We start from the raw sequence: 72,089 nt of genomic DNA on the forward strand, positions 1-72,089 counted from the left end.
GCATGACAGGTTGCTGATCTAGGTCCTAAAAAGCACTGCAATTTATAATTCAGGACTTTTGAAGCCACTGTGGGAGCAAAGCTTTCTTGATTGTATTCAAGATCATTGAACTAGCTCTGGCTGTGCACTCAAGATATTCGGTGAAACACTCCAAAACTTTCTATGGTTCTGGAGTTGTGCTATGTCTTCAATGAGGAAGAGCAAGTGTTTTTGTCATTCTAATAATTAATAATGCAATGAACTACACATCAGATTACTAATTTACTCTGCTGTCAAGATGTTTTGAGGTGTTTGTTTGTATGTGTGTGTGTCTGTCCGTCCGTCTGTCTCTCTCTCTCTCTCTCTCTCTATCTATCTATCTATCTATCTATCTATCTATCTATCTATCTATCTATCTATCTATCTATCTATCTATCTATCTATCTATCTATCTATCATCGATCTGTCTAGTTTATTATTTTGTTTAAAGCAGATGAAATCAGTGTATATGTGGAGATAGCACCATGTGCCCTGTAAATGAGAATTGGATACGATGCTCTGCTTAGTATGTAGGATGAGCATCACAGCAAAGTAACAGGCTATCAAAGAGACTTTTAATTAGACGCTACTCTAAACATGTTTTCCCTTTGGAGACCCTGAGGCTCGCTGCTTTTTTGTCTGGTAGCATATGCCGCTCCAGGATGCTTACCACCAGATGCACACTACTCTTGTTATTCTTTACTTTGCATGGTATCAATGTTTTAAAGTGGCAGAAGATGAATATATATATATATATATATATATATATATATATATATATATATATATATATATATATATATATATATATATATATATATATTTATATATATATAAAACTAAGTAACTAATTAACAGCATTTCTGGTATAAAGAAATAAAGTGAGTCACTTACAATGACAATGAATTGGGACAATTTTTGGAGGGTTTTTAAAATATTAAATATTTTGATGTTTACGGATCGGCCCCATTCACTTCTTTTTAAGTGCCTCACTGTAACCCAGATTTTTACTGTTTTTCTTGAAATACATTTTGTAGTAATCAACATTATGCCACAAATGCTGTCTGTTGAGCTCAACTCGTATTAAACCCTGAATATTCCTTTAAGTGGGTAGTGTCATAGGAATCTTCTTATTTTCACTTTCACATTGCTGAACTGAGCATTTTTGTCCTTTTTCAACCAACAAATGGAATAAATCTGCCCTTTTAAATCTTATCTCTGTTTTTGTAACTCTCATGGCCTGTCCTTCAATCCTGCCAGGGCGAATTACAGCTCATTTTTTTAGATGTTGAGTATTCTTTACTGAAATATAATCATGCTCTTGGGCTTGCAGGCAATTGCACAGAATAATTGTCAGTTCATAAACATCAAATTAACAATTTATGTGAATAATCAGAGCCTGTCAAGTGAACAGTGGCAAGCGGAACAAATAAATAAGAGAGAATACATTAGACATGACAGCATGATGTACAATAGACATTATCACTGTTGGTGATAATGACCCTCAGATGTTTGGTGGAATGCTGTGCGTTTAATGAGGTCTTGGTATGCAGTGTGCTCTTCAAAGCTTCCACAGCAGAGGACTTTTGGAAGTGAGTGCATTCACTTTTGTCAACAATGCATTTAAATTACTTCAGCTTAAATTTACACTTTAAATTAAGATCTGTTCAATTGCTATTTCTTAAATGACTATATACATTTACCCAGCTAACAGTATTAGTCTTGCAAAGTCCAGAATCAAGCTATAGGAGGAATCCGCATGCCACACAACCTTCCTGCTGTCACACAATATTTAAGACACCACCATTCAGTTCCATTGTAATGTATAGCTCCTTCCCTAAGGTAGCCATGGTGATCATGAGGGCATCAACTGATGGATAGAGACACTCTTTGAGCTGTCCGAAATAAAAGAGGAGCAGGTTTGAAGAGGCAATGTGGGGTGATAGAGGAGGGATTGTGCCCTGAACAAAATCAAATACCCATAGAAAATGGACCGCTTTCAGAGATAGAGTGAGGGGTCGGTCTAATTTGCACAAAGTCCTTTCCCTCTCAAACCAAAGCTGACAGCAGATGTTTTTATCAGTGAGGAACACACTGCATGGAGAGAAACACATTAATTTCAATGTGGAGTCCTTGCCAAGGACAATGGCCCAGCAGGACGGAACACAGTCGTCTTTTTGGAGAATCAGAGTAAACAGTATTCAGCCTTATTTATTTGCAGAGCAAACAACCATGCTTGCGGAAACTAAACATGGCTTTTAGATCAAGGCCAACGGATGCTCAAAATGTAGGCAAAACAGTTTTTACACATGGCACTCAGGCATAAAGTTCAGGCATCCTGTCTTTCTCTGTTCAGTAATACTTATGCTACCAGTCGAAAGTTTGGACACACTAATTCATTCCTTATTTTATTACTATTTTCCATATTTTAGAATTATAGTGAAGTCATCAAACTATAAAACAACACAAATTGTAAAGTAAAAAAAAATAAGTTAAACAAATTAAAGCTATTTTATATTTTAGCTTTTTCAAAGTGGCTACCCTTTTGCTACAGTTTACAGCTCTGCAAACTATAGGAATTCTTTATAAACTACCAACTTCAAAGGGTTAGTTCACCCAAAAAAATTATATCATGATTTACTTAACTTTAAGCAATCCAAGATGTTTGTCCATACAATGCACGTAAATGGTGGTGGTGTAGTGGTCTAAAACACATAACTGGTAATCTGGTAATCAGAAGGTTGCTGGTTTGATCCCCACATCCACCAACATTGTGTCCTTGAGCAAGGCACTTAACTCCTGGTTGCTCTGGGGGGGATTGTCCCTGTAATAAGGGCTCTGTAAGTCGCTTTGAATAAAAGTGTCTGCCAAATGCATAAATGTAAATGTAAAGGGGTGCCATCAGGCTGCTGGCTGTTTGATGGTTCAAAAGCCATATTTAAGCAGCATAAAAATAATCCACACGACTCCAGTCGATCAATTAATGTCTTCTGTAGCAAACCGATAAATTGGTGTAAGAAACAAATTGATAATTAAAACGTTTTTACGTTAAGGCGCCATTGCGTTTACATTACTGATGCGTTGACTGCTTGCAGGAAGTAATTTGTTTTTAAGTTAACAAAGTTTTAATTATCAATTTGTTTTTTACACCAACCTATCGAATTGCTTAAGAAGACATTAGTTGATCGACTGGAGTCTTTTGGATTATATTTATGCTGCCTAAATGTGACTTTTGGACCATCAGAGAGCCAGCAGTCTTTTGGCACCCATTTACATGCATTGTATGAACAAACTGACCTGAAATCTACTTATTAAAATGTTCACTTTGATAGTAAGGAAAATCATACACATCTGGTATGGCTTAAAGCTAATTAAAATGTATACATAGACAGTTTATTTTTGTGTAGCATCTAAGCACAATAATTAGATTTATTCTACTGACCATTGTATGGAAATAAGTTTGCAATTAAGGGGCAATATTTCCCCCCTGTATTTGATTCTCCAGGGCATTTGCTACCTTTATATGGGGATTTTTGTTGAAACTTAATATATCAAAAATAATGTATGTCATCCTTTTAGGATAAATACTAATACTATATATAAATATTGTAACCAGTTAATTAACATAAACAAGAGATAAAATGCATAAGCCTAGAATAGAATATTAAGAACTATATCAGATGTTACAAAAAACAAACAAGCAAACAAACAAAAAACACAGTGGATTACATTTCGAGAGCAATCCCCCCCACACACACCTTTTAAATTGTGGGGGCCTTTTTTGTCTTGAGCCCCCCTTAATTTCTTACTCTGCAACTGACCCAAGTACATATTTCCCTAAATTATTTAGTTGAGGTTTTTCTGTGTTTTTTGTGGAAGTTGATGATTGATTGCTGCTATGGAGACATGTATGATAAAATGCATCCTCACAAGGAATGATGTCACTGACACCTGCACCACACTCCATCTCCGGAGTTTTTACTGGATCCGAATTCAGCCATCTCATTCCTCATGGGAGAACATGCATGAATAAATCATATCTTTCCATTGTGTGATGATGAGTGTAGATGAGCATTTTATCTCCTCTTTAGGAAAACATGTCTGTCTCATGTACGGCAGGGCCATAGCAAGCATTTTATTGACCTGTCGGCCCCTAGAATAGCTGAATCTCTCTGTAACTTAATGTAAATGCACTTAATCTTTCTTACTCTTTAAAAAAATCCTCACTATGTTCTCTTTCTGTTCTATTAAAATGTCAATCTCTACTAGGTTGTACTTTTGTACATTTCTAAGCAGTTCTGAAACTTCTCATATTACTCTTTCTTTTAAATGAATTGCTTTTGTTGTAGTTTCATTTGCAAGTCACATTGGATAAAAGCATCTGTGACATAAATAAATGTAAAATTAATTCTATAAGAGAGAGACTGAGGAGCAATTACGACTTGACGACAATGCCAGACATAATGAACTCGTTAAATGTCGTGAAGCAAATGTGATTTTGTCAGTCTGATGTGAATTTTACCAGCAAAATACGGAGCAAAGTTTGCAAGTTTGTCTGTGCAAACTAATAGTTTGATTTTCATTAGAGATCCTGCCTGCAGCCTCTGAGATATACATGTGCATCTGAGGGGGCAGATGAGTGATTAGATGTCCCCTTCCTCTGATCATTTGTGCCTCTGTGCAAATAAATAACCTACGAATGCAAATAAACAGAGGCATCCATCATGTGTGCGTCCCAGAGATAGTGACTGATTTCCATGCGAGGCTCCAGAGGGAGACAGATACGTGACACTGGCACTTTTATTGTGAGAGATGCCAGCTGCCTCAGAACCAATACACACTAGGTGACATTATTACTGAGATGTGCAGAGACAAACACACTGGATGGGTAAGGTGTTTTGTTTCTCATTTTACATAACAACTGGCTTTTAAAGCAAAATGATCACTGAATGAATATGGTCTATCTGTCTGTCTGTCCGTCCGTCCGTATTATGTAACTTGATAAAATTTGACATTATGTATATTGGGGAGAATGGGGCTAGTTGTCACACAGGGAAGTTTTTCAACAAGATTTGAAGCAACAGATCCAATTATACAAATGTGTGTTTTCTCTAGCAGAGGTTTTGTATTTTTGTTTCAGACACTTAGTTCAAAACCTTCTTAAATTAGAATACATTTTATTCAGCTTCTTGGGCTCATTTGATCAGCTTTTGGGCAAAGAAGTGAACATAATCAACCACACTGGCATACATTAAGAAAATGTTCAACTATATTATGAAAGCAGATTTTGTTTTACCAAAAGGCTTAAATGTGTTCTTAGGACAACAGTATTTTTCACAAAGGTCAGGTTGGGGTATGTTGTCATATTTTTTATCAGGGCAGGTTGTCACATGCTGTTTAAATGCCATAAATGAACAAAAAAAAAAAAGAAAATTCATTATTGAATATCGCCACCTACTGGGCAAGGAGGAGAATTTAAAGTAAAAAAGGTCTTAAATATTGATTTGTTTCTTACCCACACCTATAATATTGTTTTTGAAGACATAGATTTAACCACTGGAGTACTGGATTACTTTTATGCTGCCTTTACACATTGTTGACTCTAAGACATTATAGATATTACAGTGTCATTTTCTGTTAATGCAAGATATTCTGTAAAGCTGTTTTGAAAAGGATGTGTGTTGTGAAAGGCGCTATACAAATAAAAAATTACTTGACTTGACTTCATATCTTTTTTGAAGCTTAAAATGTTTTGTCACTTGTCACTTGTCGCATTATATGGATACAGAGCTGAGATAATCTTCTAAAAATGTTTTGCAGAAGAAAGACATACACATCTAGAATGGCATGAGGGTGAGTAAATTATGAGAGAATTTTCATTTTTAGGTGAACTCCATTAAAGAGAGGCATACATTTTGTTGTGGTGGTTGTGATGGGGGGCTGACGGGGTAATGTGTCCCTTCAATGTTCACATGTTACCCACACCACAGGTTTAATGGCAGATTCTATTGTGACAACTTACCCCCTATAGTGTAGCAACTTGTCACAGAAGGTCATTGTGTGTTCACCTTTTTCCTTGGTAATAACATTGGAAATGTTCAATATTTTTTTTGTAGCCAAGACTTTAAGGTTTGTTGCTATGCAGAAATTTACTTTCAAAAATAAACCTACCTTGAGAAATATTAACTGGAGTTAAATGTGTGACAATTAGCCCCGGTCTCCCTTACATACAGTATAATATTATAAATTATTTATTTATTGTGTGTTTGTGATGATGGGGGCGTGATCGAGCACCGGTTTGTGAATGGAGAGTGATTTCGGGAGATGAGAGTGGTAAGGATTTTCACCTGGTGGGAATTATGTCTAACAGCTCTTTCCTATTTTGCAGTGAGAGCTTGAGAGGTATAAGAGGGAGCCAGAGGAGAGGAGGCATATAGAATGCAGTGTGTGTGATGGGAGCTTAACTGCTAGACTGAAAAGGCGCATTTTCATAAGATGCTGAAAAGTGCAATTTTTGGTTTTATTAAGTTCAGTGTAAATAAACTCACATGGTTCGCTGAAGCTGACTCCTGCTTCCTATACACCAGAAAGACTGTTACAGTGTTTTACTTAATCAATTTGTCCCTTCCCTCTGTTCATCGGTAGGCTATGCATCTGATTGTGTGTGCTCAGATGTGTCCTATACTTTTTTGTTGTACTTTCTTAGAACCCTCGATTTTGTCGTTCGTTAACGGCCATGTGCTATCCAGTGCTTCTGATAGTTGCCAGCCCAATAAATACTGTCTCTGTACCCAGTCCCTGCCCTCCAGCTCCAAGATTGATCCCTTATCCCCACCCCTTCCTTTCTCTCCTCACTGCCAGTCCGGCAGCTTTAGAAGCCATGTGAATAGGTGAAGCTCTGGAGGCTCTAACAGATGGCCAGAACTGCCCTGATTCAGTCACACAGTTGCCGGATGAATACCAGCTCAGAGAGCCCGAAAGAGTTTGAGGAGGAGCAAAAGAGAGATAAAGTAATAGAGTTTCCCCCGTGTGTGTAGGAGAATATGGGAAAACAGGGATGTGTTAATATGCATGAGTGAAAGTGAGAGAGACAATGAGAGAGGGGAGCGGACGATATTGAATTGTAGATTGAGGGACTTCTTTCACTTCTGCCCACTTTTATTTATCTGCTACAAAACCCCGCCTCTTTCCTTTCACTTCTCAGTGTGTCTATATCAGGGGACCCGCTATGAGAGAGCCCACTCGCACGGCTGGTAGAGAGGAAGCCCGGTCAGAGGTGGTCTGCTGTGGACCAAACAGGTGAAAGATCATCATACCCCTGAGTTTTATTTCAGAGAAGACTCCTGTGGCAGAGGTGGGCATCAGTGAGGTATGTGCTTTTGTCCCTAATTATTGCTTGCTACCACCACCTCATGAGATTCACATTGAATGCAGCTTGTAATGGAAGGGATGCACAGGTTTATTCCTCCATTGTTGATTTTGTTTGTTCTGTCATCATTCTCTCCAGATAGTTCACAGGGGTAAACTGCAAGTCTTACTTTAAGGATCTATTTCTAGCTAATCTAACCCTTAAAATGAGTGTTGTTGGTGTACCTATGTATCAGGGTTGATTCAGTTATGTCAAATAATAGACAATTTTTGCTTTGAATCAAACTAGTTAATTAAGATTTTACCACATGAAGCACATTTTTTAGCTTAAATTTTTTTGTAAGGAGCACAATTCTTTGTGCAATAATCTAAATTATCTTGATTTTGGACAGTGACTTCATTGATGTTTTGTAGTAATTTTTCGTGAATATTCATAAAATGCTTAAAGCTGAAGTGTGTGACTTATCTGGTGTAAATTTTATTTCTCCTATCCCAGCTTAATATGCAGAGCCATCTATAATTACGCCATTCATAGGTTAATTTTCTCGAAAACTGTAAACGCTATGAAGCTATAAGAGGTTTTAAGCGGCCTGTCCAGCCTGAAACAACACGCACTCAGCTAATGATGTGAGTTTGGGGTCAAGTCTGTTTGATCAAATGCAGGTTTGGAAAGCTATCTGAAAACAAGGTTTATTTTTGAAATTCTGTTCGATTCAACATTTGTGGCATAATGTTTTTACTTAGTTAACTACCACAAAATTTTTTTAGACTTATCCCGGCTTTAAAAAAAGATAAAATCGGGGGCCTGGGTAGCTCAGCGTGTATTAACGCTGACTAACCTCCTCGTGGTCACTATAATGTGTGGTTCTCGCTCTCGGTTGGGCGCATGGTGAGTTGTGCGTGGATGCTGCAGAGAATAGCATGGGCCTCCACACTTGCTATGTCCCTGCGGTAACGCGCTCAACAAGCCACGTGATAAGATGCGCGGATTGATGTCTCAGACACAGAGGCAACAGAGATTCATCCTCCACCACCCGGATAGAGGCACTACGACAACACAAGGACTTAGAGCACATTGGGAATTGGACATTCCAAATTGGAGAGAAATGGGGTGGAAAAAAGAAAAAGCTCAAATCTGGGTTACAGCGAGGCACTTACAATGAAAGTGATTGGGGCCAACTTTAACAATACTCACTGTTTTAAAAGTATAAGCACAAGACATAAACAATTATGCATGCTAACATGTTTTTATTGTGATAAAATTATCCTTTTCTGTGTAAATAGAACACAGAATTAAAACTGTGTTATATCCAATGTATAACTTTGTTGCAATGACAACGTAATGCTGTTAAATCTAGAACCCTAAAACAACATAAAAACGGTGATTTAAACAACTTTATAATAAAAAATAATACAAAAGATTTTTTACAAGGCACTGTATATATATATATATATATATATATATATATATATATATATATATATATATATATGTGTGTGTGTGTGTGTGTGTGTGTGTATGTATGTATGTATTTATTTATTTTTTTGGCTTATTCACCTTTTATTGGATAGTATAATGGAGAGAGACAGGAATTGACTGGGGAGAAGAGGTGGATCAGGATTAGGAAAGGACCTAGATTCTGGATTTGAACTCGGGTTGCCCAGGATGCCTCAGCACAAAGTGTCAGAACACTTCCCCACAAGTCAACAGCTCTGACATAATACACAAGTTTTATCAGAAGCATTAATGTAAGTGCTTTTTATAAAACAATAAGCTTCGCGTTTCTGCATTCAATCCCTATAGAAAATTGGCCCCATTCATTTCCAATGTAAGTGCCTATCTGGAACCTCGATTTTAGCTTCGAGGGATGAGTGAAAATCAATATTTTGCAGTTTTCAACATTAAACCAACTTGTATTGTAACTTGTATTGAAACTGGAATTCCTTTAAGGAGCTTCCACTACCTCAACCTAACCCATAAAAATGTGTTTAAAGGGATAGTTCACCCAAAAATGAAAATTCTTTCATAATTTACTCACCCTCTTGACATCCCACATGTGTATGACTTTCTCTCTTTTTCTGTACATAAACAAAGAAGAATTGTTAAGAAGAATATTTCAGCTCTGTTGGTCCTCACAATGCAAGTGAATGGTGACCAGAACTCAGAAGGTCCAAAAATGACATTAAGGCAGCATTAAAGTAATCCATATGACTCCAGTGATTAATGCCATGTCTTCACAAGCAATATGATACTATGACATGATAACAAAATTAAGTAATCTGATTACAGTTACAGACGTGAATAAAATTAAGTTACTTGGATTACACATTTATTGCTAAAACAATAATATTAATTAAGTAGAATGCATTTTAAAATGTATTATGTTCCTATGTTGGTACTTTTATGTGTGTTTTATGGGCAGTACTATGGACGCAGCGGAATGTAGTTGTTTATTCGAATTGAAAACTAAAGTGAATCGTTTAAAGTTTTCATGTGCTCACAAGCAATCTCAGCGAGATCTCAGCCCTGGCCGACAAATCCTCCTTAAATATCCACGCTCCGCCCCATCCTCGTGTTTTTCCCTCGGGTGTCCCTCTGCAGCAGCCGCGGGAGGAGAGGGGATTGGTTTCGGGTGTATATGTAAAACAGCACTCGTTCCCATCTGACAAAGGTATATATTGCTCACAATGTGGGAACATTTGCCAAACAGCGTCTTTAAAAAGATGTCGCTAAGCAAACGGCTCTTTTATGTTCTTTATGTACTGTACACAATTAAACACAGACATAATGCAATAGCGTTACAGATGCGCAAGTGATAAAGGATACTCAATTAGTCCGAGCACATGCAGGGAGGTAGAGATAATCCACTCTCTGTAAAGTTGTGTAAACTCACACATGCTGCACATGTACACACAAACAGACATACATGCACACAGACATGTATGATGCAACACACAAGCAAACCTGTATATACACACCGAAAAGAAACAACAAGCATTCAAATACACAATGCTTTTACTATCAAAGCTGTCTTCAAATGGGTTTTCAGAAATGTTTTCAGTTCATTAGGATTCTTTTTGTGTCTTTCACACCAACACAAACACCAGTAAACAAGCTTAATGTACACATACATGCCACACACTGCTAAGAAGGTTGTAGATTGCGGACACACACACACACACACACTTGAAGTTACTAATACAGCATATTTGAGATAAGAAAGTTAATTTGCATTTTTAGAAATGCATTGGATATCTTTTGCCAAGTTGGTGTCTTTGTCATATTGCTGTAATTTGGTTCATATTTCAGTCAATATTAAAGTACTAAAAGAGCTATTAGTGTTACATTTGTTGTTTTCCGCAAGTTTGATTAACTTCCAACATTGTAGATGAAGTAAGTAATAATCTAATTACAATTTTACAAAAATAATTTGTAATGAGTAGTGGATTACTTTTAAAAAGTAACTTGCCAAACACTACCGACCAGTAGGTGGCTGAATGTGAAAGTTAAAGTGTAGATAAACCGTAAAAATGACTCAAATATTCACTGTATAAACTTTTAGTGTGAGTTTACAAAAATTTCCTTGCTGCTAGTTGAACGACTTTCACATTATAGTTTACAGGAGTATTCCTACACAGGGCCGCCGCTGGCCAAATTGATGCCCTATGCAGAGTTCGGGGGGGGGGTGTATGTGGATATGAGCGCAAGCGATCATCTGTGTTACGCAACTGCTTTCGGGTCCTTGAATAACATATAATGTGTGAGTAAGGGCAGCCGGTGGACTTTCTTGTGCCCTCCTAGGGTAAGATGGTGCCCGGAGTCGGTGCCCTACTACACAAACTGCGTAGTCTGCTTATTGGGAGCAGCTGTACTGTTTCTACAATTTAGTCAAATTAAAAAACACAACTGTATGATGTGACTTTACAGTGAACAGGACCAAGAAATAACTGTAATTTAGTAGTGCTGTGTTGTAAAATCACAATGGTCATCTGTATTTTTTTATCTACATTGTTTATTAATTATCACCATAGTTGATTTTTGTATGCTGAGTGTTGACAGATTTTTTTTAATAAAAGTTCATGAGCTATAAAACCAATAATATCATAGACATCAGCATTGGACTCATTGTTCATTTGATATGATACATTTCCTATACTTTCATATGCATCATATAGTGTCGAAAATACATCAGGGTCCGACATAAAGTCAACCACTACATTAAAAAGTTTTCTCCATTCATCCCAGTACAATAACTTGGATTCTTAAACACTCTTGCACCAGTTGGGAGAAAATGAATTAGAAATAAATAAGACAAGGTCCCATTCAGAAGGAACATTAAACACCATAATGTTGACTTCAGATGAAACTCAATTGTCCCATATTCCCATATAGATTATACTAATTTGTTGTGTTGTGACAGAAAATGACCTAGCCAGCACTGATTTTAAATACATAAAACAGTATTTTACTGTAAGAATTTACTGTAAAACTTAAAATCCTGGAATTATTTTTACAGTGTTGATCTGTTTCTCCCCCACACCTACCATATCGCTCCCTAAGACAAAGATTTAACCACTGTAGTTGTGTGGATTACTTTTATCTGCTTTTATGTCCTTTTTGGCCCTTCTGAGTTCTGCTCACCATTAACTTGCATTGTATGGACCAACAGAGCTGAGATATTCTTCTAAAAATCTTTTGTGTTCTGCAGAATAAAAAACATCATACACATCTGGGATATTGATAGATCCGCAGAAAGTTGTCTGTTTTGATTCACACAGATCATCAAATCAACATAGTCTTCAACATAGTCTTCTCCGACTCTTCATGCTGCTCTCACCATAGGCCTTGTACCTCACACTTGTGTTCAAATGCAGTTAGACTGAATTGGTTCATACCACATCCGTGCTGTGGACGTGCATGGTTTTTGACCATTAAAGGACTTGAATAAGAGTGTAATCTTCAGTCGTCACCACAATAAAATGTTTCATGAGTCATTCTGCATTTTTGTTGGTCAAAAGCATCTCTTTGGGTCAAGTACATTGTTGAAAGCAAGTAATGTTTGGAGATGTGATCTAGAGATCTGCAGGGTTAAATAATCATCAGTGAGCATGCTCTTGTATTTGCCTGTGAGGCAATGAGGTAATGACAAATGTGATGGGTGCTGAGAGATCTGTGCCCCAGTCATTCATTATTTAATATGCACTCTGTCTCCGCTCAGCCCCACATCAACTGTCCTCCTTTCTCTTTGCTGCTGTCTGAACCAGAACTGTGGAGCAAGTCCTACAAGATTTAGTACATACAGTACATTGGCAAATGAATGGCTTGCTGCTTAGGGTCCTGAGACATCAGCCTTACACACAGACATCAGCCCTGTAGTTTCTGCAACATGTCTGTGGACATTCACATGTTCATAGAGGCTGCCAATGCATTCTCTCTTTTTTCAAGGATTTCTTAAAGTAGTTCAGCTGCAACTATGGAGCTGAGTGAATTTGGTCATCTGGGACCTCCTTCTGACAGCGAAGGAAAAAAATGAATTTAATCTCAATTTTCTGAGTGGGAGCTATTTTGGGTTAATTTGCATACTCCATGACTCAATCTAATTAATAGGCTAGAGAACACACATTTAATGGGGTTCTTTGTCTACAGATAAAAGTCTAAGTACTGTATTGTAGTAGTTTTAGAGAGAATCACCAAAAACAAAAATCAGATTTCTCTGCTGAAAAGACAATCTTAGACCAGCAGGAATTCAACACAATCACATGGGAAGACGGCATGTTGTTTCCAAATGTTCCAGTACCCTGACACTAGCCCAATTATGCAGTGCACTGACAAGCACCTTCTTCCATCAGACATTTTTGCATCGGTTCAAGTGTGTTTGCCATCTCCTGTGAATCGGAGATTCTATTTTCCATCTAACATTACATTTTTACTCCACAGAAGGTTAGGTTTAGGGTTGGGTTTGGGGGTTAATAAATATGCATTCCTCTTCACTCGATCACATCAATGAGCCCATTTACATGCACACGATATGCTGACAACTCAAAAACAGCTCATTTAAAAATTCTGACAGCAAGAAAACTAATAGATTTGAAATAATAAACTCATTCTCTGCTCTTGATGTCAAACCGTGAAGAGGCATGCGCACAACACGTGTTATTAGGCTGATAAGAATCTTGACAAAGGTGTTTACATGCAATGCAAAATCAGGGTAATGGCCAAAAATCTACATATGTTGATTGGTTTATTCTTAAGCCTTTATGACCTTACACCGATAAAGGCCAGTTAATTGTGTTTACATGAACATGCACATTGTCAGCTTATTAACCTGTTGATATGCAACCCCCCCGCATGCGGTGGTTACATCACTCTGCTTACATTTAATATATAATTTACCATCTGTAAATGTAATGTCAACAAATTAAACATCTTTTCTAAGGTCTAAGGGTTCAACATTGATATCCGATCTCTGTTTCACAAAAGCAATGCTCCAGAAACAGCAATTTAGTAATTTGTGCCAGGATTACAAATGAAAACATGCAATATCAAAACAGGACTTCATACCTTTGTTATGAAAACGCAATCGCCAGATGAATCCAGTTAGCCACACTTGGGTCAACTGTCCATGACAAGCGTTCATTGAAAACATCCAACATTTCTCAGATTTATCCAAAATAAAAGTGATAAATCTGAGAAATGTTGATATATTCTCCATTGTTTACATGAGATCGTCTTTCTTCAACAAACTATGCAATCTGAGCAGCATTAATGTTGTAAAACTGTATATTATCTTATATATTAGAGTCTCGTAAACAAAATGAGCCTGTCTCAAAAGTCTATTTTTAAAAATGGGGCGTAGTTTTATTCATAATAGCCAAGCAGTGCAGTCAGATTTTGTGTCGTCTTGAAAGGCGGAGCCTTCATTTTACTCTGTACACCGCCAGCGATTTTACTGAGAAAAAAGCTTGCAGGAACCTAATTTCTTGTTAGATCATCTTCAAATTTGAAACATAACTTCTTTAGAAAGAAAGTTATGCACATCTTGGATGGCATGAGAGTGAATAGATGAGAGAATTTTAATTTGTGGGTGATCTATACCTTTAAGCTAAAAAATGTCAGCCTACCTGTTTCTGAATTCATTGTGAGATCAGGCTGAAGAATTTCTATGCTGAAAAATTAATGTTGTAGATTCACAGATTATGTGCAAAGTATCAGTTTGTAATTAGCAGATTAAACCTTTATCCATAATATTCCAATCACATCCAGATACGTTTGATTGGCACCCTTTAAAAAAAGAGAAACTCTAAATGCATTTGACTGATATAAGCATTTTATTAGAGGACATACAAGGATTTGATAATTAACCGAAAATAGAGTTTGAACTGTTTCAATGTATTGGTCAAATGAGATTGGTAGATCAATAAGTGGAAGATTTAAACGAAATTACAATATTCTCAGAAGTGTTCAAAAAAGGATAGTGATAAGCTACCATATTTAAGGCAATCATTTACTCACCCTTATTTTGTTTCAAACAATATGACTTTCTTTCTTCCATGAAATACAAAAGAAGATGTTAGGGACTGACAGCTTCAGTCACCATCGAGTTTCATTGCATCTTTTTCCCATACAATGAGAGTGAATGGTGACTGAGGCTAACATTCTGTCTAACATCTACTTCTGTGTTCCACAGAAGAAGACAAAAAGTAATTTGGGTTTGTAACAACATGAGAGTAAATCCTTTTTGGGTGAACTATCCATTTAAGATGGATTTTCCAGCATGGTGGAAAGAGAGTATTATAGAATAGTCTATGTCATCCTCACTTATGATTTCTCAGCATCACTCTCACCCCTCCCCAAAACATCCGAGTCATTAAATCAAAGAGTCTGGACACTTGTCAAATCCTGCTCTCAGCAGTTCTCTCTGAAAAACAAGATCTAATTTTCATGAGTTGCTGAGAGCAAAGCAAGGCCTGATATGAATCTAAAGTATCATATGAAGAGCCTGGTGCCCACTGTCTTAAATGTTAATGGGTAACTGGCAGGCTTTGATGGGTGATTTGAAGCACAGCACCTCTGGCGGTGCCCTATGAGGCAGAGAGTGATCTGAATGCATAATTACAAATGCTGTGCCATGATGATACTGCAGGTATCCGGTAGAGATCTGTAATTACATCCAGCAAAGTACACAGAGAGCATCAATCTTAAATCTGCAGGTATCCGGTGGGTGTGGGTTCGATCCCCACAGCCACCACCATTGTGTCCTTGAGCAAGGCACTTAACTCCAGGTTGCTCCGGGGGGATTGTCCCTGTAATAAGGGCTCTGTAAGTCGCTTTGGATAAAAGCGTCTGCCAAATGCATAAATGTAAATGTAAATGTAAATCAGAAACAGAATTTTTAATCAAAATGTTTTTAGTGATTTCAAATATATTTTCACCCAAATTAATCAGATAAATGGTGAAAGCACTGTCAGAGTATGTACTGCATTCGATGAAGGACACACTTACTGGTCAGAAATAAGAATGTTCTTTAGGTATGCAGGTGGGTAGTATGAATACATTCCGGGCATACTTCATCTGGTAATGTGGGCATTGTCCTTTGACTTGAAAAATGACAGTAACAACAACTGCAAAAATAATCTACTCTGGTTTTCTTAAGCAAATGCAACTTAACCACAAGGAACAACTTTCTTGGTATACACAGCACTTAAGTTGATATGAGTCTCCTGTATTGCAGATTTTTTTAAATCAGCATTTTAAGTGTGATTTTAATGTCAACTCCGGTGTTTGGTGGATGCACACTTCAGAATTCCGATGGATGTAGTAGATCATCAAGGTGTTACTAGCTTGCTCTTTTAGGAATACAGAGGATCCGATGTAACGAGGAGTGGGATCTAAATGCAGCTTTTAATGAAAACATAAGATAAACCAGGTAATTCGGTGTATAACAAAAACACAGGGAAGAAATAAAACATCCACGATGGGAAACCAAAATATAAATGAGAAAACATCCATGAAGGGCACGGGCAGAAACACATTCAAGAACATACATTCAACAACTGACAACGAATGATAAAACAATAGGGTTTAAATACACAAAGGATAATGATTAAATGACACACAGGCGAGAACAATGAAGTACTGCTGGCAGTGATGAGGGCAGGGAATTATGGGACGTATAGTCCAGGACAGATGACAAGGGAGAAACATAGGGCAGACAACAGTGAATCGTGACATCCGGACACCCTACTCCATTGGAATACAGTTTTTGGCATACTGCATAGTAGATAAGTGAGCAGATTCGGATCAAACCTGGTTTCTGAATGTGCGGCAATTTGAGGCAATATTTGATTGCAGCGCTTTATAAATAATTTGATTTGAGAGTGAATCGTGCCTTGAATTTGAATTAACTTGGATTATAGTGCATGAATCATATAGATTACTTTTACTGTAGCTTTATTGTGGTTTTTTTTTGTGCCCTTTTTGTAGATCTTTGTATGGCAATTAAACCCTGTAAAGTCTTTTTTTAAATCCCCCTTTGTGTTCCACGGAAGTAAGAAATTCAAACTGGTTTGGAGTTACATTAGTGTGAGGAAATATTGAAAGAATTTTCATTTTGGTGTGATCTGTTCCTTTAACATTCAACAGTGGTATTAATCCATCCTGAACTAATGGGGAACTGCACATCAGGAAAATAGCTTAATATATATATATATATATATCATTTTTTTATTAAAATTGTTTTGTTGAAGAAATTGTAATATGCTGTGAATGAATGTGTCTTTTGATAATCTTTGAAATAGCATTTCTTCACCTTACATTTTCCATTCTCTTCAACTGCACCCTCAAGGTTTTCCCAACCAAGTTTTTACAGGGTCTCTCTTGGACTTCAGCCCACATCGACCCATTACTCCCTCTCATTTTTTCTCTCTTTCTCCGTATCTATCCCTCACTCCCTGAGGAGCTCAGCAGGCTTTGTGGCTGCTTATTAACTTTTATGGAATTATAGAATTGGATTATCCCAACTCACAAAGAAAGCAGATTAGCTGGCTACTTTTGCACGCGCTAGAGTTCTTGTGGCCTGAAACTCAACTAATGTATTTATTTCAATGTGGCCCATTAGTTTGCATGCAGGTTTATCCGTCACTTTCCAAAAGTTTTTTTCCTCTGCAGAATCAAATCACACTCCAGCCTTGGAGTCTTAGTTTAGCTAAAAAATATTTAGCTGAAAATGAAAGTTCACATATTTTAAAGGACATTAAGCATATTTTAATAGTTAACCTAATGATTGGAAAAATACTAAATAGCTTTACAAAAACCATAAGAAGTCAGGGGGCACTGAGCAAACTCAAAGGAGCTCCCTTGCGGGCACACGGCAAGATTTTAATTGGGTAAATGAGAAGCTCTTGGAATCGATCGAAAGCGATTTGGACCAGATGGAATCAAACAAACATGGCCTGAGGGCCAGTCTGCATCAGAACTGATGTGAGAGCACAGCGGAAAGATAGGAAGCTTTTCTCTTTATGCATCTGAGACACATAGGCTACTAACTTCTCATAAATTAGAAGTAATGACTTGGATATGTGCATGTTCATGAAATTCAGACATTAAAAATATAAAGCCGATTTGAACTTGATATTGGTCCTTTTTCACAGATTACACTGTAACAAAGTGGTAACCTTAGCACTGAATACAGAACTAAACGGGGTCTAAAACGTTTTGTGATCGGATTACAAAAACTACACACGAATGTGGTAAAAAATGCATTTGACCGCATCGCATTTGAGGTGTAAACTTATCTGTCCTAAATGCGTCCCTGCAGCAGCGAAGCACCACCCGTCACCTGTCAATGAACTGCTGCACTAAAACAAGAGTTTAAACTTTGCTGTATAGAGCGGTTTAAAAGGAAATAATCGTCTGATCGGAAAATAAAAAAAGTGGATATACACAAGCAGGAGAACTTCACGGATCTTCTTCAGTGTGTCTGATATCTGCTGCTCAGGTTAATACAGGTAATTCACTAAAATAACAAACAATTCTGCTCAACATATGGCATTTGTACATAGATACAATTTCAGATGCATCTGGGAGAAAAAGTGCATCGTTTTTTTCACACTTTCTTTGTCTTTTCTGACTTTGCTGCTCTGTAATATCATGCAGTAACACACTGACATAGTGATTGATGTATGTCGTCATGAAACAGAGTCCCACCCCTCGAAATCTGATCACAAGTGGTCACAGGAGATGTATTTAAGCGACCAGGTGTAAACTGCGATGTGTCTCATCTGACCACATGTGATTGAATCACCAAAAATGCATCTTAATACCAGGTGTAAACGGGTCTTGTCTCAGCAGCATTAAGCCTGATGTAGCTCTGTATTGTTGCCTAGTTTCTGCACAGCCACAGAACAGAAATAGAACAGGGCCTATTAGTTTTATCTTGCAATGTATCCTGCTGTGAATTGAACAAACCACCTATTACATTGTTAGCTGTGCTGTTCTTACTAACAAGGAACAACCCTCATAAGAACCGACATTCAAGAGTATCTTTGCCCATTAAATATCTTTGAATCCTTATTTACCGGTATTGTCAGGCACCTTGAGTATGTGAGTTATAAAATATTTCATAAGAGACCTACCCTCCAGACATAATCATATCAAGTCCAAACCAAGGACTAATGCATTTCTCAGTTCTGTAATGTATTTACATTATTGTCTGTGGTGTTGATCTTGAGGTGGAGCACTGACAGATCACACCCTTGAGATTCTGCATAATGTTAATGAATTCATAGAATGGAAGCAGCTGTCCGCCAACGTATTAAATATGTCATATTTCCCTGTTTGGATTTGAGGCTTAGATTGCTGCTTGTACACTTACATGTGTACAAGATTGTACTAGTGCATCTTCTTTTTTTTAAACACAGGGATTTTTTAAAGAGTTTTATGAAGCCCTTTAAAGAGTTAGCATTGGTTAACTATAACTAAAGTCCATTTCAGGGTGTCAGTCCATCTTTGGAACACTCCCGGGTAGCTATTTTCAGCCTAGTCTCATAAACATTACATGACCATGGCAACATTTTTGTAAAGGAAAATGACATGCCTTATTAGACGTTGTGCTACTGTTTTCCCAGTGAAATGTCCAGCGGGGGGCACCAAACGTGAGTGAAATGGTGTCTTTATCAGACGAGGTTTTAATAAGTAAAACATACCTACCTAACCTAAAACTTTAACCTAAACCTAACCAGTATTGATCTAAAATCAATCCTCTTGTGTCGTTTCTTTGACAGTCTTGTGCCATGTGTCAGCTTGAGTGCTTGACTTGTCTTGAACCACGTTGTACAAAGTACAACAGTCTATCAGGTGAACTTCTTCAGAAGCTAATTAAATTGGAATAAGTGTATAAATGTAGGTGAGTCTGTAATACAAGAGTAAAAATGTATAGTTTTTCAAAAGATATATATTTTATATATACACTCACCTAAAGGATTATTAGGAACACCTGTTCAATTTCTCATTAATGCAATTATCTAATCAACCAATCACATGGCAGTTGCTTCAATGCATTTAGGGGTGTGGTCCTGGTCAAGACAATCTCCTGAACTCCAAACTGAATGTCAGAATGGGAAAGAAAGGTGATTTAAGCAATTTTGAGCGTGGCATGGTTGTTGGTGCCAGACGGGCCGGTCTGAGTATTTCACAATCTGCTCAGTTACTGGGATTTTCACGCACAACCATTTCTAGGGTTTACAAAGAATGGTGTGAAAAGGAAAAAAATCCAGTATGCGGCAGTCCTGTGGGCTGAAAATGCCTTGTTGATGCTAGAGGTCAGAGGAGAATGGGCCGACTGATTCAAGCTGATAGAAGAGCAACTTTGCCTGAAATAACCACTCGTTACAACCGAGGTATGCAGCAAAGCATTTGTGAAGCCACAACACGCACATCCTTGAGGCGGATGGGCTACAACAGCAGAAGACCCCACCGGGTACCACTCATCTCCACTACAAATAGGAAAAAGTGGCTACAATTTGCAAGAGCTCACCAAAATTGGACAGTTGAAGACTGGAAAAATGTTGCCTGGTCTGATGAGTCTCGATTTCTGTTGAGACATTCAGATGGTAGAGTCAGAATTTGGCGTAAACAGAATGAGAACATGGATCCATCATGCCTTGTTACCACTGTGCAGGCTGGTGGTGGTGGTGTAATGGTGTGGGGGATGTTTTCTTGGCACACTTTAGGCCCCTTAGTGCCAATTGGGCATCGTTTAAATGCCACGGCCTACCTGAGCATTGTTTCTGACCATGTCCATCCCTTTATGGCCACCATGTACCCATCCTCTGATGGCTACTTCCAGCAGGATAATGCACCATGTCACAAAGCTCGAATCATTTCAAATTGGTTTCTTGAACATGAAAATGTGGCCCCCACAGTCACCAGATCTCAACCCAATGGAGCATCTTTGGGATGTGGTGGAACGGGAGCTTCGTGTCCTGGATGTGCATCCCACAATTCTCCATCAACTGCAAGATGCTATCCTATCAATATGGGCCAACATTTCTAAAGAATCTTTCAGCACCTTGTTGAATCAATGCCACGTAGAATTAAGGCAGTTCTGGAGGCGAAAGGGGGTCAAACACAGTATTAGTATGGTGTTCCTAATAATCCTTTAGGTGAGTGTATATGTACTTACAAATACAGCAGGGATATTCCACCTCAGTCTAATAAGGAGTCAGATGTTAAAATGGTGTGCTGTGTGGTGGGATAATTGATTCTTTCCACTCAGTACACACAAAACAAGCAGACAGCAGGAGATACCCTGTTTTGTCAACACTGGGCGATGTGCCCGCTTTGAAAAAAGGTGCCCCAATGAAGCTGCACACACATTGTGCCAACAGACAGCCCACACACAAAGATGCACCACATGCATCACAGTGTGTATGGGGACAACTGAATAACCTCCTGTTTTTGTGAGTTGGTAGCCTGGCGGGTCAGTGGGAAATCATAGCACTTTTCAGCACCATCTAAGGAACCTTTGCTGTCTTTCTCTTTCTCCCCCTGGAGAAAATGCTCAAACTCTTATCATTACCCTCTTCCTTCAGGAGTTATCAAAATAAACAACTCTCCTGCTGCTTTGCTAATTACTTTAATAGATTTAAATAGAGGTTAAAAACAGACTGGAAGCTTGAGAAATTTGAGAGTTTAAATAGAGTTTAACAACAGACTGGAAGATTATGGGACACATAATGTGTGAATAATTCTTCTTACCTTTTTTACATTTTGTGGATTGTGAAAGTAACTGTTCACAATATTTGGCTTAAATGGCTTGTTGTCGCGTAAAGTGTCCACATACTTTCTTTTCATCAACATTAATATTTTAGGTAAAAAAATATATGAATGTATTTGGGACCGTGAGCTCTTATTAGGTCTTGTAACCTGTCATCATTTCTTTTAAGTTTTTCATAATTCTCAACATTGTTTTCCTATCACTTGTTTGTTTTAAGGGTCAAAGGGGCTTAAAGTAAAAATGTCCAAGAGGTGTAACTTTCTGGAGACAGTTAGAAAGCTTTAAAAGAAATGTTGGCATAAGTCATTTGGAATATTCTTTTATTATTATTTCTTTTAAAAAAATAAGCAGTGAAGCAATTTTGTTTTTAAATGTTATTCATATATGAAAAACATCAAACAAAAACTAAATCAAAGTCAGATGATGTAACAATTCTATTGTCGTTTGACAAAACAAAATAAAATAAAACAAAACAGAGAGGATTCCTTTAGACTCCTCCTATCATACTTTCATGTTTATGTTTTAAAAAATATCCTAATATCATTTCACTTGACATTTTGTAAAGTCGTTAAATACATTTTTAATAAAATAAATAAAAAAATATTTAAAATGTTTATAATCTCAGACAACCTTATTTAACAGTGACCCTTAAATGGACTTGTGGTGTGACAGATACTACACATTTTCCAGTTAATATGAACTCAAAACTGCATGAGTAATGTGGATCAAAGAATTAGCTACATTTATTTTTAGATGGAGTATAGGATGTCCCACTGTAGGACATGCCAACTTTACATTAATATGTTCTGTAAACTATTTGTACTCTCATGTTATAATATTTGAGTACATTTCAAGCTAGTTTAATCATCCTGATGCCTTAAAGGCACAGTTGACCCAAAAATTTAAATTTAAAATGAAATTTCTCTCATCATTTACTCACCCTGGGTTTTTAGAAGAAGGTAGAGCTCTGTTAGATCCTTATAATGCAAGTAAATGGGTGCCAGCACTTTGATGGTCCAAAAGTCCAAAAGGCAGCATAAAAGTAATATGTGTGACTTCAGTTGATCAATTATTGTTTACTGAAGCAAATCGATACATTTATGTAAAAAATAAATAGATAATTAAAACTTTATTAACTGTTAAATGTGCTTCCTGCCAGCAGTTGACGCATCACATAGCTGTGCAAAACGTTTAAATCAGCACTTCCATCCATGATCTGATTCAGTTTGAATTGGTGAGAGTTCAGCCATTTCAAATAGCATCAAAACCCTGGACCGAAGCTCCAATTTAAAGATAAAAACATTTTACTTATTGACTTGTTTCTTACATAAACCTATTGATTCGCTTCAGAAGACACTCGTTGATCGACTGGAGTCGTGTGGATTACTTTAATGCTGCCTAAATGTGACATTTACTTGCATAATAAGGACAGAGCTCAATCTTCTTCTAAAAATCCTCATTTGTGTTCTGCTGAAGAAAGACAGTCATACACATCTGGGATGGCATCAGGCTAAGTGTATGAGAGAATTTTCATTTTTGGGTGAACTATTCCATTAAATCAGTTGTACATTTGCCATCATCCATATTGGGAATAGATTCATATCAGGATGAGAGTCTTCAGGTTCATTAACAGAATAGCCTAAGCTTTAAAACCAGTCCTGCTATTCATTCACCCTAATGTCTAGAGTCATTCACTGTCACAATTTATGGCCTGTTTTATAGAGGTTGGGTCAGACTTGGCCTCTCATTAAGTACCTTTAGCTTTGAGTAGCTCTTTCCTCCTCACATCTCTCAGATGAGTCCTCCCAAACCTCTCCATTAGTGGTGGCAACCACCTGTGCTGGCCTATTTGTAAATGTAATGACCACCGTGGTTGGCAGGAAAGTAAATGAAGGGAAAAGGCAATGGAAATTGTGGGAATGGTAATAGCCTTTTTTACGGGTTACAGATTACGATCATCAAAGCTGCAGTTTTGCTACAGAGCGTCCAGTTTTGCTACAGAGTAAAAGACACACACACACACACACACACACACACACACACACACACACACACACACACACACAGAGCACCGACAACAGCACCATTAACTAAATGGTCTTTAGTGCCATGGCTCCTAATGGTTGGTGACTAAATGGGGAGACTATTGTAAACCAAATACCATGTAATGATTAGGTACAGTATTAGTTAAATGCATATACAGTATGTGGGAACTGTGCAGAACTACGTTGGGGAACCACATGTTTTTCCAACCATTTATATTTACTTCCTTGTTTTTTTAAAGTATTAAAAAACCGACAAAAAGACAAAGGTACAATTTTCACAAGAGCAAAAACTACACTGCCATGAAAAATTGGGAATGACGTAACTGAATATAAAATGATGGAAAAACATAAAATCATTTATTCAAAGTATAGAATCAATATAGTTTGTTTATTGCAAAATATTCAGATATGTACAAATTAGTCGTTTGAAGATTAGGGAGACCAACTCGACTGCGTCAATTCTGAGCTCTTTTGGCGCAGTTTGTTTGCCAGGATTGGTGGATTTTCCCACCATTATCATGGGTAGTGTAGATCTTTAACAATAAATAACACCGACTGATGGCTTCAGAAAAAACATATACCATAGATTAACAACCTCAGAGCTCACGGTATGGCTGTCTTTAAAGGTTTATACATTTTCATTTAAAAACTTTCCCTATGGATAAAATGAATACTATTTCTACTTCCGGAATCAGACTGTGGCACTCTATTAATCTCAAAGGCATGGTGACATCAACTTGGTAATTTAAACAACACATGACAGTATGCTTTACTGTTACATTGTTGGCTAACCTTGACATTATTTTTTAATGTACTCCATTTGTTGAGTTCATAAAACTCTCATGTCTAATCTGTGGCTTAACTTGTTGGAAGAAGCAGTGCTGTTTGAATTACTGGAATTTCTAGAGCAGCTGACTCTTATTCTATCCAGAATGGTTTTATCATGATTGTTAAGTAATGGGTTGTTGGTAATGTGATTGAATATATTAGTGTCACGTTAAACATACAAAGCAATGGAAATATCCATATGCCCAGAAGAATGACAATTCATGATTTTCACCAGATGTTTTATCATTTTTGCACTTGTGTGTGAGAGAGATTAGGTGATTTATTTCAATGAAATATGTATGTTTTGGTAATATGAGTGTGAGAAAGCTCTTTCAATATGGATTACACATTAAATCCAAACTCTGCAGGGAGAATAAATGATAGTGATAAGAACTATCCAGGGAATCCATCCATAATACTTTGTTAATCTGAAGCTGTACTAAATCAACTATTTCCAAAACAGGAATGGAGAGAGAGAGAGAGAGAGAGAGAGAGAGAGAGAGAGAGAGAGAGAGAGAGAGAGAGAGAGAGAGAGAGAGAGAGAGAGAGAGAGAGAGAGAGTGACCGAGCAATGCCTCAGATGTGCCAAAAAGTGATTAAGATTAAGAAGCTGGGCTTTTTGTTATAGGAGCATACATTGAGGCACACTGCAAGTGTAATTCAAGAAGTCATAGATGGAAACTCCATGACTGTCTTTTTAAATTCATTGGATTTCACTTTGAGTTCTTAGGAGCATATGCAAATCCACTTTTCAACATTTGTTTGACTGTTCTTTTGCTTATAAGAGAACAAAATTAGTTTATTAATGCTCTCTACGGTATCTGAAACATTCCAAGGTCTATATTTCAAAAATGTTCCATGTTTCATGATCTGTTTCATGCCTATAAAGTATCCCTAGACAATAAAAACACTTTATATCTGATTAGCTGAGATTCCTTATAAAGACTCGGGTCAGTGTGCTGGGCATCGGACCTTTTCTAATTCCTCTTTTTAAGCTCCCATCCATCCCTACTGTCCTTGAAGCCCTTGTGTGTTTTTGGCAACGAGGGCTGCAACATGTATCGATTTTGGAGGGGCTACCACTAAGCCTTCTAATCTAACCACAAAGAGAAGGAAGGGAGAATGAGAAGAGGATTAGGATGCGGAAAGTCAAAAAAGGAAAATGCCAACCAGCTCCACATCCCCATGGACCATCTCCGATGAAGATTAGAAAATCCCCACAATGGCCACCCTGACAGTGGGAAGCCCAAATAAATTATTTCTAATGTTCATGTGCTGCAGTCCGAAGGTTTCAGAGGTGTTGGATGGGATAAATACACTTTCTGCTGTGAGCTGCTCCTTTGTGGGTCGAATATTGAAGATGTCTCTGTTGTTTTTTGTTTTTTTACGTTCGGTTTAGTATTAGTTAGTTGAATTTGTTTATAAACATTTTTAGGGCTATCAGTCGGTTAAAAGTTTTTATTGAATTAATTATATGGTATGCCGATTAATCAAATCAAACAGAAATAATCACAAATTTCAATATTTGCTGAAAAAGGTGCCTAATAAATTTAATCGAATATATAATAATCAAAATAAGTTTATAATAAATGTTTTGGCTGTCAATCTTTTCAAATTTTAACCATATTAATTACATGAAATGCAGATTAATGTATTGAATTAATCATATATTTCAATATTCGCATAAAAAAGCCCCCAAATAAAGATAATTCAATGTATAATAATCAAAAGAATTATGAAAATTAATAGTTAAAAATATAATTGTAAAAACTGCTTATAACAATTAACACAGTGGAGTGGTGGTGGTGGTGTAGGTGTAGTGGTCTAAGCACATAACTGGTAATCAGAAGGTCGCTGGTTCGAGCCCCACAGCCACCACCATTGTGTCCTTGAGCAAGACACTTAACTCCAGGTTGCTCCAGGGGGATTGTCCCTGTAATAATTGCACTGTAAGTCGCTTTGGATAAAAGCATCTGCCAAATGCATAAATGTAAATGTAAATATTGAATAATTCCTAATACGGTGGCTTGATTAGTTGGGTTAATTATTTTTTACACAATCATACTGAATTAATGCGTTAAATTGAAAGCCTTTGTTTAGTTTTTATTTCTTTTTTAGTTCTTTTTAGTTTTAGTTGTCAGCCTTTAAAGCTATAGTTCACTTTAAAGGGAGAGTTCTGTTATCATTTACTCACCATCATGTCTTTTTTCCGTGGAATACAAAAATAAATGTTAACCATTCACTTTCATTGTGTGGTAAAAAGATGCAAAGAAAGTGAATGGTGACTGAGGTTAGTGATGAGGGTGAGTAAATGATAACAGTATTTTCAAAATGTACAGCACCACAAATTGATCCATTAGCCTATGGCGACAACACTTTATCAAGTAGTGTTGGGTACAGGTATATACAAGTATATTTTGCAATATTTTGGTAGCGCCAAAGAATCAACCTACTAATGACGTATACTTATAGTTGACTAGGATAGAAGAAAACATTTTAACACAGAAAAAATATGGCTCTTGATGCATTAGAATATGTAAATGAAGTAGCCAGTTACTCTCCCATTCACTTTTTTTTCTATTTTTTTCTTACTCCATCTCCTTCTCATATTAGTTTCTGTCCTTTACCAGACGAAAAACACAGAGGTTTAAACATTTAGCCAGAACTGGGCCATTTTGGTTATTTTAAGTGCCAGATATCCAGTGTCTGAATGAAACCCTATGGAGGCAAAATCACAGCATTGTTGATAATTTGCATGTGGCCCATCTGTCACAGGACAGAAGGAGGGCGGTAAAATGGCCTTACCAGATCAGGGTAACCCCCACACTTAGGACCACCATGTTTGCCTAGTGCATGTCATATGGTTACCGATTGCAAAGGAGGATTGAAACTGGATTCCTCTGCTCCTAATGGCAAGACGGCCACACATACCAGTTATAAATCAGTCACTGGTTTACACGCTGCAATTAGTAAGGGCAGCAGTTATCAGTACCTATTGCACAGCTCTCTACAACGCTTTGTTCTGATTGGTCAAAATCGGCATTCTGCGACCTAATATTTTTGTAGAATGAGTGCTAAACTGCCCCGCGACCCTGTACACAGGATAAGCGGTTGACGATGGATGGATGGATGGATGGATGGATGGAGTGCTAAACTGTCTAATTGAATGTTGTACCTGGCAACCAATCACATACACTATGCTAGTTTCTTTCTCATAGCACTCTGCGATCTCTTTGTTTTCACTTAATAAAATTATTTCAATTTTTCAAGTCCATTTATTTCTTATTGGCAGAGACTATTTGCACTTACTGCAAATAAAGACATGCTATTTTCACTAAGTGTAAAAAGCAAAAAAAAAAAAACATATTTGCACTAAGTGCAAATCACGTTAGATGCTAGTTGCACTCTGGTGCAAATAGTGGCAGATACTCTTACACCCCTAACATACAGTATAGTGGCATCACTGCAGCATTTTTATTGTGTTTATTTGGAATCCCACAGACACCCTACACCAAGCCCTACCACTACCCCACAAAAATTAACAATGGTTTTACTACACTAACCATAGTATCACCATGGTAATTTTCTAGTAAAGTCATATTAACCACAAAATTAAACATGGTTACTATTGACTACTATTAAAACATGTTACTGTAGTAATACCAATGAGAGTACATCAGAACTACACTGATCAACCATGACATTAAAACCACCTGTCTAATATTGTGTAGGTCCCCCTTGTGCCGCCAAAACAGCACCAACCTGCATCTCAGAATAGCATTCTGAGATGCCATTCTTCTCACCACAATTGTACAGAGTGGTTATCTGAGTTGCTGTAGAGTTTGTCAGTTCGAACCAGTCTGGCCATTCTCTGTTGACCTCTCTCATCAACAAGGCATTTTCATCCACAGAACTGTGCCAGACAAGCTGGTTTGCGTATTTATGTAACGACTGATCTCCTGGGATTTTCATGCGCAACAGTCTCTAGAATTTACTCAGAATGGTGCCAAAAACTAAAAACATCCAGTGAGTGGCAGTTCTGTGGATGGAAATGCCTTTTTGATAAGAGTGGCCAGACTGGTTTGAACTGACAATGTCTACGGCAACTCAGATAACCACTTTTTACAGTCGTGCTGAGAAGAATATCATCTCAGTATGCTATTCTGAGATGCGGGTTGCCGCTGTTTTGGCTGCACAAGGGGGGCCTACACAGTGTTAGTGTAACGTGTAGGCAGGGTGAAAACACAGGAGCAGAAGACGACGATGAAGTGTGAGAACCCAAGTGCAGTTTATTTACATGAGAGATATCCAAAAACGTGAATCCAAAACAAAACAAACATGAACGACTTGACTTGACACAACGTGACAATAACACAATACTTGACAAATGACAATGGCAAACACGAGGCCTTAAATACATGAACATGGGTAGATTAACAGGTAGTGAGTCTACATTTTAGGAGCAACAACACAGAATGACCTACCGCCCACTGTGGCCAGCTTAAATCTAGGATTTGACAAAAGACCCAAGTTCAGAGGATCTGAGAGGCCAAAGTGGGAGCTATGGGTGAAGTAAATCAGACAAATAAGTTGGGGAAAGACCATTTAAATCCTTAAATGTTAGAAATGTTTGTATTTAATGCGAGATGCAACAGGCAGCCAGTGGAGATCATGCAGAAGCGGTGTAATGGACTTTAGAATGCTTAGTGATGGTGAGGACTCTTGCTGCAGCATTTTGAACATATTGTAGCCTAGCAATGTTTTTTTTGGTTAAACCAACAAGCAGGGCATTGCAATAATCCAGGCGTGGTATGATCAATGCATGCACTTGGGTTTCAGCATCAGCCAAGGTGAGAGAAGATTGGAGGCATGCAATATTCCAAGTGACCAAGTGGGAGTATATAGAAAATAAACAGTAATGGTCCAAGGACTGAACCCTGTGGAACACCTTGTTTGAGAGGAGCAGTGGTAGATTTATACTTCTGTATAGTAATGAAATATTTTCTATCAGTGAGGTAAGTAAGCCAAGTGAGAGCTGGAGCAGTGATGCCAGTTCCACAGAGACGAGAAATAAGGATATCATGAGTCAAAAAGCTGAGTTTAGATCAAGAAGAATACAAATATTTGTAGACTTAGAATCCACAGAGGATCCAAGAGGATGTCATTATCTACCCAAAGAAGAGCCGTCTCAGTGCTGTGTGATGTGCGGAAACAAGACTGATAAGGTTCATTAAGATTATTAGAATGTAAATAAGAATGCAGGTGAGTGGCCACTATTCTTTCTAAGATTTTTGATAAGAAGGGCAGATTTGATATTTGCCTGTAATTATTTAAATGATTGAGCAGTGGTGGGCAGAGTTAGTATAAAAAGTTTCTGCCAACAAGACGGGCTATTTGCACTTAGTGTAAATAGACACTCCGTTTCAGAAAAAAAAACAGGCACTTTCAAATATCCACAGATACATGTTTGGAATGAAAAGAATATAGAGCATTTCTTATGTGAGCTCTGCATCAGCTAGAAAAAGTGTCAGTGCTTTCATATAAGAAAGCTTTTATGTCTCAAAATTGTTCTCTGTTGCTGTCAGCATGGTTGTGTGATGTGTCTCTGAGGGTAATATTTTAGTGGTGATTACAGGGCATGTGGTGTTGACACAGACCGACCTAATTAGCTTGAATGTTTTATTTTAATGCCCTTGGTGTTCAAACAATGCTGGCATGCATCGTTTCGGTTCAAGTATGCCGTTTTTCATACTGCTGATCCAGGCAGAAAACACCTCCAGTTGCTCTCAATAATTGTACGTTCAATATTGGCCAAAGTAAAATACTCCTCTGCAACTGCTCCCGGCATCATTAAAACTCTCGCATCAATTTTTGTAGTTGCCATGGCACATATGTTCCACTCCGTAATGTTGGGAACAAATCAGGAATGATGGATACTGAGGTTGACCAAATCCGACGCAAGCCCCTTTGGCCACATTTTATCACAAAAGGGCCCGATGTACAGTATTCAACTGGAGAATCCACATACCCACCCCCAGCCCATTTTAAATTTGCTGGCAGATAAAGGTCTTCTCTGTGAAAGAGGCTTGTCACACCATTTGCATCTGAATGCCAACGGCTGTTGGCAAATTCAAGGAGACTTTGGAAAGTTTGCATACTGAAGCAAAGGGTGGACGCACATTCCCCAAACCATGCCAGCATAGTTATGAGTTCAGAAAGTAGACAGTGATGTTTGTGACTGTGAAGCCAAGGGCATGAGAGTCAGACATTTTAAAAGTTCAAGTGAGACTTATTTCATGTGCATTTGTTGGCTCTTAGTGGTAAATGTTGTTGGACACGCATGAACAACACCCAGAGCAAAAGCTTTAAGATGTTGCATTTAATATATTATCAAATGCACTATTTCCATATTTCTGCATTTTATACTTTGGGCATCTTTTCTGTTGTCTGATTTTGTGTGAGATATGTTTCATAATCCATTACCGGCTTATCCAATGTGTGCAAGTGCTCATGTCTTTTTACGTTTTGAAGATTAAAAAAAAAATCTCATCTAAACGCAGCATATTGGTTTGCTTATAGGCCTATATGAGTTAACTGAATATGTTTACATGCAGGATCTTACACCGATTATGCTCAGAAAGCCGACAACATGTGTATGGTCTTTTAAACATCTTAAACAGCTTTTTTGTAAAAAATGTTTTATCCTTGTAAGGTCATAAATGATTTAAGCAAAAACGATCGACACACATAGACTACCCACAGCACCGATTTTGCCATTCTTATCTAATGTGTACAGTGTAGTATATAGGGACTTAAAATGGTTCAAGGAATGAAAACAAAATACATTTTTTGCAGAATAGAACCGAAAATTGGAACGAAATACTTTTCAATTGTTCCAGAGTGAAAACATTATTTTAAATGCTGGTTACTGGTTAATAACCAGTTCATTTTGTTCCGATAATTTTTTTTAATTAAACCAAAACTAAAGTGTTTATCACAGTAAATTCTTGAAATTACACTATTTAATTTTGCCTGAAAGAATAAGGCTTTTCCCCTTTTAGTAGAACACAAGCATGAACTTTGATTCTGAAGGAAACCGCTAGTTTAAAACCAATAAAATAAAATATATATATTTGTTTTTATCTGCCCGCAAAAAATGACATGTAGTCCAGTCACGCCCATGCTTTTAATACATTTTAGGTGGCCAAATGATTATTTAAATATTTAAGGGATATATTTAATAGTAAGAATACATTTATTGAAAAGACATTACTTTATAATTACATTTTTTTAAATGATTGCTTATTTGAAGTGAGGCAAGTCGCTTATTTTGAGGTTATTTTTCCAAAACAGTTGCCTTGTTTCTCTTGAGAGAACACTGCAACATATATCACCCACTCTTAGCGCAGAGTACTGTCATTTTAAGAAGAACGTTAATAACCATTCTTTTATTTAGTTTTAATAGGTTTCCATATAAAAAAGATGGTGAACACTGGACCCGGGATGGAAACATTTATGCTCAGAATTAACTAAAATGATAAACATTTAGCTTTTTGTCCCTGGTGTGCCCATGCCTGTTTATGTTTTGACATCAAAAGCAGAGAGCAACTAATGTATGTTTTCGTACCTAGTCACAAGCAGATTTGTGGTAGTTAGCAGAGTATTGGTATTAGAATATCACTATTTTGATTATGCAGGGTTGATTAAAAAATTACTCTGCCTTTCATCGTAGCTCAAAATGTAAAAATGCAATTGCATTGTTTCTGAATGCACTGGCAAAATATACAATGTGTTGTTTAAAACTGGTTTACTGAAGTCCAAATTAATCTTAACCTTGGTTTGCCACACCAAAATCACATCACCCCAATTTACAATGCAATTTGCTCAAAATGCTGACAACAGCACAATGCAAAAGGACAGGCTGGCAACACAGTAGATTTGATATGGAGTATCTGCTTTAGTGTGCCATTTTACAGCAAGCCTTCTTGTCATAAATTATTCTCACTGGTTTGGTGGTAATGATGAGTCCCTAAAAGCACACAGGACTGCTTGAAATTCAAGATCTCTGATTAAGAATTTGTAGTAATTGGTAACAATGTTTGCATTCCTTGTCTGGACAAAAACATCTCCTATTTGTCCAGCTAGAGCCGTTTAAGATTTTCTCAAGCTGTTGTTTTTATCAATTGCCAGCAACGAGTCCTGAAGAGGGAAATGTAGGGGGGCCGGGGTGAACAGAGCAGCCAAGAGAATTTAAAACAGGAGACGCACAAGGTCAGACCTCATCCATTCCCCTGAGAGAGAACAATGACTGAGGAGAGAGCTGGAATTAACATGGACTGAATGCAGATGTGTGTGAGTGTTTGTGAGGGTGAGAGAGACGGAGAAAGTGGGAGAAACTGAAAAAGAGAGAGGTTGAGTGGCAGAGAAAGCACAGAAAAGTGATGCCGGGTAGAAGGCTCTGACAGATAAGATTGAAAATAACCTTAGACGATTTGTTCAGATGAGAGGGTCCAGAGATGAACAGTGGGAGACCTTGGGAGCATCTCTTGGAAAAAGTTTTGGGTGTTAGTTTGTCCTGCGGGAGGGTGACCTTTGTGTTGTCACCTCTGCCCTGAGGACTGCGGGGTGCCGAGATCTACCGCACTTCTGGCCTTGACCACTTTAACTCTATAAGGTAAGACTATGAGACTCAAGAGGATACACTAGAAAAAGTGGTAACAGCCAGTTCCACTTGACCTAACCCTTAAAATTAGTTAACCTAATGTATTCAGGTTGATTCAGTGAAGTTAAACTATATTTTTTACTTTAATATAGCACATTATTAGGTTAACATTTTTGCAGTGTACACTAACTTAAGTTAACCTAAAATATGCTCCATGTGCTATATCTCAAAGTCAAAAATTTTTATTTAACATGACTAAATCAAATTAGGTTACACCAACTAAATACATTTTAAGAGTTAGGTCAAGTTCTTTTATTGCATCTTTTTTCCAATAGAAATGAGTGGTGACTGAGGTTATCTTTCTGCCTAATTTCTGCTTTTGCATTCCACTGAAGAAGAAAAAAGTTATTTGGAACAACACGGGGGTGAGTAAATTATGACAGAATTATCATTTTTTGATAATTTATCCCTTTAACACTTAAGAGGGATGCTGTGGCATCCATTTTGGTTTGTGTTTCAATGGACAACGCTGTGGGAGATGGATGGGGTCTCCAAAAATAACTCTAATTCGTGTCTTGGCATATGTTTCCTCCTCAGTGCTCACAGTTGGTGGTGTGCTGGGTTAATGCTGTGTTAAGAAGCTACAAAATCCTTGTATTGTATTTGACTATCTGTTATTATACTTTTGTCTGACCTCCAAGTAGGTCTGCTGTGGTCTTTATCAAATAATTATGGTGTGTTCTAGGTGCACAGGAATGTTTTACACTTGTTGCTTGTTGCAGCTATTCCGGAAAGGTTAAGAATCAAAAGTCCGATTGCACAAATTGTTTTTACACTGTTTGCAGTTTCAAAGTTGCAGTTTATTTTGTGTTTCATAATTGTGTTACAGTTTAAATGTAGCGGAAAAGCCAATAACAGACTGTAATGGCTGGTTTAACAGGCTGTTTAATGGCCATTGTGACAACTTACCCATATAGTGTGACAACATTACCCGCTATTGGGTCAACGATAAAAGATCAATGCGTGTACAATGAACTGTATATTTACTGGGGAAAATTTGGTTGAAATATTCAATTCAACAATACAACAAACAATATTCAACTTTTTGTAGCCAATATTTTATAGTATTTGCCTATAAAGGAATTAACTTTCAAAAATAAACCTGAGAAAATAAATCACTGGAGTAAAATCAACCTCATAGAATGAACATTACTATAACTACATTTTTGCAAACTTTTACATGCCATGTTCTGCATTTCATCGCAGTTTACTGATGAAATTAACACTAGAGACACAGCAAGAACTGTGCGTTTTATTAACTTTCACACAAATCATTACTACCAGTGCTGGACTGGTAATCTGGCATACCTGGCATTTTCCTGGTGGGCCGACGCACTTTTGGGCAAGATCTTGCAAGATCTTGTAGATTTACACTCTACATTATCAGAAAGATAAGACCCTTCCTCTCTGTACATGCCACACAACTGCTCGTTCAGTCCCTTGTCATAACTAGACTGGACTACTGTAACGCTCTCATTGCAGGCCTTCCTGCATGTGCTATTAGACCTCTCCAAATGATCCAGAATGCAGCAGCACGTCTGGTCTTTAATGAACCTAAGAGAGCACATGTTACACCACTCTTTGTTTCTCTCCACTGGCTGCCGGTTCATGCACGTATTAAATTCAAGGCCCTGATGCTGGCATATAAAACAGTCACTGGGTCTGCTCCAGCATACCTAAAAACATTTATGCAGAGCTACGTTCCCACCAGAAGCCTGCGGTCAGCTAAGGAACGTCGCCTTGTCGTACCAAAACAAAGAGGCACCAAAACACTTTCCCGGACTTTCAGTTTCATCATACCACGTTGGTGGGATGACCTTCCCAACTCAATCCGGGAAGCTAACTCACTCTCTATCTTCAAAAAACGGCTAAAAACACATCTTTTCCAAAAGCACTTAACCGGTCACAAAAAAAAAAAAATTACTTACATTTCTTGTTGCACTTAAATCTGTTTTGTATACTATTATGATGATAGTGAAACTTTGTAATATGGCACTTTTTGTACCACTGTCTCCCTAAGATGATTCGCTGATGTTCTTCCTCTTTTGAAAGTCGCTTTGGATAAAAGCGTCTGCCAAATGAATAAATGTAAATGTAAGGGTTAAAATACTGGCCCAACCCAAGCTGTAAGATCAGTATAAACACGAATCTACACATTTCCATAACAGATTTGTATCAGACATCTCACACCCTCCTCCTTCCAATACATTAATGCTCAACTGTCTTCTCTAATAATGACCCCATCCTCCGCTAACCTTTGGCCTGTCTCATTTACACTCTCTCTGATTTCTTTTGGCTCATAGCCCACTGTCATTAGTATCCACACAAGATGCCGTATGTTCCACCGAGACGATCGTTGCACATCAGCAATGGCTTGCCGGTCTCTGAGCATCATTAATGATTAATTAATGCTGAGCATCATAAATATGATCATTTGTATGGAAGAGCTCTTCAGTTACTGACTGTGGTAATCAAAAACCCAAAGGAGTGAAAGTGGAGGGTAATTTGAGACAGGGGTTACTGGGAGAGTTTGTGTGTTTATGATCACATAATTCCACAGTCAATAAATGCCAATTTTAGTTAACGATCTTTGGAACTAGATGTTTGTTATACACTGTTATTAGTTTATAAAACTGATGGAGAATTATTAAAAATTCCATGACATGCCTTGTTTCCAAAACTCATCCCTCCAAAGATTTGTCATTATTACGGTCTCATGACAGGTCGTCATAATAGTACGAGATTACGAAATCGTATGAGTTGGCTCGTACATAAACTTATGACTTTTCCTCCCTCTCGATACTATGTTTGTAAACTCAATATCAGCAAACCAGAATGTGCAACATTTTTCACTAGCAAATAACCTTTATGATTAGTTAAGGATCAGACTTCTGATCTGGTTTGTGATTGTCCAAAAAAGTATGGGACGCTCCCCTAACTATTTTTTGCAGTTTACAGAGTCTAGGCCTGTCACAAAGATAGGTGTGAGTACTCGGCAAATTTCAGGGATATCTTTCATCTAGTAGGGATAATTAATATGTTCCCAAAAAAATCCCATGGAGCACCTTTTAAACATGGTTATGTTTCAGTTTGAGTATAAAAACAATATTCCTCTTTTGTTCTCCATTTATAGGTTGGGAAGACACTGTCACCTAAGTATAACTAGCATTGGAGGTGAAAGACAGATTAAAGAATGGCAGTTGGGTGGAGACCAGCCACCCTCCTCCTTTTCTTCAACCTAACATTCCTCCTCTACCTCTCGGATGGAACAATGTACCTCTCTGGCCAGAGGCTGAGGTCTCGTCTTCAGAGGGATCGACGGAATGTTCATCCAAACATCATTCTCATTCTTACCGATGACCAGGACATTGAACTTGGTGCGCTGCCAAGCTAACAAATTTTTGTTCTTAAAAAGTTTTCCAAACATTACATTGTGGTTGTGGCAATATATATGTTAGAACATAACATTCCTGGAAATATAAAAACTTCCGTAAAACATAACAGGGATGTTCCATTAATGTCTTTTTAACATTTGTTCCAGATCTTTGTTTCAATAATGTTAGCCAAAGATGTTGGAAAATGTCCTGTTTGATGTGTGTCTGTGTGTGTGTGTGTGTGTGTGTGTGTGTGTGTGTGTGTGTGTGTGTGTGTGTGTGTGTGTGTGTGTTGGTGTATATCATGTATGCTTGTGGATAGTGTAGACTCATACATGAGCATGTACAGAACATTATGAATAGCTGAATATAATCAAAATGATTTAATTAGATTCTCGATTGAAAAGCACCTTACTCAATCAGAGCAGTAGTATGGACCAACTGCTGGGGTCCATTGTGCCAAATTTGCTGTTTTTCAACTGTTTTTTTGGCACTCTAATCACTGAAGAAGCAATATAATGGCCTCACTGCATGGTCTTTGTTCAGCCCTTTCTTTCAAACTCTTTTAAGGAGGAAATTTATGGTCAAGCATCTGTTGCATAAAACAATCTGGAGGTCTTTTCTCTATCTCCCTTTTGCGGCATCTTTTTCAAAACCACATATATCTCTGTTTTCCCTAAAGGCTCCATGCAGGCCATGAACAAAACAAAGCGTATAATGATGCAAGGTGGCACCCACTTCTCCAATGCATTTGCCACCACCCCTATGTGCTGTCCTTCTCGGTCCTCTATATTGACTGGAAAATATGTCCACAACCATCACACCTACACCAACAATGAGAACTGCTCCTCGCCATCTTGGCAGGCCCACCACGAGCCACATACCTTTGCTGTCCACCTCAACAATTCTGGTTACAGAACTGGTTAGTACACAGTATGCACTCTGAAACACTAGTAACGTTAAAGCTTTTTCTCATAATAAACTTTTACTCCCAAACAAATGAATAATAATTTTGAAACGTATGTATAAAATCATGACCACTCACATGAGATGAAGACACCGGTCATATCAGTAGCCTAATAAAAGCTGTTTTTTTTCTACAAGAAGAGAGTCCCCTCATTAAGGACCATGTTTGGATCACATGACCAGCCATATACTACTTGCTTAATCTTAGTAACCGACCTGTTATTGGACACTTTCACTCACTTTCACGCTCATTAATCATGCCTGACAGTGAATATTTAATTTATACATTGAGATCTGTATCTGAAAACCATTATGCTATTTGAATAATGCTACATCCACAGCACTAGGTGTCAGCGTAAGTCCAAGATGCCATACATAAAAAAATACCGAATGCACCTTTAAAGCTGATTTGTGAAATTTTTTTATGTTAAAACAATGTGGCTCTGTGGTGCTATCAAAACATTGCTCTGTTTGTTTGAGCTTCATGACCAGCCCAACACAGCAACATTGGCTCAACAAATGGTGTGAGTTTGGGGTGGAAATATCTGTTTGTACAACCCCTGGAAGGAATTTTCTGGAATATGTTTTAAAATTATTTTATTATTTTAGCATTTCTGTTTGGGGAAGGATGATATTTCTTGAAGATGCACTTGTGTTTTATGTCATTTTCTGACTTTGAAATAATTTCTTGTTGTCACAGCCTTCTTTGGGAAGTATCTGAATGAGTACAATGGCTCTTATGTGCCTCCCGGCTGGAGGGAGTGGGTCGCACTGGTGAAGAACTCACGGTTCTACAACTACACTCTGTGCCGCAATGGTATCCGAGAAAAGCATGGAAAAGAGTATCCAAAGGTTGTGTTACGTCTCTTTTCAAAGAGCATCACTAAGCATTGTATGATGAAATTGAAACAGTATTTACTTAAAGGGTAACTAAACACCTGCTCAGAGTCTGACTCCACCCACTAGAAATATTTGAAAATGCAGGAAAAGTGGGCAGACCCCGGCGGAGATAGAGGGAACGAACCGAGTGCGGGGCTGAGCGGGGGGGGGCACCTGAGACTTGTAGTGACGGATTAATTGACAGCTGCTGTCAGACTCTATGTTATTATTATTCCTCACACGGTCGCAAGACGACATGTACATGAATCTGGCGTGGTGAGCTGGAACCTGCTTACGTCAGCTGTCATCGCTTACGTCACGAAGTACCGCAACAGCCAATAGGAAAATTCAACTGCAGTAGCCACCGTTCAACCTGAAGAGGGCAGCACTCAGACGTTTTTACACCATATATTGTAGAATTAAAACACTTTATACACAAATGTCAAAAAAATTACTTGAATCAATGACCAGTACTAATAAAGCCCCATGCTTACAGATCATTAACTAAAAAAGTTGGTTTAGGGTTTAGTTACCCTTTAATAGACTAAAATGTACAACTCTGGTCTGCTTATTTGCAATATTTTACACACATATTAAAGGAATAGTTCACCCAAAAAGCTCTTATATCGCTCATGGACATATGGATTGAAATACTGGAGTCTCTGGATCATTTTATGATGCCTTATGTGCTTTTTGAAGTGTCAAAAATGTGGCACCAATTCACTTGCATTCTATGAACCTACAGATATTCTGTGAACCTACAGAGTTGGAATATTCTTTGTGTTGTATTCTTTGATGGTTGTTGGACATCTGAGTAAATGATGAGGGAACATCTTTGGATGAACTATTCCTTTAACAATGTTGGTCAGGGGTGATGAAAAGAAACATGTTTGGTACTGTATACTGTGTTTGAAAATGGTAGTCGCTTAATGTTTTAGATGAATTTGCTTGATGGACCTCAGTCAGGGCAGGCACTATGTTTAATAATTAATATTTAATGTGAACAAGGCTGTGAGGAATAAAAGTGTAGCCTCAATGAGTCATACTATTTTTTGGGAGTTTTTTTACCACTGGAATTAATTTTTTTTTTTTTTGGAAAGATATTTTGTGGAGTGTTGTCCGACCTGCGGGGGTAGTGTGAGTGTTCTATTCTGGCGCGGGGGGTGGGGGGTGGTTCAGGGGGCCCCTGTGTAAAACCGCCACTGCTGAGGTCCATAGCTGAGTTCAGAATGGTAGTTCTTATGTTATGGTAGTAAATACGTACATCAGTTACAAGAGTTGCATGGTATTACGCCATTTGGAACTCTTCTGGACAATGCAATTAAATCACTTTTGTGAGAAGCCATCAATGAAATTATCTGAACAGCACACAAGTACAACTTTCTTTACTTTATTCTTTTTTTCATTAATGTTTGCTTAACAGGACTATCTCACTGACATAATCACAAGAGACAGCATCAACTATTTCCGTATGTCAAAGAGAATTTACCCACAGAGGCCTGTGATGATGGTTCTGAGTCATGCTGCCCCCCATGGTCCGGAGGATGCAGCACCTCAGTACAGCAGTGCCTTTACCAATGCATCTCAGCACATGTATGTCTCTCTCCCTCTCTCTCTCTCTCTCTCTCTCACTTTCTTTTAAAATAATTGTCAAAATACACAGCCTGTTTGAATTCACAACTTCATGTGGTTTCAGAAGTCCCATCCAGTATACATTTTTCAGTGTTCAGCTCTGTGTCATGCCATCCGAGTTATGAAAGCCTGATAAATAATGCTGACTGTATAGCACTGTAGCCACTTTTCTCATTACAGACTAGTTACTTCAAACAAACTAACTCTTATGACTTATTTTGCTCTTGGTTTATTGCAGGAATAGAGTAATTGTTTCTCTAGTGCCTCTGGCAAATGCGTTTATGCAGTAGTCTCAAGAGAGACAGATAGTGCTGATATTATAATATCAAGATTTATCAGTCTTCATTCATATTCCCCATTAGAGGCATAAAGCCCATTGGCAGGGTTTGACAGTTATTTTTGTTTGCTTTGAGGTTTGCATTTGATTGCTCTGTGATCTATTTGGTTCTGTAATAATTAAAGTAGCTTACTTGTGTATCACAAACATCTCTAATTACAAGATCATTGTTATTTTATTGGTAATGTTATCATTTCAGTTGCTAATTTTATTGGTTGTTTAGGTACCTTGATTTTATCATTATTTTTATTTTGAAGATGATTGATATATGCAATTCAACATAATGGAAATGGAGCCTTAGGCTTTACAAACAACGCAGAACACCATGAGATGACAATGTCGTGGCTTATTACAATATGAAATAGGACTTCACTACAATGCACAATTCTCTACAACAATGACATTTTCAATTTGCAACACAAAGAAATTTCTCTTTAGTGTAATTCAGCACCATGAAGCAACACACAATGCATTAACTACAAAGCTTCTCCATTCACTAAATCTATCATTGCACAGACATTTGTACCCTGAAGTTGCACATTCACAACAAGCATGACTGTGAAACAAATTTCTCGATTGGCAACAATGTTTTTGACTGTAAACCATATTATTTTCTTACATTTCCACCAATGGCACAGAAATGGTCTTTAACAGTTCTGTAATTGCTGAATGTCCCACACAGAACCCCAAGCTACAACTACGCCCCAAACCCAGACAAGCACTGGATCCTGCGTTACACAGGACCCATGAAGCCTGTGCACATGCAATTCACCAATATGTTGCAGAGAAGGAGGCTGCAGACCCTGCTCTCAGTGGATGACAGTGTCGAAAAGGTTACATGCTCAATAGCTATGTGTTTGGAAGACAAACTAGAGAACTTTAGGCAAAACAAATGTTACTGCTTTTATTTGAATTAGCATGACTCTGAATTCCCAAGTTTGTCCAGGTTATTGGAGGTTGGTTAGTGCTGGTCGTACTTGTTGAGCTTGCTGGTTAAATGAGTAGTTCATGCAAAAATTGTCTCATCATTTACTCACTCTCATGCTATCCCAGATGTGTATGACACAAAATAAAAAGTTTTTATAAGACTATCTCAGCTCTATAAGTCCATACAATGCAAAATTTTAAAGCTCCAAAAAGCACATAAAGGCAGCATAAATGTAATTTGTACAACTCCAGTGGTTTAATCCATGTCTTATGAAGCGATCCAATCGGTTTTGGATGAGAACTGACCTAAATATAACTCCTATTATTATAGGCACAATATTGATTTCATGCTCGATTACACTTCCTAGTGTTTGATGAATGCACAGAGTGCTAGATGCCACTAGGAAGTGTAATCAAGCTTGAAATCATGATCGAAATCATGAGACTGGTGCCAAGATTAATGTTGAAAATCTTGTTATTTTTTTGTCTGCTCTTAACTAAAACCAACTGGATTGCTTCAGAAAACATTAATTAAACCACTGGTGTCTCATAGATTACTTTTATGCTGCCTTTATGTGCTTTTTGGAGCTTAAAAACTTTGGTCACCATTCACTTGCATAGTATGGACCTACAAAGCTGAGATATGCTTCTAAAAACTTTTATTTGTGTTCTGCAGAAGAAATAAAGTCATACACATCTGGGATGGCATGAAGATCAGTAAATGATAAGAGAAGTTTCCTTTTTGGGTGAACCATTCCTTTAAGCTAGTTAAGAAACCTGGTGCAGGCACCACCATACCAGCATCCAAAACACGGCATATGCTGGTGACAAGCCATGTACAGTATAAATATCCTAGTTTAAATGTGCCGCTTCCCTTTTTTGCACAGATCTACAACATGTTGGTAGAAACTGGGGAACTGGATAACACCTACATCATCTACATGTCAGACCATGGCTATCACATTGGCCAGTTTGGACTAGTCAAGGGCAAGTCTATGCCTTACGAATTTGACATCCGAATCCCCTTCTATTTGAGAGGCCCTAATGTGGAAGCAGGTGCAATGTAAGTCCTTGAGATGAAGATGTTAAACTCACCAAATAAATAAAATATGACACATTGTTGACTATGAGTTTGTAATCTCCTGCAGTAATCCTCACATGGTCCTGAACATCGACTTAGCCCCAACCTTGCTAGACATGGCTGGAGTGGATATTCCCTTAGACATGGACGGCAAGTCTATTCTCAAGCTGTTGGACACAGAAAAACCAGTCAACAGGTATTGCAATACTGTTACAATTTACAACACAAAAATGTGTTGTTCATTTAAAGGTGAAGTGTGTAAATTTTATGTTACCCAACTTAATATGCAGAGTCAATTATACTGTATGTAAGCCTTTAAAAAAAGTATTACTGTGGCTTTGTAGCACTATAAAAAATGTGCTCTGTTTGAGCTGTCCGACCAGCCGACACAACAACATTGGTTCAACTAATGGCGTGTGTTTAGGGCGGGACTATATGCTTGTTTGACCAATGGTAGATGGTGAGTGTCTAAATACACACTTCACCTTGTGCTTATGAGATGATCTCACCACATAATTTCCTATTGCCTATTTTTCCTATATAGTTTTACTAGGTTTCATTCCCACAAGAAGGGGAAAGTGTGGCGGGATTCTTTCCTGGTAGAGAGGGGGTGAGTACATTTGATCAGGCCAGATGAACCCATGTATTTTTAATTGAACTCTATATCAGTTCTCAAACTCTTACACTGTATCTCTCCCAAAAATATTTTTTAACCCCAGAAATTGATTAGACGTGGCTCCATTAGAGAGGCACCAGATGGCTCCCTGACATCGGACACATCTGTGTGTTTCTGATAGGGCTGTATCGGATGCTTTGCTGTTTTTTGGTGGCAACCTGATGTGATCTCTTTCTTGATGTACAGGAAGCCTCTGCATAAGCTAGAAGATGACAAAGAGGTGGAACAGAATATTCTGCCAAAATATCAGCGGGTTAGAGACCTGTGTCAAAGAGCTGAGTACCAAACACCCTGTGAGCAACCAGGGCAGGTAAATACTCACCATTAATTACCATTGCATATTCCCTAGATTATTTTCAGTAGAGATACACTGATGCACTGGCTGATAAAAGCAATTGCAATTGTCTGCAGTGATATGAAACATGATAGCGATAGCTAAAAACAGCTGGGTAGAAGTTGTTCTAAATATTAATATATCAGTATCAGCACACATGTTTTGTGTTGGTGCATTCCTAATTATAAGTGTTTTGCCTGCCTGTCTGTCCCTGTAACCCCTCCTATATTATTGTGCAGAAGTGGCAGTGTATTGAGGGTCCCACTGGCATGCCAAGGCTGTATAAGTGTAAAGGGAGGTCAGGTCTCTATGCACCTCGTGCCCTGGGCCTGATGGCTACTAATAGGGCACAGATCTATGGACCTCGTTCCCCATCTGACACCTGTGATTGTGAATCTATTGTACCACTTGAAAGGAAGAAGGCTCTCACCAAAAAGAGTGAGTCACAGCATAGTTCCTAACATTTTCTCCTAAAGGACTCATGGTGTCTTTGTTGGGCGATGATTTGTTTTTAAGTCGAGTGTGTTTTTGTATATTGGGGAATACCAATTTAAATGTTATTTTATTATAATTTGAATTATTTGATTCAAAAACATTCCAGTCAACATAAAAATAAGTTTAGAGTAGCTTAATAATAACAACCTTCCATACACAATCCTATGTACCACTTAATTTAGAGACCAATTCCAATCTCATTTTTAATTATAGAGGTGAAATCCAAGAAAAGTTTGCCACGGAATCGTTGGGCCCGCTCTGTGCCACGTCACCTGGACTCAGATGTTTATACTCTGGACCTGGAGAAGGGTTACCAGCCTCTTAACCTAAACACCAGCTTCTTACTTGGCAGAAAGCAGGCTGTGTATGGAGAGAATGAAGAATATAGTGGAATGGGACCCACAGACACCGACTTCAACAGCCTTGCGCCACCTGCTGCTCTTAAAGTCACCTACAGGTACAAGACAGATAGCACTCACACTTGAACAGTCAGTTATTGTGACAAATGCTTGCACAGCTAGACACAATTTCAATGAAAAGCATAATTTACAAACACAGTACCAGTCAAAAGTTTCAACAGTAGAAGCTTGTCTTCCGGACAAGTAAACTGGTCATTCACTTGTCCGACTAAAAAAAAGTGACTTGTCTGGAGAGAAAAAAGGACAAAACTACTACTGGTCTTGTCAAGGTCCTGTCCTTGATAAATCATGAGGAATTCATGGCAGAATGCACCGACATCAATGGGGAATCATCCACCTTGGAAGACAGTCCTAAAAACAACGAGGTAAGCTCCGAGGCTGTTGGAGCAGGTGGCGGTGGTGAAACGGCCTTCATGGCTAAGAGAACTGGCAGGGTAGGAGCACTGGGTTCATCATTATATAAAAGGAAAAAACTCTCCAGAGTGATGTTGATCCATGAGTTCTCCCATCTCTGGTATGTCTACATTGTGGTTGCTATTCAAACCGATCCATCAGCTTATAATACCCCAAAAGTGAGCACAGTAATCCACACGAGGAAGGTAGGCCTGAGTTCAAAAGATTCAGCTGCTAGATCAGTTTTGGATCAGTCTTTCTGTAACGTGGCAGGCAAGGATTAAAGATCTAAATGCAGCTTTTAATCAAACAATAAGGTAAACAAAATACCTCAGAATATAAAGAAACAAACACAGGGAACAAGGCACAGAACATGACAGAGCACATGTAAAGACTGACAAAGAAACCAGGTGAAACAAGGGCTTAAATACACAAGGGAAAACAATGGAACACCTCATGAAACAATCAGGGTAAACCAATCATAAAATGAAACTACAATGGGCTACAAAACTAACACAGGAAACAGGAACGGGGCACTAAGCAACAAGAATTTCAACATAAAATTCTAGGCACAAACGGGGAATACGTGACAGACACACTATACAGCAGCAGGTCTATTAGCTTACATTTACACTTAGAAGTCAGACATTTTAATACAAACTGTGTCGGGACAAATTAGACTGTTGCGGGCTGCCACAGTCTAGGTAATTAATGGGAAACACTGTGTGCTTATGTTTATGTTCTGCATTGTGTCTGATTTACTGATTTTTATTTTGACAAAGAAAAAAATTTGTTAAAGTCTCACCCATTCATTTCCTATGGCGGGTCAAATTTGATACGAACAGTACCAACGGGGGACTGTTTGATAAAACCACTTTGACTCATCGAATATAGTGTGTTCAGATGGCAAGTTTAGGACCAAGCCTTGTACATTCAGATTAAAGAAACCATTCTTATATAAAGAAAAAGATTTAGGTCAAAAATTCCCCAGTTAATTATACATATATAATTTATATATGCAATGATGAATAAAGATGAATAACAATATATGCTTTTATATTTTATAAATATATAAATTTTATTTTTTTATTTTTTTATTTGTCTATTATTTTTGGTCACTACAAAAATTCCATACTTCCATTTGTGTTATGTTGTAGTTTTAATGACTAAATAGTAGTAATAAAGACTGAGTAGGTGTGTCCAAACTTTTGACTGGTTGTGTAGGTGTTATCCTGGTTTACATGTAATACCAGGGAGCATCAACCTGGGGTTACTATGATGGAAATAGAGACATTGATGTAAGGAACTACGAAATTACCTTTTTTTTTTTTTTTGTTCAGATGCTCAATATTGATGAATGATACAGTCAGATGTGATGGTGGATTATACAAATCTCTACAAGCATGGAAAGATCACAAACTACACATTGAACATGAGGTAAGATCATCATGGCTGCAAGTTGTTACATGACATCTTGAATGAAGACAAACCAGATGTAACACCAAGTTTAACATATATATATATAACCACTTTTGCTCTTTGAACAGATTGAGACATTGCAAACAAAAATAAAGAACCTTAGAGAGGTCAAAGGGCATCTAAAGCACGTTCGACCGAAAGAGTGTGAATGTAACCAAAATGAGTAAGTTTTCATTCTTAATTTAGCTTGTGCGTAGCTTTATAATTCAAGTGTTGGCTCATCCATTTGTCACACAATTCACATAACTATTCAATATTTCCCTTTTAGGTACCAGTACCAGACCAGAACTATGTTCAAATCCAAATCAGCCAGTGTACATTCTGTCAAGTAGGTCATCATATTTAATTCATTGAGGAAAAACACATAACTTAAGATGTAATCTAGCATACAGTTGTTATTGAAGATATCTCCTCTTAATTATCTAATCAGAATGGCCTCCAAAGTTAAGAAACAGTGGCTGATGAAAGAGCAGAAGCGCAGGAAGAAGCTGAGGAAGTTCCTCAAGCGTCTCCGTAATAATGACACATGCAGCATGCCTGGCCTCACCTGCTTCACCCACGACAACCAGCACTGGCAGACTGCCCCCTTCTGGACAAGTATTGCACACCAGTTGTTTTGTATATCCCACTAAAAGAAGGCATTAGTTCACCCAGAAATGAAAATTATATCATTTACTCACCCTCAAGCCATCCCAGATGTGTATGACTTTCTTCTGCTGAACACAAATTAAGATGTTAGAAACATATCTCAGCTCTGTTTGTTCTTTCAATGCAAGTAAATGGTGACCAAAACTTTGAAGCTCAAAAAGGCAAATCAAGGCAGCATAAAAGTCATCCATACCACTCCAGTGGTTTGATCCATGTTTTCAGAAGCAATATTATAGCTGTGGGTGAGAAACAGATGAACAAGTCCTATACTATAATATTGTTACTATAAATTCTCTCTCCTACCGAGCATGTTGCGATATGTACGAAGAATGTAAATTGCCAAAAACAAAAGGAGAAGAATGTGGAAGTGAAAGTGGACATTTATAGTTAAACATGATTTAAAAATTGATGTGTTTCTCACCCACACCTATCATATCACTTCTGAAGACATGGATTTAACCATGGAGTCCTATGGAGTACTTTATGTTGACTTCATGTGCTTTTTTGACACTTCAAAGTTCTGGCCACCATCAACTTGCATTGTATGGGCCTATAGAGTTGCTAGGTTTTCCAAAGATCTTTGTGTTCTGCAGAAGAAAAAAAAGTCACACATCTGGGATGGCATGAGGGTGAGTAAATGATCAGAGAATTTTCCTTTTGGGTGAACTATTTCTTCAACACAGTGATCAAGAGTTTGATGAATCTGAAACAAAGACAAAATTCTTCTAATACTTGGCATTTTAAGATGTAGCCTAACCGGTTTTACCTTTTTGTGGTGTCTTTACTTTTGCTTCCTGTCAGTGGGGCCATTCTGTGCTTGCACAAGTGCCAATAATAACACTTACTGGTGTCTGAGGACCATCAATGAGACACACAACTTCCTGTTTTGCGAGTTTGCCACTGGCTTCCTGGAGTATTTTGATCTCAACACAGACCCTTACCAGGTAGGTTTTTTTTTACAAGCTTTTTACAATCACAGGACCACCATCATTCTACTGATGATATTTTGCTCTTTGCAGCTGATAAATGCAGTGAGCATGCTTGATCGTGATGCAGTGAATCACATGCACCAGCAGCTCATGGAACTTCGCAGCTGCAAAGGTCACAAAGAGTGCAATCCGGAGACAGGTGAGTCACCTGCCACCTATTTGATGAATGTCTTTGCATGGAGTTTGCATTTCCTCACAATGCATAAACATACAATATACAACCCCATGACACATTTTGTCTCTTAAAGGTGGTAAAGAAAGGAACTCTCTTTATGATTACAGGTATGGTTTCATTCCTATTTTTTGCTGTTGTATCAGATGGTGAAAGAAATACGAAATAAAAAATAATCTTTATGAGAATATGGTCATTGAAAGACCCATGAATGCAAATACAACCTTTCAGTAGTAGGCTACATGAGGGATAACAGCTCAGTAGTTAAACATGTTATAACGGCTTTATCGATTTGGATGAATAGTGTTCCATTAATTAACATTATTTAATTAATTAATTAATTAGTTAGTTAGGTATCATGAACTAACAATGAACAATATAATTTTTTACAGCATTTATTAATCTTTGTTAAAGGGATAGTTCACCCAAAAATGAAAATTCTCTCATCATTTACTCACCCTCATGTCATCCCAGATGTGTATGACTTTCTTTCTTCTGCATAACACAAATAAAGATTTTTAGAAGTATATTTCAGCTCTCTAGGTCCATACAATGGAAGTGAATGGTGATCAAACCTTTATAGCTCCAATAAAACACATTAAAGGAAACATAGAAGTAATCCATATGACTCCAGTGGTAAAATATATATCTTCAGAAGTGATATAATAGATGTGAGTAAGGAACATATACAAATTTAAGTCCTTTTTTTATACCATAAATCTCTACTTTCACTTTCACTTTAAATCTTAAAGTAAAAGTGGAGATTTAGAGTATAAAGGACTTAAATATTGTTCTGTTTCTCACCCACACCCGTTATATTGCTTCTAAAAATATAGATTGAAATACTGGAGTAATATGGATTATTTTATGTTTTTTCTTTATGTGATTTTTGGTGCTACAAAGGTCTGATCACCATTCTCTTGTGTAATGGGAGCCAGCTGGTATGTGATAGCTGTGTGTTATGTGTAAACCTCACTCCCCTGGCCTCAAGAGGCACACTAGTGACTGACATTAGGGGCTGTAGCCTTTGGCCTCTTTGTTAGTGCAACCGCCTCCCATGCCAGCTGATGCCAGTTCGAACTCCGCTCCGAGCGGGTCGAGTAGGACTAGTTACAAAGGTGCCGTTACCCGGATGGGAGAGTGGTTTAGGGGGGTGAGTGTAATGAGAGCCAGCTATACGTGATAGTTGTGCAGTGTGTAAACCTTACTCGCCTGGCCTCAAGAGGCACAATAGCGACTGACGCTAGGGGCTGTGGCCTTTAGCCTCCTCGTTAGTGCACCCGCCTCCCATACCAGAGACGCCGGCTCGAATCCCGCTCTGAGTAGATCGAGCAGGATTGGTTACACTTGCATTGTATGGACCTACAGAGCTGAGATAAATGTTTAAAAATCATAATTTATGTTCTGCTGATAAAAGAAAGTCATGCGGATTAGTAATGTTGAGAGAATTTTCATTTTTGGGTGAACTATCACTTTAATGTTAGTTTATAAAAATACAATTGTTCATTGTTAGTTTATAGTGCATTAACTAATGTTAACATTTACAACTTCTGATTTAAAACATTTATTAGTACAGTATATGTAATAATTAACATTAGCCAAGATGAATACATGTTTTAACTTAAGTAATTAACTAATATTAACAAATGGAACCTTCTAAAGTGTTACCAAAATAACTTTTTATCTTTGTTATATTTGTGTTTGTGAATTTATTCTGGCATGAAATGGCTCCTGTGTCTCTGTGCTCTCCACATGATTCAGGCCTCTTCATCGTCGAAAGAGGCCAAAAGTGAAGAAACCATCCTCCAAATCAATGTGAGTTTGTTGTACACACCATCTGCTAAATATAATTCAGCCAGCCAGTGACTGCCACTAATCTTGGAGAGTCCAACTCCCTCTGTCATAGTGTATGTGTATGCTTTCACTCTCCACATGAGCAGCTTTCCAATTCTCTTGACATTCCTTTAGAAGCACATGTGACACCTTTATTCCTATTTAAAGTGTGCTAACAGAGTACGGAGTAGTTTAAAATGTCCCAATGCCATAATTTCTCACTTTCCTGATTTTTTTTAATCTGCTTTTTCTTTAGTTTTTTTGCCCTGTTCATCCTTTGCATTGGATAACTTGGGGTCCTGTTATCAGAACCAATGTATCTCATTGTCTGTTTATACAGGGGCCAAATTTGGGAAGGATGGCTAGGTTAGACCCATCCCTACTGTCCACGTAAAGGATGCACAGAGGTGAGGAATGTGAACTGATGAACTCCTGACCTGAGGACAGCAAGTAAATGTCCAACTCTAGTGAAATGTGGAATTAGAGATGTTCTATCATTGAGGTCATCTTATGTGCTCTCTCTCTCTCTCTCTCTCTCTCTCTCTCTCTAAATGCAGTTGTCTTAAAATTATTATTCAAAACATGTGTTTTCATCCTCTACATTTTTGTGAATTTTTTTGAAAGACTTGGAGATCCATCATGGAAACGTTTTTACCAGAATGGACCCTTTTTTTTTTTATGAGCCACTTTTTAGCCAGCTGAACTCCTAACATATTGTGGCTAAGACTAAGACACATCCCCTCCGTTGCTCTCAAAAGATGAGAAAACTCACATGGCTCATCACTGGAATAAAAGCACTTGGAATCTGTCGCAACATGGTCTTTTTGAAGTGTTCAATAAACATACATTATCATTCGTGTAAGATTCTGTGATGTGGGACTATGATGCTGTTTTATAAGCAGGGCTGGAGTGCTCTGACTTCTCTGCTGCTGTGATAATATTGTAATAGTACTTTTCAAAGTGAAAATCCGAAGGAATCATCAGAAGTTTGAAACTCATGATACTTTACATTTTGTACTATATAATGTTAATATCACCTGCAACCTGTGATTCTGTTCATGTGAATGTTGCTTTTTATTTGAAACATGGTGCTACTGTAAGTTAACACTTGGAACTGAATGCTGCATAGTAATGTATTTGAATGTATGTGCAATTAATGTAAATATTATAATATTTTTACGGGACTGAACATATGGTTGTTTCTCTTCCTGACTGTCCACAAAGTTTAAAAGGAGAATACCATCAGTCTAATGTTTTACGTTCAATTAAATGTACTTATGAATAACATACTAAACATTTTTGACTTCACTGTGTTGGAAAACAGTTAAAACATCTATATAGTTGCCATCACAAGCAGATTCCTTTTTTTTTTTTGTATCTGTCCTTTGCCTTGGCATTTGGAAAACAATGAAGGTGTAGTAGTTGGTGAATAAAGTGTTAAAATACCCATGTATAGCTACTCATTTAGTTGTCACTTGAATATATAGAAAGCTGGACACACACACTCAAGGTTTGAATTTGTGATTTATTATGAGTTTTAATGGATCGATATGACTATTCTGAATTTATGACCTGTTTTTGCTTAAACAGAATTCTGTTTGTGCAACTCTCTCACTCTCACACATTCCAGTCCAAATACTATTCTTGCAACAATGCTACGGAGTGACGATTCGCTCTGACAGTGCTTCGATTCCGATTCTCTACCTAACAATTACAATGCATTGGATGTGGTAACCGGAAGTTATTCATTTTGGGATAGGGATAGGCATCAGGCGGCTAAATGGAGACACGTAAACTTGTCAAGCCCGTTCACAACAAATAAATATTTTTTTCATGCAGGGCTGTTTGCGGCACACACTGCGAAAGATAAAAATGTTTTATCTTTTCACAGCTGCATGTGTCATTGACCAATCACAGGTGACTGTGAATCAACCGTTCCCTTCAGATCAGTCTGAAATCACTCCCCCTCTGCAGCATTTATTAATATGAGATGGACACATTTGTTATTAATATATAATGATAATAGATTCTTAAATATCGTAATCAATGCATTGAAATTTCTTGGATAGATGCATTTTACACCCCTAATACAGACACATGAATGAACTCTATGGGCCTGCCGGTGGGTCCAAAGTGTGGCGCTATATGGCGAAAAAAGTTTACACTTAAAATGTTAAAGGCGCTATATGTAAGATTGACAACAAGCATTTGAAATGGGTACTGCAGTCCAAATTCAAAATATTGAAATATTCAAGACTCAAAGCTCATGAGGGTTGCCAGAATGTTGACGCAAATTAGCCAACACAGCATAAGTTTAAAAGGATATCTGGGTTTTAAGGTGTCTCCATCTTCTAAAAGCATCTCCAATATTTATCCTTGCTTACTATGCCTCTGGTCATGGTGGTTTTTAGATGGATGGCGAGGCATTTTAGGTCGGGTGGAATCTGTTATCTCTGATCCAGTTCGTTTGCTGGCTTCCATCGCTGCAGCATGCACTGTTGTTTGCCTGCAAACTTGTTCAAATCTGGCAACCCAGCAGTGGCTAAATACTATTGGTGAGTGGGCAGGGGGCGGGCATATAAGGTATCATTTTAAATTTCCAAAAGAATCACAAAATGAAGTATTATTTCTGTAAGTCATCAAATACATACAGGGGCATGTTTACAATTTCTGAGGCCCCAAGCATCCAACCAAACCAAGGACCCATTTATTAACCCTTTTTGATTAAAGAATTGTCCAGAACAAAATAAGCCATCCATAAAAATGTTTTTGACAGTTGAAGATAAAATATCTTATTTATCATCACAAAGATGAGGATTTCAGTTTTCTAATGACACCAAGTTTAAACTTCTAGTCCACTCAGAAGCCAAGATATTTATTGACACAATGAGGGAGGTGCATAAACTAAAAATCAGACTGAATGTCTATGGACAAGAACATCTGTGAGGGCTAAAATACGTTATAGTGCCACCTACATTTCAGATCTGTATATTGTGATAGAATGTTGTAGAGAAAAACGTTATTATTCTAGTGCTTGCTGCTATCTAGTGGAATGAAATAAGAACTTTTCAAAGTGAGATCGAAACCCTATTAGATCGCAGGATTTGACAAGAATTAAACCACTGAAGTCGTATGGATAACTGTTATGCTGCCTTTATGTGTTTTTTGGAGCTTAAACATTTTGGACACATCCTTGCATTGTAAGGACCTACAGAACTAAGATATTCTCCTAAAAATCGTAATTTGTGTTCTGCGGAAGAAAGAAAGTTAAACACATCTGGGATGGCATAAAGTTTGTGCTACATGTACAAAGTAAGCATGTGGGCTGACAGGGCCATGCACAGACATTTTTGGGGGGCAAATGTACGATATGATGTTTATTTGGATAGGACTGCTTAGTAGATGCATTACAACAGTAAGCCTCACCAGACTGTAACCGTCAGTGGCCCAACTTCAAGGACCCTACCACATAGCTACTTTTTCTGCAGACAAATATTAATGGACTGTTTGTCATTTGGCAATGTTTTAATAATATTTAAGGTAAATACATGATATAGATTGCTGCGAGTGTTGTATTGTAATCCTAACATACACTGGTGGCCAAAAGTTTGGAATAATGTACATATATATTAATGTACATGTACATACATTTGCTCTTATATCAAATTGAATGAAAAGAGGTCTGGAGTTTACCCAGTAAATACTGTCTTACTAATAAAGTTAAAGAAGTTACATATAAGATTATTCACTTGATTTATCCAGTGAGACAAGTAGTCTCAAGATTTTTTAGAGACATGGAGACAACTTGCATTGTTTGTAACACAGAAGAAGAATCAATAAAACATTTATTCTTTGAATGTGTATTTACCCAATTGTTTTGGATTGATGTTGAATATCTGATATTTAAATTCACAAAATTAAAGATTCGTCTTTCTGGTAAAGATATTTTTTTGTTATACAAAAATAAGAGTTTGGAGCAAAATTTGGTGATTAACTTAATAATTATGTATGGAAAATACCATATTCACAAACAGAAATGGACCAATAATAAACCTAACATTATATTATTAAAAATTGAGCTTAAACATTATATTGAAGCCCTAAAAGATGCAAGAAATAAAAAAGCGAAACGGATGTATAGAATTTTTGAATCCCTTTCTTTTTGGAACTTTTTGTAATGTTTCCCCTGTATAGTTATTATTATTTTTTTTTATATTTTTTTTTACTGTCTATTGTTTCTTTGATGCTATTATGAATGTAATAGATAATAATATGATGTGATCCTCTGTGTGTGTATATTGTATATTATTCTTGTAATGCAATAAAAAAAATAAAAAAACATTTGCTCTTATAGAAAGAAATTGGTACTTTTATTCACCAAAGTGGCATTCAACTGATCACAATGTATAGTCAGGACATTAATAGCGTGAACATTTTCTATTACAAATTGAATTCTTTTTCAAAACTTCTTAAACTACTTAAAACATTTCTCATCAAAAAATCTTTCAGCTTTGCAGATTCTTGACATTCTAGCTGTCAGTTTGTCCAGATCCTCAGGTGACATTTCACACCACGCTTCCTGTAGCACTTACCATAGATGTGGCTGTACTGTCAGGCACTTCTCACGCACCTTACAGTCTAGCTGATCCCACAAAAGCTCAATGGGGTTAAGATCCATAACACGCTTTTCCAGTTATCTGCTGTCCAATGTCTGTGTTTCTTTGCCCACTCTAACCTTTTCTTTTTGTTCTTCTGTTTCAAAAGTGGCTTTTTCTTTGCAATTCTTCCCACAAGGCCTGCACCCTTGAGTCTTCTCTTTACTGTTGTACATGATTGTTCAACTGGGGTTAAGCGGGTAGAATTCAATGAAGCTGTCAGCTGAGGACATGTGATGCGTCTATTTCTCAAACTAGAGGCTCTGATGTACTTATCCTCTTGTTTATCTGGCATTCCACATCTCTTTCTATAATTGTTAGAGCCAGTTGTCCTTTGACTTTGAAGACTGTAGTGTACACCTTTGTATGAAATCTTTTCAAGCATTGTATAACCTTCAATCCTCAAAACAACTTTCAAGAGAGAGCTGTTTCTTTTGTTGTTGTTGTTGTTGCTGCCATTTTTGACCTAATATTGACCTTAACACATGCCAATTTATTGCATACTGTGGCAACTCAAAAACAAACAAGAAGACAATGTTAAACTTAATTTAACTAACCAAATAGCATTCAACTGTGGGATTTGCCAAAATTAGCAATTAAGCATGATTACTCAAGGATGCTGGGAATGAGGCCTGTCTAGATTGGATAAAAATTACTTTTTTCAAATAACGATGGTGCTGGTTTTCACATCAGTAATGTTCTAAATGTACAATTGAATGCCACTTCGGTGAATTAAAGTACCAATTTCCATGCAAAACAGCAAAATCTGTACATTATTCCAAACTTTTGGCCGCCATGCGGTTAGTTCAACTTTAATGCTGACACAATATTAATATTCAGTTAATATTCAGTGGCTTCACCTCTGACTTAGAATTGCCAAACCACTTTGTGTAGTTAAAATAAACTGTTATGCAATAAATTAGATGAACAGTTAAACTTTCAATTCTTGAGCCCTGGACTATTGCATTGAAATGATAATCAGTTGGCTTGCCTACAATTACCAGTAAATGTTGTGTCACAGAGTAAGAATCGATTACTAGGCTTTGTCATAAATCTTGGCTAATCAGTATGAGCCTGTAAACAATGGACGAATGATATATTTGCTAATTTTCTTGTGACGGTTGACAGGCCAGCTAATGTTTCTGATATCCAAATATGATTGACTATTAACCACATAATGCATATTTATTTGTTTCAGTTGCCTGACAAAGGAACTAGCATACCGGAGTTCACTTGTTTTTCAACGCCAGACTAACTTGCTGGTTGTTAAGCTTAATGGAGGGCTATTGCCTAAGTTAGGATGGCCGTATTGAGATGTTTTACTAGTGGCGCTCGATTTGCGTGCTGTGATGGCTGTGACAAGGGAAGTCGAAGAGGAACGGGCGGGACGGGCAGGTGCTTGAGCGGTCTCGTAGAATTAGACTCAAATGCAGTTGTCGGGCATTAAAACACGCTTTTATATGAGAAATTATGTCATGAGCCAAATTTAAACGATTTGCCAGCAGGTGGCGCTTTCTGAATAATCAATCCAGCAAATATCCATTCAAGCATTATACAATCTTACATTACAAACAAACTTCTGGTGCACCTGTCGTGTAGTATAAAGCAACATCACAACTTCGTAGTTTATTTCACAAAAATATTGTTGAGAATCATATCTAATACGCGTTTGACAAACAGGAGTGTGTCTCTGTGAATGTATGTAGGGGGTGGAGAGAGGGGTGCCCACGAGACACCCCGCCATCCGTACTCACGCATACGCAGCAGCTCAGGCGCGCGAGCATTCACATCACGAAATCCACGCGCGAGCGCAGGACGTCCTACGTACACTGAGGAGAAAAAGTTTTACCGTCTTAACCCTAACGTTTTATACTTGTTTTGTGGTTTGACCGTACAATGTGAGGAGAAATGGCAGGGACAAGGTAAGAGAGAATCTCTTTAGGAAAATGACACACGTTTTGACAGAGTTAAAATAAAGTACTTTTTGTCGCTACGGGGTTGGCGCGATGTCTCTCGTGAGAACAAATAGCCGTTCAACTAGTCACAACTGTATGACTTAATATAAAACTGCAAATACAAAATTATTTGTTAGGAAAGTCACTGATAAGTTCGAGGGAGGGAGAAATTTGAGATTAAATGAAGTATTGATTTTTCCTAAGGGGAAAACATATGTGGACGTTGTCTTTCTGTTTGTTGTTTACATTTGTCGATTATATGCATTACATTAAGTGATTAGTCGAACTGTTTCGATCAAATATATTTTATTTTGACAGCTTTGCTGTAAAATAGCTCTGTTAGGCTACAGAAACTCAACTAGTAAGGCCTCTTTCAATAAGTATTCATCAATAATTTATTGTACATAATCGGAAAAATTTGGTAAATGAAAATAATAAATTACAGCTGTGCAAAAGCACATAAGATGTTTCAAAGAAACATTTATCTTAAGATAGTTTTGTATATCTTCAGCTTTAGTGTCAATAGGAAATATACATTTTAGACTCCCAAACATTTCTTTTGTAAATAGAAAAGTTTAGAATAGAAGAACAGTGAGCCCTGCAACAGATGTCATGGCCCCCACAAAGCCCCCCACTGAACATCGTTTCTGTCTGAGATTACGTTAAGAGACAGAAGCAGCCTAAATAGATAGAAGAACTGTGGCGAATACTCCAAGAAGCTTGGAACATCCTTTCTGCCAACAACCAAGAAAAACTGTGTCAAGGTGTACCTAGGAGAATTGGTTAGGACTTTGCATGACATTAATTGATAAGTAAAAAGTATTTATGTCATTACTATTGAAGACATCCTCATTATGCAACATTTTTCACAAGTGCCTAAAACGTTTGCATAGTACTGTATGTTCAGGAGATGTGTTATATTCAAAGCAGCTTAATTTCGTCTTGTGGTTACAGGCAACCACTACAATCCTCTTTGATATTCCATGAAACCTTCTGTCGCTTTTTTTGTGGTTAAAGCACTGAAGTCAAGTAATGAACTGGGGACACATGTTCATTTTGGTGTTCTTCTGTGGTACTATACATACTGTCAGAAAAAACACAGAACATCTGTTTAGTGCAGGGTTACAGATGTACAAATTAATTACATGAAAATGTACCCTAACCTTCTTTTTCCACCCAGTGCTTGATTATGACAGATGCTGAAGTGTAAATAGATGAAAAGAGGTGGTTAAAAGATCTCTGTTAGATTTCACTGTTTGATGAAACACACGAAGGAGCTTTGATCAGCTGTAGTATTTTATTATCTCTGTGTTCCTCTCTTTCTCTCTCTGAGTTTACGGTTCTAAAACTGAAGAACACTTTCCACTTGTTTCTTTTAAAGGTATAGTTCACCCCAAAGAATAAAAATCCTTCATCATTTAGGCCTCCTCACCCTTGTGCCATCCCACTTGTGTATGACTTTCTTCTGCTGATGAACCCACACAAATGAAGATTTTTAGAAAAATACCTCAGCTGCTTGTCCTTTCAATGCAAGTGAATGGTGACCAGAACTTTGAAGCTCATAATTCAGCATAAAAGTAATCCATAAGACTCCAGTGGTTACATCCATGTCTTAAGAATAAATAGGATAGATGTGGGTGAGAAACAGATCAATATTTAAGTCCCTTTTTTCTTTTTCTTTTTTAAAACAAATCACAGCTTTCAACTAGCCCATCTATGCGTGTTCACGAGAGGATAGAGTTCTTCTATTGCTATTTTGGCAATTCGCTTTCTATGTGCATATCGTTGACAAATCTTTGTTTTTGTTTAGCAGAAGGAAGAAAGTCATACACATCTGAGATGTCATGAGGATAAATGATGAGAGAATTTTAACTATTCATTTAATGGTGTCACTTCCCTGTACTGCTGATGTCAGGAGCTGGTTTAAAATGCTTTAAACAGTGTTGCACTGTTGTTGGTTTTGTACATTGACACTGTAGACAAGTGAATGTAAATTGAAAGCACTTTTGAAGTTGAATATGATATGAGAGAAATGAAAGAAACTTAACGAGGGCAAACTTTTCTTATGGTACTTTGCTATAGTATGTCCTGTAATGGGCAAAACATTCTAAATTTAGCTTTTGAGTGTAAATATGAATTATGTTTTGACAAGCTGGGGTTTATATTTGATCCAGAATGACTCACAATAGGATGTTTTTCCCCTGTTTGCATATGTGGTACACAATAGTTTGCAGACAAAAGGAGGACGTAGCATTGTGGCAGCAGTTTAGCACCAACGATTTAACAAGACCTTTGAGCTCAAACACTCAATAGTCAATCTCTTGTGCTCTGCCTGAGGGCGTATTACATACTGCAAAGGCCCATGACGCTTTCCTCTCCTGTTTTGTTTGTTTGCTTACATCTTGTTATTGGTGATGATGCTGCTCTTTTGAATAAACAGCTCTATAGTGTAGGCTATATACGTTAGGTATTGTGTGAATCTGTGCGTCACCACTAGTTCTCTGACCTTTCAAAAAAACTGTTTTAGTAATAGTTTAAATCATTTGTCAAAAATGTCTTTTAAATGAAGTCAACATTTGCCTTGTCAAATTCATTAATGTTAGTTAGTTTTACTCTGATTTTTTTTTTTAAATAACATATTTTAGTTGATGATAATGTGCAAAATAAAGTGTTTGCCAAACTGTAACAGACCAAACTTCAACCAAATATTTAACCTAACATTTAGGAAAATATTTAAACATGTAGGATATCAAGCATATAAAATATACAACAAAATACAACTGTCCTTGTGAAAACCTGAGCTCCTAAAATAGTAGCATATAATGAATATTCATACTTTTTAGAAGTTGCTGTACTCAGATTTCTTCATGCTTTAAAAGTTGTTGATATTTTTCGGTGTTTTAGCCAGTTTAGGATACTGTATTGCATGTAGCTTGTTTTTGCAGAAACAGCATATTCAAAATGCAAGTTATGCATTCTGACTGGCACATAATTTAGGTCAAGTTTACACATTGTAATATAAAGCTGTGATATTACAAATATGTTGTGGATGTTGGGATTAATCTCATATATAAATAGGATGCTTTTGAGTAAGGAAATTAACACATTTGTAAAGTGGTCCATTTTGCCTATGTCCAGCTCTTCTGTTCACGCAGCTCAAGTGGGGAAATACAACATACTGGATTATTGAATTCTATGAATCAATTCTTTCTAGAGGTTTCTCCTTCTAAAAACAGATTCTGTTCTAGATGCTTCTGTTTAAGCACTGTTAATATCTTGAGGTATTATTTTTTCTCATCATATTTTTGTCAACAGTATGTTTTAATTAAAATCGTTTAATTGTCATCATGATGCATCTTTTTCGTCTCATCTGACTAAATAAATAAAACTGTCAACTAACATTATCATCAGTAGTTTAATTGACAATTATGGCAATTAAACTGCTTGTGGGTTATTTAAAAATAATACGTAGTTGACACATAAGTCAATGGAAAAGGGGTGTAAATTGGAAGTTTTATCACGATTTGATCTTATATCGATTCTCTTAGCCAGCGATGCGATGTTTAACGATAACTCAATGTCTGCTGCAATGCGATTTCAATTTGATTCAGGGGCATTTGAACGATTTTGCGATATTATGTGCCTATTTTAAACAATCAATAACATTTATTATCAAACAAATACGTCCCATCTGCAGCTGTTGCTTAAAGTCCCTATTATTTTGTTTCCATTCCACATCTGTTAACTCCTTTCAGGATAACTCTCACCAACCTGTCTAATCTTCGTACTTGGATTCAGAGATGCCAGCGGTTAGATTGAAGGAGGAATGGGTATGAGGCAAATACATAGTTAAGTCAGACAGGGTATTAGTTGCTGCTTCTAATTCTTCGTTGTAACAAATTATAAAATGTGTAAAAGTACAAATATTCTATGCAGATAGTCTCTCAGTTAATATGAGCTCATAAAAGCTGCATGCATAATAATGATAAAAGAATAGCAAAATGCTGTTTGAAGTAGTTTGAGATGCATGTCACACTGCATGACATGTCAACTCCCCAAAAAATATTTTATGTCAGCTACCTATTGACACCTCTGGGGTTTTCTGTTTTTCACCAACTTCTGTAATGCATTAATGTTGACAGCAAAATGGAATGAAAATTGTTTGCATGTTCCCTGCTGTGGATGACATGTATATTGCATTTGGCCATTACTTTAATTTGATCACTGCCTTTAACCTCATACTTAACCATAATACTATTAATTTGATTACTTCTGTCTTGTTTATTCTGGATGGGACACATCAAAATAAAATGCCGCTATTGCCCCTACCCTGACTATTAGCACTGTTACATTATTATGCAAATCTTCTCCAAAACTTCGGGCCCCCAGGCAGAAAGCATTATTTGATCCTGTCATTACTCAGACCTCCCTTTTAAGCCTTGATGCAAACGTTATCAACTCAGTCCGTTGGGCACTCAGGGCTGTGCCCCATCGCCTATGAGCTTGCTTTGACAACATCCTCCTTTGAGGCGATGAGGTGAACTCTGACCCTGCTCCCACCCAGTAAAACAACCCCTTTCCCAAACATTGAGCCTGATCGTCAACCCTGGAACAAATTCACTTGAAATGAAAGATGAATGAGAAGATATTTTGAATTTTATACTTTTAAACATAAAAAGATGGTAAGCATTTAGAGGTCAAGGAATACAGGGAACAGTAACCTTTTTATCTAACTAAACTTTTCACATTTGTCTCTGTTTTTTAAAAATTTGTTGTTCATTAGAAAGAAGTATTGATATTGACACTTGACAGCTGGTGTCAGACAAGGAGATCTGTATTTAAGCACAGATCCATGTTGTCTATGCTGCTACCTTCAGTCTATTCTCTCCCCCGCACACTTGTTCGTCCAAGTCTTGTGAGCTATGTGACTTCCCTCCCGGATGTTTCCGGCATCAAAGTCCACTGCAGTCTCACTAAGACAGGAAATAGCTCAGCAGCAGTGCAGACAAAAAGAGCCATATATTACTGTACATATGGGCAGTGCATCATCCCAATGAGGTCAACTCTTCTTGCTTTATATAGAAAGAACTCCGGAAAGGGGGATTGTTGTTCAGCAGTTCAGCATCTCAGACCCCTTATACTTACCCCAAAGCCACACACCCCCGCTGAGCCATGGCTCACATTCTGATTGGTCACCAATGCTGTGAAAGCTTTAATTGTAAAGGGGGTTCTTCCAAATGAATAGAGCCTGATCGTTGAGCTAACAATGCTCTCCATTGTCATGTCCCCATTATCCGTTTGTAGGCCTAATGGTTGGAATTCTTGCGTATTGTCATGCATATGATGGTGTCTTGACACAGTTTTGCTAGACATGGTTAGCAAAATGCTCAGCACTTCAGTACTTACTGCTATAGCTGTGTTCTTTTTAGGAAAGACAAGAAACATTCGGCATGTACACACTGCATTTTTTTCAGGAGTGACAGACACATTTTAATGTGGGATTTACGATTAACGATTTCATGTGTGTACAGAATGCTGGAGTCGCTCCAAAAATTGCAATGGTTGATACCCATAGCAACTGTTTTGGCACTGTGGATGTAAACAATAAATTTGCCTGTTGCAAAAACCCCTGAAGTTAAGAAAACCTTAAGACACCATTTCCACTTGTTATTTAGATGCGTTTCGGGTGATCCGATCACATGTGGTCAGCGCTAAATACAGGACTAAACGGTGTCTAAAACATTTTGTGATCAGGTCACAAAAACCGCACACGAACGTGGTCAAAAACACATGTGACCACATCGCATTTGAGGTCCTGAATGCGTACTGGTAGCAGCAAAGCGCCTCCCCTCACCTGTCAATCAACCCTGTGCTAAAATCAGAGTTTAAACTTCACCATTTACGAGTGGTTTAAAAGGATTTAACCGTCTGATAGGAAAATGTAAAAAATCAGATACAAACACAAGTACGAAAACTTCACTAATCTTCTTCAGTGTGTCTGATATCAACATACAGCGAGACAGATGAGAAGCAAGAACATCTGCAGCTTAGGTTAATACAGGTAATCCACTAAAATAGCAGACAATTCTGCTAGAAATGTTGCGTGTGTGCTTAGAAAAAATTTGAGCTGCATCGGGGGCTTGGGTAGCTCAGCGAGTAAACACGCTGACTACAACACCTGGAGTCGCAAGTTCTAATCCAGGGTATGTTGAGTATCTCCAGTCAGGCTTCCTAAGCAACTAATTGGCCCGGTTGCTAGGGTGGGTAAAGTCATGTTGGGATAAACTCCTCGTGGTCGCTATAATGTGGTTCTCGCTCTCAGTGGGACGCGTGGTGAGATGTGTGTAGATGCCGCAGAGAATAGCGTGAGCCTCCACACGTGCTAGGTCTGCACAGTAACGCTCTTAACAAGCCATGTGATAAGATGCGTGGATTGACGGTCTCAGATGCGGAGGCAACTGAGATTCATCCTCCACCCAGATTGAGGTAAATCACTACACTGCCATGAGGACTTTGGGAATTGGTTATTCCATATTGGGGAGAAAAGGCAAAAAAAAAATAATAATAATATATATATATACAAATAGCACACAGTTTTTTCACGCCTTTTTTTCTTTTCTTTTCTGACTTTGTTTTGTTTAATATCAAGCAGTAACACACAGACAGTGATTGATGTATGTCGTCATGAAACAGTGACATTCCCCTCTAGGGTTGCAGTGGTATACCGGTTTCACTGTATACCACGGTTGGAAAATTTACGGTTATCATACCATGTACATTTGCTTATCTACGGTATTGAGAAAAAATGCAACCGGACGGAGATTCTCACATGCGCATCTCCTTTCCTTCTCGACTGTCTGTCAGACTCGTCAACTTGCGCCACACACACACATGCAGCAGATGTCAGAGAGAAGCGAGGGGAGGGGGTCTGACATGAGTGTGTGAGTTAAAGCAGTGTTTCTCAACTGGTCTATTCGGACTGGTTATGCCACGGTAACTTCTCCCATTGAAGATATTTTGGCGGCCGCACAAGTGATCAACTATGTAGGACTGCCGAGGCAGATTTAATGATAATCTCGCAAACAGCTAAAGACTTCTCATCTGCACTTTCGCGAGTGTAACGAGCTCGCGCTAATGATCTGCTCTTCTCTCTGGCGCGTGCGTTCAACAACTGGGCTTCCCTCGATATTGCGGAGCACAGACTTCAAAACTGATGTGACCAATTTCAATTCTAGAGAGAGTTTTCTAGTTTAAAGTGTTACGGAGATTGTCAATTTGAACCTCTCAAACAGTAGCAGCCCTGACATGCCAAACAGCAATGAGGAGGAAAAGAGCAACACTGTGCTATGCGCCAAAAAAATTAATAAATACAAAATCACACACCATCACCTTTACAAATTTGTTTCAGAATTTTACATGAGTAAAAGTAACTGTTATATTTTGACAAAATGTTATAGTTTCATATGAAATAATCTAAAGGTAGAATCTATTAGACCTCATTTTATATCAACAGTGGCAGTTGTAGTTAAAGTTTTAAGATGTGTTTCAGCCAGTATTTATTTTTCATAAATACATTAATTTATTATTATTACTATTATTTATGACTAGCACACTGACCTAACCATGGTAACGAGGAGCCTTTCCTTCTGTGTAATATGTGTATAAATATGTAATATTAGGTAACAAACGGGATAATAATGGGCTCATATAAGTAAATATACTCTTCAATTTTTAAAAGGGGGAGAGAACTTCATGTAGATTTTGTTGTTGACATCAACAACAAAAATAATGACACTTGATGCATGTCCTTGTACTGGAAAACCATGAACAAAACTATGCAACATAAAAGGAAATGCAACTCAGGATACATTAAATACAGGTTATGCTTGATCTATGGCAGGTCGACACTTGATTTCCAATGTAAAATCTGTCCTGAAGCAAAACCAATTGAGAACCACTGAGTTAAAGGTACAGACAGGAGCAGTCTGGCCTTACTGTCACACATCTACAGTATATGTTAACGGTTAAAGTCCCTGTAAAGTCAAAATTAAGTATGTGTTCTGAGTTTGTCATATCACAGAAAAATGTGTTATTAGCCACCCAGCCAAATTTGAATGATAAAAAAAGTCGGCAAGTACATAAAATAAGCTATCAAAATCTTGAAAAAATGAGCAATGGCCTCTGCTCTCAAACGCTGGGGGCGTGTCCGCTGGCTGCGCTGAAACCACGCCCACTCGCGGGAAAGCTGCCGTCGCCACACACACTCAACTGTCACCGCTACAGCCGGAATGGATGCTCCTAGCAGTTTATTAGGTTTTACCAAGCCATATATGTTTGAGCCTCCAGAGCCTGAATCTGATTCAGAGGACATTGACCAAGAAAGTCAACATCGTCCCCCTCGTTCTGCAACAGAATGGTAAGATTTTTACTGACAGTAACTCGCGATTGAGCGCCAAACTGATGCAAATGTGTTCTATTTATATTGTTAGGGAGCGGCCAGCCTCAGGGGCTCCAGTGCGTCATCAAGTAGGGGCGTGTCCAGGAGCTCAGGGGCTCCAGTGCGTCATCGAGCCCCGTTTTAGCCCGCCCAAAAAATCCGGAAAATAGCAATGGTGAAAAACTGTTTAACGGTCTAACTCCACAATTCAGTCCTTCACAGTTCACAGTCTTTGTAATATGTTTTAGCTATACATTTCTAACATTTATAATGTGTTTAGAATTTTTTTTTAGAATTGCCTTTACAGGGACTTTAATAATCATAGGACATTACTTCAAAAGCTCACACAGCTGATGTTATTTTTCATTTAGTAGTTAATTTAACATGCTGTGATAACATGTAAACTAACATGCTTTAGTTAAATAACATGTTATAGTTACATGATATTTTTTATCATGTTTATAATTCTGTTCATTATAATTCTGTTAGCTTTCATATTTTTTCTATTTATTTTATTTTCAAAAGGGAGACTTTTTTTTTTACACATACTTCAATAAAATAAATGGTTTCAAATTTCAATTATAATAAAGTGTTTGCTCAAAAATAAATAGATAAATAAAATTACGCTTTTGTTTTCATTGATAATACTAATTGTGTAATACCGTATATCGTGATACCGTGAAACCATGTGTAACACAGTTGAAGGATGGGCAAGGAGGAGGCGAGAACCGGCTTGTCCACATAAATTATATTTTAATGAGAAACTCAAAAACACATAAACAAACACACATGACGGACATGTCCGTAATTCTCTCTCTCTCGAACAATCGTCACCGGCCGCCATTATCCCTCGCGCGCCTCATCAGGCTGATTGGGGACCGGGCGCGCGATATTCCGACCGGCCCCGCCCCCCCTCCGCTCCACACCATGATATTTTCTGAGACGGTTATCATACCGTGAAAATCTCATACCGTTGCCACCCTACTCCCCTACAAATTCGATCACAAGTGGTCACAGGAGACTCAGTTAAGCGACCAGGTGTAAACGGTCATGTGTCTTACCTGACCACATGGGATTGGATCACCTGAAATGCATCCTTTGCGGAAACGAAGCCTAAGTGACAATACTTGCAGCTATGTGTGCTTTCTTACTTAAAGCAATAGTTCAATAGTCCTTTCCTGTTCTGTGTACACTACCACTGTCTATTTAACATTATTCTCTTGCTCTTATTTTGTTGGTGTTCAGCCATTTAACAGTTCCCTTCCTGTAACCAATATGTTAACACAAGGCCAGCTATATCAGTCCTGACATGATATCCCCAAAGATAAATGAAGCCAGTGTTATTCCATACAGCCTGAGGAGAATAAAAGTGAAATGGACAGGAGCAGCTGTACCCTGTCCTCTGCCGAGGCTATGAGGTGAGCTGGGATAGAGGCCTGTTATTAATCCGCTGCAAGTCTTTTGCCCTCTTCGATTCGAGAGATAAACCTGCACCACCATTCACTAGTAATAGTAGGAAGTTGTTTACCATACCTGCAATCCCAGATGCCAGGAACTTAACTCTCTATAAATCCCTTGTCCTATTAGTGCCCATAGGTATTAATGTTTGCATGTAACACTGGAAGGATTCTGAAGAATAGTATGTATTTTCATTACCTTTGGTATTGAAAATATATGGAGGGATACATTTTGAAAAACAGAGCTCAAACAGAGAACTGTTTGCTAAGTAAAAACAGGTAATACATTCAGAATATTCAGTATAGATTCTTTCATACTTAAAAGTCTGCACACAAATGAAAGCCTATATGAACACAACGTGTACCACTGGGATGAGAGACCTCATTTCACAGCATGAAAGGTTTCCTCTGACAGGTGCAGTTTTTTATTTTTTATTTAATGAATGAATGAATGAGTGTAAAATATCAATATAAATGTTTGTAGAGTTGGATTGATGTGCTCTCTTTAATAATAAATAAATTATAATTAATGTGCGTGCACTCCTCTTTATTTCAGGGGCAGGGCAGTGCGTGCTACCTTCCATGTGTGTTCTGTTTGTGGAATTGCACCTATTGTTTGCATTTGTGTGTACACAGCTGACTCCCTGCATTTCTGTACTTAAGTGCAACAAATATGCTAATTTAACTAATAGGGTAAATTAGTAGTAAGCCATATGTTTTAAATAGTTTGAAAAGCGAAAGCTAATTTAGTTCTGTTTAAATTTAAGGTTAGAAAAAGACAAAAGCTTTAATAGATCCAAGCGAGTACATAATTGTTTGCCACACCTTGACTCAGGTAATTACGTAACCTCGCCTCTCCCACAATTTCCATACCATTCAACCATATTAAATTACATAGTCACAACATATCCCCAACCCCTTTTTACCTGTTCAGACAAGAATACAGTAAGGATGATTTTTTCATAAATGATCCCTCACAAGGAACATAGTTTATTTTGAAAGGAAGTTACTATTTTTGGGAGTTGCAGCCTGCCAAAGGTGTCAAAGTTTGCTAAGTCAAAGGCAGTTTCTGTTTTTAAACACATGGCTTGTGTAGCCATGTTTAAACATGTGGCTTTGCATGGCCAACACTTTAAGTGTCACACTCGGAGTAGTATGTTGTTTTTGACCTGGCTTACAGCTTTATGAGGAGTAAATTGCAGCTGAGAGGCTTTGCCACATGGACTTATGTTCTCTTGTTAGTTTTGTTGCTGTTTAGCATTTTTACTTACTCTTAAAGTGGAAGGGGTAATCTAAATCAGAAAAAGCAAAGGTGGTATTTCAGAATTGCTCTCCTCAAAAAAAATTGGCCTTATTTTGGAACAGTGGATTCAGTCCAGTTATAAAGTCCTTGGAGACCAGCCATTTTACTGCTATTTTTAAACAATTGGGCAGATTCCTTGAATAAACTTGAAGAATAAAACAAAAATGAATTGTATTATTATTTGACATTTTGCCTAGTGTTTGACCTTTTCTAAGAATATTTCCATCAGGAAGACTCGCAGACTTGAGTGAAATTTAAGATGACATTTATTTGATGAATATAAAACAGAAAAGTAATATCTCTCTTTGGCGTAGGCCCCATCTGGCGGTCCGAAGAAGTTGTACTTGGAACCGTCATATCCTGCCGGAGATAGGAGGCAGGGGTGAGGAGCCTACCCCCATGCAGGACGGGACTTAACAGGTGGTGGTGGGGTGGTGGAGGTTGCCATGTTAGCACACTGAAACAGCAATGTGAAAGATTGTGAGCAGACTTATTGGCTGGGAATTACCCAGATAATGGTGCGATGATGTACAGCTGCTAGTCTTCCCGCTAGAACTATGCTGCGCTTACATTTCTTTATCGTACCCTGTTGTGTGCTGCCTATTTTGGGTGGTATGATTCTAATTAATATATTTCAAGCTCCCTAAGAATACCTTGTGACAGAGAATAGCCTATGCCGTTGAGGAACCAGGCAGCAACAAAGACACAGCATGTCCTAGAAGAAGAGTTGAATGAAATGTTTATTGAGGAATTCACTAAGAATTAATTGTGCCAGATAAAAGCGCTGGTTATTTGCACGTGCTGTACATTTACATTTAAGCATTCGGCAGACGCTTTTATCCAAAGCGACTTACAGAGCCCTTATTACAGGGACAATCCCCCCAGAGCAACCTGGAATTAAGTGCCTTGTTCAAGGACACAATGGTGGTGGCTGTGGGGCTCGAACCAGCATCCTTCTGATTGCCAGATTACCAGTTATGGTGCTTAGACCACTACACCACCACCACTCTGCTGGTTCGTCGCCCGATTAGTTTAAGAAATTATCAGGGATGTGATTCATCCAGAATTTTATCCAATCTAAAAATGTGACCCACGTGAATTGTGTAAATCCGTTAAAAAATAAGTGGGTGGGGGGGCTGTTCATATTTCATCTGGGGTTAATGTCCTGTCCAGTGTATTTTCGATAAGCATTCACCCAATCAACTTTCCTCAGAACAACTTCATTTACTCAAACTTCACTGCTGCTTCTGCATCACGCACACACTTTGTTAAGAACACGTGAGATGGAAGGTCCTGATTTTTTAGCTGTCAGGACTTCATTGAAGACAGGTTTATTTTATTTCATCAAGAGAAAAAAAATTTGTTTTTCACAGAGCTATCGCATGTCTTCAAGTGGCTTTAAATAAAACGCACAAGTCACTTTAATGGTGCTTTTATGGTTCTTTTATGTAATTTTTAGAGCTTGACAGTAACGAACATGACGTTCCTGTTTCATCTAAGGAGCCAATAGTACATTTTCCTGCTTTTTTTGTGTTTAGCTGATCACATGCCTGAATTATGCAGATCAGCCAATGGCACAAATGTGCTCACAAAATTGCTGCTGAATGTAAATTGCACGTGCAGTTCCAATCATGCAGGCCGATTGTCACCGCAATATAACAGAGGATGCAGTAGACCACTTTGGCAGGATTGAACAGCATCACTGACTACTGTGATACAGATAACTAAATCATCTCTTTAAATAATACCTCACATGAAAGTGTGTTTGACTAGATGCACAACTGTTTAGTGAATTTGGCTGAAATTGCTAGGTTATTGCACCAAATTGCAATCTTGATAATTGAATGCAAAACATTTGAGTTTGATGATGAAGAATTTGATTTGAAGGATTCTATTTCTGAGATCGAATGCCTCTCTTGAGATGGCGAGAAAGAGTGAGAAAAAGGTGGGTGGAGTTCAGGACACAAAGGCCTCCAGTTTAACTGTTCTTCAATTACATGGCTCCTACCCATACATTTCTTAATCTAGTAGTTAGAAAGACCTGTTCACTGAGTCTAGTTTGTGCAGGGCAGGATTCTTTGTGATCGGTAGTTTTGCAAATGTTACCCATGATTCAGCCTTTGTCTCATATTAACACAACAGTCAAATTTGCACACAGACACACATGATTAATTCATCTGCCTAAAATCTGTGCATTTCCTGAGGTAAGTAGCTGTTTCTCTCAAGGCAAGGCTAGAATGCTTAGTGGTGTTAATGAAGGTAAAATTTGCTGATTGGTGTGCCAGAGACAGATGGTATCCCAGCATGCCACTGTTGAGACTCAGGTCTGTTGATTTGGTTTGGTTTGCGTTTCCTAGCTATACCTGGCTCCAGCTGTATATTTTTTACATTCCTCTGCATCTTTTCTTGTGAACATGCAATGATCCATATCAACAGATTTGACACTTGTTGATTTTTCATAACTTGTGGCAAAGAAATTAAGACAGTTTGGCTACTTGCTATACATTTCTAGTACCTTTTGACTGGTGGGGTGACTATTTCTGATCCTGTGCCACAGCTTGTGTTGGAGCCCAGGGAACATAGTGGGCATGTGGCAAGAGAGGAAGGGGCACACTTGTTGTAGCTCTAGTGGTTTTTGAAGCTTAACGGATGATGATTTGAAAAGATAATTTATAGGAGTTGTGTCTACTTGTCTAGACACTTGTGTGTTCAGATTATCTTAGACATTTTTCTAGTAGTTTTAAATGCCACCATATATATATCAGTATTTTGACTGTCAGAAAGGGTCATAGTGATTTCGGAGCATCTCGCTAATTTATGTCGCTAAATGAAGCATTCCTACTGATGGACCAGATAGTCTGAGTTCCCACATGGCTGAAATTAGCACACTTAGGGTTCCTCTGTATTAGGAAACTAGATCAAAAGAAACAAAATAGGTTTGCAGAGTTGTAACATGACCCAAATTAGGTTCATTAGAGATTTTTCTTGTGATGTTTGTCAAAGGCATGTGATGTCAAAGACAGAGGCAGAATGTTTGAGGGAAATATCTTGCCATTTTTTTAATACTTGTTGGCTTTCTTGTGCTAGTCACCATGTAACAGAAAATATCTTCAAAGAAACATCTTATAAATCAACAGGTCACTGTCATCTCTAAACACCTTGATTTGGGAAGGTTTGCTCAAGTTATAGTATAATTTCAGCTGTGTGGGGAAATACGTTTTTAAACTTTCCACACCTCAGTGTCTGTGCAAGTGATTGAAAAAAGATAACATGGTTTTTAGTTTCCGCCCTTTCTTTACAATCCTGTCACTTAAATATGCCACTTACAATCCTGTCGTAAATATTTTATTAGTCACATGACAAACTAAGATGACTTAGTGGGCTCCTTTGCCCACGACAGACGCCTCTGTGACCAGATGGTGCTCACTAGGAGACCTTAATGTCTCCTGATACCCTGTGTGCATGTGTTTGTGTGTGTGTGTGTGTGTGTGTTTGGTAGAGTGTGTTTGTGTGTGTGTGTGGGAATGTATGTGAACACTTTCCAGCTCACACTGTGAACTGCCACCGCTCTGTCTGTTCCCTCATATCTGCTGATAGGATTCTGGGTATGCTGAGCCATCATTTTTGAGCCTGTACTTTCACAAGCACTCACACGGTGAATCCCTCAGGGGCTTTGGCCTAATGCCCTTGATAACACATCCATCAGATTACAATGAAGAGATTTACCATGAAGCTTGGACAGTAATTTATAACAATTGTATGTTAGTACATCCATGTTGTTTTGTTTAGTTAAATTTATTAAATATGTGTAAAGCGTTCAATGGAAAGGAGGAGGCGAGAACAGGCCTGGCAATATAAACAATATTTTATTGATTAACTTAAACAAAAGACAAACACACACACACACACACACGACGGACATGTCCATAAACGATCTCTCTCTCATCGCACCACCATCCACAATTGGCCTTTATCCCTCTCGGAGGCTTAATTAGCCTGATAAAGGACCGGGTGTGTATAATCATGACCCGGCCCCGCCCTCCGGCCTGTCACACTATTATTTGAACATACCAGTCTTTGTTTGCAAAACAATATGGCTTAAAATTACAACAATAAATGTTTTTCCTGATTATAGCCTAGCTACTATATACAAAAATGTAATCTGATTTACATGGTGATAATTCTAAGAAGCTCTTTTTTTCTCTCTCCTTCTCAGCTCTGATTGGGTGGAAATCCTGGAGCCTCGTTCCAACGAGCGCATGTATGTGAATCTTTCCACTGGAGAGTGCGGCTGGGAGCCGCCCATCAATGCACCCATCCGCCAGGCTGATGGCAACCAGTGGTGGGAGCTCTTTGACCCCCACAGTGGCAGGTTCTACTACTACAACTCT

At 37.9% G+C, this 72,089-nt stretch overlaps 2 protein-coding genes across 4 annotated transcripts in view; both read left to right on the top strand.

The window, feature by feature from the left end:
• Window positions 1-6,979: 6,979 nt before the first annotated feature.
• Window positions 6,980-51,331, top strand: LOC127632682 (extracellular sulfatase Sulf-2-like). 3 transcript variants are annotated; one of them, XM_052111423.1, is made up of 22 exons: window positions 6,980-7,387; window positions 36,391-36,634; window positions 37,314-37,553; window positions 38,298-38,449; window positions 39,900-40,069; window positions 41,128-41,278; window positions 42,260-42,435; window positions 42,521-42,649; window positions 42,998-43,063; window positions 43,316-43,439; window positions 43,703-43,901; window positions 44,172-44,415; window positions 46,111-46,207; window positions 46,318-46,412; window positions 46,518-46,577; window positions 46,680-46,846; window positions 47,699-47,841; window positions 47,917-48,025; window positions 48,135-48,168; window positions 49,820-49,873; window positions 50,232-50,298; window positions 50,449-51,331. In XM_052111423.1, exons 2-21 carry the CDS (start codon window positions 36,451-36,453, stop codon window positions 50,260-50,262), a joined length of 2,625 nt encoding a protein of 874 aa, XP_051967383.1. In that variant the 5' UTR covers window positions 6,980-7,387; window positions 36,391-36,450; the 3' UTR covers window positions 50,263-50,298; window positions 50,449-51,331. The 3 variants fall into 3 exon arrangements, with proteins under 3 accessions (XP_051967383.1, XP_051967381.1, XP_051967382.1); XM_052111422.1 differs by lacking the exon at window positions 6,980-7,387 and adding exons at window positions 33,039-33,209; window positions 33,533-33,622 and having other exon boundaries at window positions 50,232-51,331; XM_052111421.1 differs by having other exon boundaries at window positions 50,232-51,331.
• Window positions 51,332-56,248: 4,917 nt separating this feature from the next.
• Window positions 56,249-72,089, top strand: part of LOC127632681 (rho GTPase-activating protein 39-like) — a 41,564-nt gene continuing 25,723 nt past the window's right edge. Inside the window, exons 1-2 of the mRNA XM_052111420.1 lie at window positions 56,249-56,468; window positions 71,915-72,089. The exon at window positions 71,915-72,089 is cut by the window's right edge and continues 293 nt beyond it. Coding sequence (XP_051967380.1) covers window positions 56,455-56,468; window positions 71,915-72,089 — 189 coding nt within the window. The 5' untranslated portion in view covers window positions 56,249-56,454. The remainder of the gene's footprint in view (window positions 56,469-71,914) is intronic.

Source organism: Xyrauchen texanus, chromosome 39 (assembly GCF_025860055.1).
Source record: "Xyrauchen texanus isolate HMW12.3.18 chromosome 39, RBS_HiC_50CHRs, whole genome shotgun sequence".
Taxonomy (NCBI): domain Eukaryota; kingdom Metazoa; phylum Chordata; class Actinopteri; order Cypriniformes; family Catostomidae; genus Xyrauchen; species Xyrauchen texanus.

Excerpts from the sequence above, each read along its gene's own strand:
- LOC127632682 (XM_052111421.1), top strand. The coding sequence starts at position 36,451 with ATGGCAGTTGGGTGGAGACCAGCCACCCTCCTCCTTTTCTTCAACCTA. Across the intron at positions 46,847-47,698 it reads GACTGCCCCCTTCTGGACAA|TGGGGCCATTCTGTGCTTGC; the intron begins GTATTGCACACC and ends GCTTCCTGTCAG. Across the intron at positions 48,026-48,134 it reads AGAGTGCAATCCGGAGACAG|GTGGTAAAGAAAGGAACTCT; the intron begins GTGAGTCACCTG and ends TGTCTCTTAAAG.